Source organism: Drosophila mojavensis, unplaced genomic scaffold (assembly GCF_018153725.1).
Source record: "Drosophila mojavensis isolate 15081-1352.22 unplaced genomic scaffold, ASM1815372v1 contig_36, whole genome shotgun sequence".
Lineage (NCBI taxonomy): Eukaryota > Metazoa > Arthropoda > Insecta > Diptera > Drosophilidae > Drosophila > Drosophila mojavensis.
In genome coordinates this window covers 4,693,960-4,745,000 of record NW_025318858.1, presented here as the reverse complement: position 1 = coordinate 4,745,000, position 51,041 = coordinate 4,693,960, and the positions used below count along the sequence as shown (strand labels likewise).

General features: G+C 45.3%; 7 protein-coding genes across 13 annotated transcripts; 2 read left to right on the top strand and 5 right to left on the bottom strand.

The window, feature by feature from the left end:
• Positions 1-9,275: 9,275 nt before the first annotated feature.
• Positions 9,276-34,320, bottom strand: LOC6575994 (transmembrane protein KIAA1109 homolog). Of its 4 annotated transcripts, none has more exons than XM_015164914.3 (23): positions 33,743-34,320; positions 30,157-30,436; positions 26,935-30,100; positions 26,668-26,871; positions 26,053-26,605; positions 25,726-25,988; positions 25,548-25,668; positions 25,053-25,148; positions 23,702-24,282; positions 21,049-21,385; positions 19,775-20,986; positions 19,547-19,711; positions 19,234-19,486; positions 18,460-18,565; positions 18,162-18,277; positions 17,299-18,093; positions 16,408-17,239; positions 15,745-16,348; positions 14,768-15,688; positions 11,047-14,707; positions 10,784-10,984; positions 10,595-10,725; positions 9,276-10,520 (listed from the first exon to the last, which is right to left on the bottom strand). In XM_015164914.3, the coding sequence occupies exons 1-23, from the start codon at positions 33,854-33,856 to the stop codon at positions 9,780-9,782; spliced, it is 15,453 nt and encodes a 5,150-aa protein (XP_015020400.1). In that variant the 5' UTR covers positions 33,857-34,320; the 3' UTR covers positions 9,276-9,779. The 4 variants fall into 4 exon arrangements, with proteins under 4 accessions (XP_015020400.1, XP_043864749.1, XP_043864750.1 ...); XM_044008814.1 differs by having other exon boundaries at positions 18,162-18,217; XM_044008815.1 differs by lacking the exon at positions 25,053-25,148.
• LOC6575993 lies at positions 21,747-23,665 on the top strand. 4 transcript variants are annotated; one of them, XM_002001961.4, is made up of 5 exons: positions 21,747-21,917; positions 21,973-22,150; positions 22,210-23,065; positions 23,125-23,368; positions 23,444-23,665. In XM_002001961.4, the coding sequence occupies exons 1-5, from the start codon at positions 21,855-21,857 to the stop codon at positions 23,540-23,542; spliced, it is 1,440 nt and encodes a 479-aa protein (XP_002001997.2). In that variant the 5' UTR covers positions 21,747-21,854; the 3' UTR covers positions 23,543-23,665. The 4 variants fall into 4 exon arrangements, with proteins under 4 accessions (XP_002001997.2, XP_032584961.1, XP_015020402.1 ...); XM_032729070.2 differs by having other exon boundaries at positions 23,417-23,665; XM_015164916.3 differs by having other exon boundaries at positions 21,748-21,917; positions 23,431-23,665.
• Positions 31,910-33,253, bottom strand: LOC26528705 (methylmalonic aciduria and homocystinuria type D homolog, mitochondrial). Its single transcript, XM_015164915.3, has one exon. The coding sequence runs from the start codon at positions 32,845-32,847 to the stop codon at positions 32,116-32,118; it is 732 nt and encodes a 243-aa protein (XP_015020401.1). The 5' UTR covers positions 32,848-33,253; the 3' UTR covers positions 31,910-32,115.
• Positions 34,321-34,571: 251 nt separating the features above from the next.
• LOC6575991 (transcription initiation factor TFIID subunit 10) lies at positions 34,572-35,335 on the bottom strand. Its single transcript, XM_002001959.4, has 3 exons — positions 35,026-35,335; positions 34,820-34,969; positions 34,572-34,762 (listed from the first exon to the last, which is right to left on the bottom strand). The coding sequence occupies exons 1-3, from the start codon at positions 35,263-35,265 to the stop codon at positions 34,655-34,657; spliced, it is 498 nt and encodes a 165-aa protein (XP_002001995.1). The 5' UTR covers positions 35,266-35,335; the 3' UTR covers positions 34,572-34,654.
• Positions 35,336-35,424: 89 nt separating this feature from the next.
• LOC6575990 (KIF-binding protein) lies at positions 35,425-37,555 on the top strand. The gene has a single exon (XM_002001958.4). It carries the CDS (start codon positions 35,555-35,557, stop codon positions 37,337-37,339), a length of 1,785 nt encoding a protein of 594 aa, XP_002001994.1. The 5' UTR covers positions 35,425-35,554; the 3' UTR covers positions 37,340-37,555.
• Positions 37,556-37,808: 253 nt separating this feature from the next.
• LOC6575989 (cilia- and flagella-associated protein 44) lies at positions 37,809-45,735 on the bottom strand. The gene is made up of 9 exons (XM_002001957.4): positions 45,504-45,735; positions 45,277-45,439; positions 43,404-45,220; positions 42,698-43,342; positions 42,529-42,636; positions 40,281-41,901; positions 39,392-39,814; positions 39,091-39,315; positions 37,809-39,036 (listed from the first exon to the last, which is right to left on the bottom strand). The coding sequence occupies exons 1-9, from the start codon at positions 45,614-45,616 to the stop codon at positions 38,137-38,139; spliced, it is 6,015 nt and encodes a 2,004-aa protein (XP_002001993.1). The 5' UTR covers positions 45,617-45,735; the 3' UTR covers positions 37,809-38,136.
• A 423-nt stretch (positions 45,736-46,158) lies between these two features.
• Positions 46,159-49,119, bottom strand: LOC6575988 (SWI/SNF-related matrix-associated actin-dependent regulator of chromatin subfamily A-like protein 1). The gene is made up of 7 exons (XM_002001956.4): positions 48,088-49,119; positions 47,538-48,028; positions 47,325-47,475; positions 47,086-47,250; positions 46,736-47,018; positions 46,483-46,677; positions 46,159-46,426 (listed from the first exon to the last, which is right to left on the bottom strand). The coding sequence occupies exons 1-7, from the start codon at positions 48,810-48,812 to the stop codon at positions 46,235-46,237; spliced, it is 2,202 nt and encodes a 733-aa protein (XP_002001992.1). The 5' UTR covers positions 48,813-49,119; the 3' UTR covers positions 46,159-46,234.
• Between the last annotated feature and the right edge of the window lie 1,922 nt (positions 49,120-51,041).

The window sequence follows — 51,041 nt, the reverse complement described above, 5'->3', positions numbered from 1 at the left end:
CTCTGATTTGCATTGGCTTTGTGTACATAAGGTATATTCGTTTTACTAGATATGTGTGTGATTAGTAGAAGAAGATGAAGCCTACATATATTGTAGATCAGCATCATTTAGATATCATGTATGACTGCCTATAGCGCATATACATATAGACTACAAGAGTAGAGAATGCTATTTTTATTCATCTTAAAATTAATTTTTATTGACCCCCTTTATAAATTCCATCTCTAACATATGATCGATCGAGTTAGATATCAAACCTTAGTTATATGAACATATCTTAAATAATCCTAGGGGAATTTAATCTCAAGGAATCAAAGTTTCTATTTTGCCTTTCACTTCATGGAATTGCTCTAACTCAGAAAGAAGCAACATACCTATATGTATTTGCATTAAGTATTCATAATAGCAGCTCATCATATTGTTAATCAGGGCATCTCCTAGTTGGACACGCCCGACTAGAACATTCCGAGTTCATATTTTTTCCTGGCACTGTGGACGAAGGCAAATGCCGCAGTCACTTTGCGCTAATCATCATATAAATGGTTTGTAAAATATTAGATAAGAGCCAAAAACTGTTAAATGTTTTGGAATTAAATGCGTGATTTACCCCGTTTGCCCGCTAGCCCGTTAGCCCCATTGCGAGCCCAAAGCAAGGACGCGCGATTTTCCATTAAATCCTTGAGCTGCTAACGCGCTTAGCTGTCGCAACCACAGGGGGACAGGCAGGCGGCCCCCGTGGAGCTGTGGAGCGGTGGAGCTGTTGGGGCTGGTTAGCTGTGGAGCTCGAACCATCGCCCAGAGCTTATGCAAAAATTTTGTTTTATAAAATTTTCAAGTCAAGCGCCTAATCCCAACACTTATTCTTATACACTTCAATGTCTTACACTAACAGAGTGGCCGAAGTGGCTGGTGGGGGGCAATGGGAGGTGGGAAGATGGGAAGATGTGATGCTGGCTCTGCTGGTTTGTCTTCTCCCGTTGTCTGCTTCTTCTTCTTCGTCTTCTTCTTCTTCTTCTTCTTGTGCTTTATGCGGGCCACAGAGCACAGAGCATTGAAAAGTTTTTCGTTTCTCACCAGACAATATATTTTATGACGCAACGCAAGAGGGGAACTGTGGGCTGTGTTGAGGACTTAGCTTGTGGGCGGCTATGCGGTTGGGCGTGGCAAACACACATTGGCACATCGCCGGATTATGCCACTGAAAAATTCATTCATTTCCTGCTTGACAACAAAACAACTCCTACTCCAAACACCCTCGATTTCTCTACAGCAGCCGCAACACTTTGTAATATATAATTAAGATTACAAGCGCCTTTGGTTTAAGTATTTTGTGAAGGGGCCGAGGGCGAGGCTGGCCCAAACAGGCTTATACTTTATGTACGTATATATAACTTAACTTGACTGATAACCGAGCTGCCAAAATTTATTCATGGCTGGCGGTTTTTTGCGCCCGGCACGCGGCCTTTTTCCAGCTTATTTAGTTAGTTAGTTGTCCTTGCCGCTCGAAGCTCACAATTTGAGAGATAAAATTTCCGCACTGGGTAATTATTCAATCTAGCAACACTTGAGCTCTGACCGGACGGGAGTCATGACAAAAATCAATTTACAAAAAGAAAAAAAAAAAGAATTACAAAGAAGAGAATTTCTTATATTAACTTTTAATGAGTTTCTTAGTTTCTAATTGTGCAGATTTTGTAGTAGAAATTCAAAAAAAAAAAAAAAAAATTAAAAATAAAAATAAAGCTATTTTGAGCTGACTCAAATATTTTAGATATATAGATTGATGATATTAATTAAATAATAATTTATTGATTTTTTTTTTTTTTTTAGAAAAAATTAAAGGAATATTTCAACTGAAATTTGAAGATTCACTTAATTCAATTCAATTAAAAAATTCCAAACTTAGTTAACTTGTGATTTCTATACAGGCTTTAAATTGAAAGTAAGTTTCAATGGAATCCTGGATAGTTGGTAATGGTAAGGGGCTTCGCTTAAGTCAAGCAGCGCATTCAAGTCAGGCATCCGCATTCCATACCACCTGAAGCCTAGCCGCAAGCCTTATCAGTACGTTAAATTGAAATACAGTGCAAATTTCTCTCTTATCTTCACAACTTAGCCCATGTGAAATCTATTAGAAGTGCGCCCTCAGCTAGCTTTCTAGTTGCAACTTGTAGACTCTGGCCCCCACATTGCTTTCGCTCGCAACATCTTAATGGCAGTCCCCCCTAGTTGGGTCGCTCATTAGTCTTACAAACTATGCACATGCCATGCCAGAGAGAGAAAAAAGACTTCATTGTGTTTCCTTTCCGCTGGCCAGCTTTCAAGACCAGCGAAGTGAATGGGCAGCAAGCACCCCGTCGCCAGGCTTTAAGTGGAGGTAAAAAAAAGTCGACTACTACTTCTTTTTTTTTTTATGAATGAGCCCCTTTGCATTTGCATATTAACGGCTTGTGCGTCTAATGTGCACACCCCTTGTGCTGCCCGCCCCACTTGCGCCCCTCGTTCCACGTATTTGCATAATAATTTTATGGCTCGCTGCAGTCGAATAGGACATCCAGCCGCCGGCATTTGGTATTGTTGGAGGCCAAGTGCCAGCCCATAAAAGCAATCCCTTGCCCAGTTTCTGTACCCCACCTCACTCCCCTGCCACGCCCCATCGTTCTTGCTGCCTTTCTTATTCCTCCTCCAGTCAAGTGTCAAGCGGCACAGCAGGTCGGCCCATTGAAAAATCATGCAATGCAGTTGATCACCTGACGGCTGTTAATGAACTTCACACGTAAGCACATCCTTAGTGCACGCAAAATATAGCTACTTAGGTCGTAAACATGCAAGCGCATAAGTCGACTAATAACCAATAGCCAGTCTCTAGAATATCTGCTTAATCCAATTTGAATAGAATGCGCTATTCGAAGAAATATTTGTATATACTTTTATGCAAGCATTTGAAATGAATATTTACAGGAATTTTTAAATGTAATTCGCCTCAATTGCCTATTCATATAAACTATATTATTAGTCAAGTCTTCCCTATATATCAAAGAGTCCGCTCAAGCTCCAACCTTCTAACCTTTTTTAATCCATTTCCAAAGATATTCAGAGAATAATTTTTACCAAGAAAATACAAAAATTATATCCAACACTTTTACATATATTTATGTACTTCTATTAAGCGCTATTCCTATATAAACTCTGGAGTGCGAATCACAAAAGAATGAGCTAAGGAAGTGCGCGTTGTTTGCCACTTGGCGGCAAGTAATTTTATAATTATGCAAGCGCAAATGGCATTGTGTGACCTCCGCATACTAACTAACCTGCATACACACACATACACCCATACACACAGAGAAAGTCACGCACACTAGCAGAGCAAAGTGCATACAAAGTGTATAATTATTTTTTTGTGCCTTGTAATTTTTCACTTAATTTGCATGGTCGAGCGACATCCGCTCTGGGACAGAGTGTGTAATTATTTCAACCATTATGGTAGGTTATACAACTGAGAGAGCCAAGACTTTAATAATGTGTGATAAGAAATATTGGAAAAAGATGCTATTCATATATGAAAACCATGTGAATGGGAGTGAATCATTGACGGAACAGCAATGGGAGAAAATGTATTGAAAAAGACAACAAAATATATATGTTTATTGTTTACATAAATTGCAGTATAAATAAACCAACAAAATTCAAGTTTTATACAAATAATATTTTCTAAGAACTGGGTCAATGCTAAGAGCCACAACCAATCAAAAGTGAATTGAATAAGAGCTAAAAATAACCAATTCAAGGCAAATAGAGATATTCATTGAAAAAATAAAAATTTTAACAAAATAAAAATATTTTAAAAAATATATACATATATAAAAAAAATTAATGATTTCTTAAAAAGCACTGATAAAATAAAAATTTTATAATATAAAAAAATTAAAAAATATATATAAAATTATAACATAAATATTTAAATGTGAAAGAGAAATGAAAATAAAAATTAAATTAAATAATATACATACATTTTTTTCAATTTCAATTTCAGTCTTTGTTATACATAACTACAGATTTTTGTGAATGGTATTTTATAATTATTCAAGAGTTTAGACTAAGAAATAGACCAGTTAATTTAATTTAATTTAGATTTTAGTAAATATCCTTGGGGTTTTCTATTTCTTTGTTTTTTCTCCTAAATAATTATGTTATCGCATATGCCACATGTCATGTTTGTAAATAAATAAACATAAAAATACTTCAAAAAAAAAAAAAAGTCTCAAAATATAAATAATAAATATATTTATATAATATTTTACATAAATAAATAATTATTGAAAAAAAATAAAATAAATAAATAAAACCATCAATAACAGTAGTCGGCTAATACTTGTAAATAAATATTTGTTTAAATAAATACCTATAAGAAAAAAAATAAGAAAATACATATATATAACAGGTGAAATGTGAAAGACATGAAATAAAAAGGTCATTTAATTGAAATAATTAACAATTTGTCAAGTTGAAGTAGTAAACAAAAAACAGTGTAAGAGAAGGAGAGAGGGAGAGAGAGAGAAGGTGGAGTCTTGACAATTCCCAGCTGAGAAAGAAGCATCATTAAATTTGATAATGTCCCAGTTGTTGAGTGCTTTTCATGGGGTCGGGTCCACTTGATTATATGCGGCACATAATTGAGCTGGGCGAAGAGAGGACAAAGAGCGAAAGAGAGGGAGAGAGGGAGATGAGCAGTGAAAGTTGGATGCTGCGACAGCGACAGTGAGACACATTTACATAATTATTAGAAACAGTTAAATGTCCACAAATTGTAATCGTAGTACTTGGTCACTGGGCTAACGGAGACAGACACAGACACCGGGGAGTCATTATTTGTTGGCCAGAGTCGTGGGTCACATTATTCAAAGTATGCGGCATCAATGTAGTCCTGTTGTTATTGTTGTTGTTGTTGTTGTTGTTGCCGCTGCCCACGCAATCTATGGCCAGAAATATCTTGGCGTAATTTGTGAGCATAGGCGAGGGCGACGCCTGCCAAAGGAACTTAGCCTGTTGATGTGCGTGCCTTTGACTATGTATTTAAAAATGTTGTAGACAACAACAACAACAACAACAAGAGCAGCAACAACCACAGAACACACAGAAATAAAATAAAATGTAATTTTTATTATGCTCAGTGGTTTTTATTGCCTGCTTTATCGTTCTACAAGTTCTGCGTATTGCCCTTGTCTTGTCTTGTCTTGACTTGTCTGATATTTGTCTATGGCATGTCCTGTTCTCTGTATGTGTGTGTTGCCACAATAGCCACACACACACACACACACATACGCACACACACAACTAGACAAATAGACTTGGACATGCCAAGCGCCTTGGCCTTTTGCGATATTTTCGTTTTTATGGCTTTTTTATTGACTTGATTATTATGTTGGCCTCTTGTTTTCGAACCGAGAAAGAAGCAAAAAAAAGAAGAAATGATATAAAATAAAAAGAAAGTTTTCTTAGGCTTCAGCCCAGGGAAATTAAAAAATAATTTAGCGCCCAGCTCGAGGGCTGCTGCATAAATTTGCCAAATGTCTGACTGGCTGGCGCAGGCTGTGTCTGATTGCCTTTTGGCTTAAAGGCCACATAAATAAAGGCCAGCCGTTTCTAATGACGCCTTTTTGCAATTTATTGTGCGTATGTGTTATGACACTCGCTTGCACTCGTATATCACATGTAACCGTAGACCAAATTAAAATCTCTATATAAATGTATATATATATATATATATATATATTAAATATATATCGAGTGTCAGCTTTGTCTCAATAAATTGCCAACATTTTCAAAAGTTTTTGGCGCAAAGCATTCAATTGAAAAATGTGCGTTGCCTGTTGCCTGACAACAACTATTCGCAATTTATGAACCCAATGGAAACGTGAGAAACACTCAATTTCAAATTTGCCAACAGCCAAACGCACTGAGCGAAAACTAATTAAAGTCCGAGTGCGAGTATATTGTTTCATCGACAAGTGACATCGAGTGTCCACCAAGATGAAACGTTTCGGCTTAGTGCTGTGGAACAGAAATCAAATGCGAAGAAGAATGTTTGACGCTGCGTATACTTGATAAATGATTATTGAATGTATGTGTGTATGTATGTATGTAGTAAGAGCTTGGACTTAAGTTACACATTGCAACAGGAAATTGACAGGGTGAGAGAATCACAAGTGGAGAAGGAGAGAGAAATCAAAGAGGCAGCGAAAGTGAGAGAAAAGAACGAGGAAGAATAGGGAATAGAATGAGGCATAAGAAGGCGAAAAAGAAGGAAATATAGTGAGGTAGAGAAGGAAAGAGGAGAGATTGCAGGAAATAAGGGGCAGAATATAGAGAAGTAGAGGAACTTAAAGTAGGAGTGGTAAGGTTCAAGAGATTTAATATGCTATTTAGCATATACTATTAGCTTTATATATATATCATACATAAATATGTATATATTCTTGAGCAACCTAACTATCATTATGTTCGTATGTTTGTCTGTATATCTGTCTCGCTGTCTATCTCACAGTATGTCTCACCGTCTATCTCTCTCTCTGTCTGCCTATCAAAGAAGACGAAGAAGAACCACAGAAAATCATTTTACTATCCTATATATCTGCTTATATGTCTGTCTGTATATCTGTCTCCTTGTCTCGCTGTACATCTCACAGTATTTCTCTCTGTCTGCCTGCCAATCAATGCAGCCGAAGAACTACAGAAGATCATTTTAGTTGTCTACATGTATGCAGCAGCACCTTTTTGGCATTTATCTTTATGTAAAACGAAGCTAGAAGGCTTGCAGCAGCAGAGTCTGTTCCCATTGGTCACCTATGTAAGACTCATCTGATACGACTCCTACCTGGCGCCGCGCTCAACAGTTGAGCGCGACTTAGTGTTTGAGTGATAGTCGCCCTATATAAAGGGCAGCAGCTACAGCATTTCTTCAGTCCACCCAGGCCCGGTAGGGGTCAGTCGTGTATTACATTCATGTGAAGTTAAGTGTATGATCGTTCAGCGAAGCCTTAAAGACTTGGAGGAAATACTTGAGGGAAATACTTGGAAGGAAAAATCGGAGAAATTACTTAGGAAAAAATACTTAAAAGAAATACTTGGGGCCAAAATCGAAATTTTAGAAAATACTCCCAATTTGATATTTAAAATTTGAAGACTCTGGCTTTAAAGATGTAGAAGTTCTAGAATTATGGATATTAATAAAATATAAACAAAATTCTACAAATCAGTATTATTTATGAATATAATTACTTTCCATAATAAGGATAGAGAGAGAATATTCATTGAGTTAGAGTATATTTATATGCATGTATTGACATATATAGAGAGTTACATTATATTGTATATACCAAAGTTCTGCAGCTTCTTCTCAGTAAATAATTTCTTGCCTTTTGCTTGGTGCTGTTAATAATTCTCATGTTTTATACGACTTAATTCTTTTGGCAAGTTTAAGTCGACAAACTCATTTAACATTCAAACTACTTCAGAAACCTTTTAGTGAAAGACAAAGAGGAAAAAAAATTCCTCGTACAGCTTAGCGGCTGACTAATTTTATGTCTCTGTGGAACGGTCTATTCACGCTTTCAGCGAATTTTAAAAAGCCAATCTCATCATTTGGTTGCCTTTAGAATGTCGTTTTATAAGCCCGAATATTGCCTGTGGCACTGGGCCAAACGGACAAAAATTAAATGCCACAACACAGCAAAGAAAACAAACCGAGAATACCGCAAAAAGAAAAAGGAAAATAGAAAATGGAAAGCCACAAAAATGTAAGAAAAATACAACACAAGAACTGAAAGGACTGAAACCAAGTCTCATAATTAAAAATTAAGCCATTCGCCTATTAGTTTTAACCCTCATTAACTTTAGATAAACTAATCTCCAAAGTAAACCACTCGCATTCATGGCCTTTTGTGTGCGAGACCGCGCACGACCCTGCCCGAGGGTGGACCCAACCAAACCAGCCACCCAACCACACCAACACACACCCCCACACACACACACACACACAGTGCAGCACACTCTGTTTTCAGGGCGCGCCTACAGTGCGTGAAAAGCTCATCAAATGGGCGCACTCTTAGAAAATCTCCATGACTTTTTTGCTCCGCCAATTGTGCTGCACAAAATGATGTAGAAACAGGACAAACCTAATAGTATGCAGAGCAAGGATAACAGCAAAAGCAGCAGCAGCAGCAGCAGTTGAAGCGGCGACAGCGGCAGCGGCAGCAGAAGTCAAGAGAAAGGAAAAATAATTAAAAACGCAACCTTGATAAAAATGAAATGTTTACAAAGACACACAGGCGCACGAAATAATAAAAAAAGAGAAACAAAAACTGTGACAAGAAAACGAAAAAACCTAAGGAAAAAAATACTATTGAAAGGCTCAAAAAGCACAGAAAAAAAAAAATATAAGAAAAGCGAAGAAGTAGAAGAAACATTTTCAGTGCTCAGAAAACCAAAACAAAAACGGATACACGCAGCGGATGCAAAGTTTACTCAAGCAAGCCAAGGAGACGTGGGCGGCGAGGGCGTGGCAGGTCGAGTCACCCAGCCGAAGGAAACTGAAACGCAGAATGCAAACTCAAGCGAAAGAAAACATAAAATTAAAAGAGCATTTTTTTTTTTTTTTTTTTTTTTTTTATGCTGCTACAAAACGCCCGGCCATATGCTGCTCCCAAAATATAGTATATATAGGTATATATATTGTAGTATATACGATAAACTAAAAGAATTTAACTCAGCTAGGACTAATCGAAAGAAACTTAATGCAGAGAGGGAGAAATGCGTTTAACTTAAAAAACTTACGGAATGAATACTTGAAAACTTGGCTGAAAGGCGTAAAAGAAAGCTTAAACAAAATTAAATAGTGAATTAATTTTGTAAATAAAATATAGTAAAAATTCGAAAGTTTTTAAAAAGCATATGATATGTAGGAAAAGCATGAATTATACGTGCTTGAAAAAACTTTAACTGAATTCAGCGGGAATCTATTCCTCACAGTAAACGAGAGCAACATTTCAAGTCTGAGGCAAAAATATGTATATATTATTTATTAAGAAACCATTTTAAAGAAAGATAAGTCCACATTGTAATTTAAATGCGCTTTCGGTTAAATTTTTTTTTTTTTTTATATATAATAAATAAAAAAATAATAAAATAAAACTAAACAAAAAAATTATGATAAAAATTTTATTAATATAATTAAAAAAAAAAAACTTCATTTTGTTTATTTTTTTTGTCCATTATGATTGCTTTTCCCACTGCAGAGTAATTTTTATTATCTATTTAGAAACATACACAGTTCAGTTATAGAGTATGCGTTTATGTATATAAATTATTGCTACTTATAGTTTAATCATTAACTTTGCTCTTGCACAATCAGTTTAAAAACAATACGATAATTACAAAGCGCTAAAAATTGAGCAAATTACGCGAAGCACTTGACCTTAGACCTAAATCGAAGTATTTAATAATATAATAGTTATAATATTTATCTGTATATAGAAGCGAGCAAACAATTTACAATTTAACAGAGGCTACCCGATCAGCTAATGATAGTATTAATATTAATAATACGAATAACTTGAGTCTAATTAAACAATTTACTATGCAAAACATAGGGATGCTAGATCAAGAAATCGTTACACAAATCACACAAATTACAAATATTACAACAAGATCGATATACAATGCGAATAAAGCTAATTATTAATCGACATACAAATTGGTCAATTGTCATGGCTGAGTTGCTCTCAAGGAGCTGGTCGATTATGATTCTGTTGTTGCTGCTGCTGCTGCTGCTGCTGTTTCGATTGGCCAGCCTCCGATTTATTCTCGCGAACCATCAACAGCAGCTGCAGCATCATCAGCGCCTCCACCTTGTCCAGTGGGTCCATAAAGCCACGCTGCAACCACTTGGGTATGGTGGTGCGTGCATGACTAAAGCCGAGCTTGTTGAGTATATAATCCACGCCATATGGCTCGATGGATTTGCCGGCCCAGGAGAGCAGTCGTACCGTCGGCTCTAGATGCCAGGTCTGGCAGTCAAAGTGTCGCCAATCCCGCACAAAGGATTCAATATCAAAGCTGGGCAACGGTGCATTGGCTTCAGTGCCAGCTTTGGGCTGTGCACTTCCATCCTTAATATCGCTTGCAGCTGCATTTACAGTTGCTGCTGCTGCTGTAGTTGTTGCTGTCGTTGTAGTTGCTGCCGTTGTTGTTGCTGCTGTTGCTGTTGCTACTGTCGTTGTCGTAGTGGTTGCTGTTGTCGCAGTGTTCGCTGTTGTGGCAGTATTCGTTGCCGTATTCAGATTCGTATGACTGCCCTGCAGTGGCTCCAGGCTGCTCTTGCTGCCACTCAGCTGCTGGTTCTGCACAGTCAAGTTCGTATTGGAAGCGCCCTTCTTCTCCTTGCTGTCATCTGTTATGAAGGGCTTCAGGTTCGCCTTCTGCGACAGATTTGGCGAAGCGGCGCGCGCCGATTGAGCGCCGAGCTGCAAGCGAGCAAAAGTCAAGCATAAGCAAGGGAATCTCTTCTCTTAAAATAACATTCACTCCATTCACTCACCACTTTCTCTTTCTCAGTCACATACGATGTGATTAGATCATGCAAAAAGAAAAACGCGTCGGCGTCCACAGTGACAAATATATGATCATCAAACTCGGTGATAAAGCTGCACAAGACTTCAGGTTTCGTTTCTAAAGGAAAGTTCATTCAATATTATTCATAATAGTAAACTCATTTCATTCTACTCACCAGTTGGCTCTGGCGTGCTGTTGCCCTGCTTGTGCTCGGTCTTGAAATACAGCTGCAGGCTGGGCAGCGCGAAGATGACCTCGCGATTGTGATTGTGCTCCTGCGATTTGGCCGAGCTGCTGCTGCCCGAGGCACGCGTGCGTTCAATCGAATTGGAGGCTATCTCGCGCTCGCACTCCAGCATGGGGAAGCGATCCACGGCTGGGAAAGAGAAAAGGGGATAAGTAATGAATAAAATACAAGTAATTAATTGCTTCACTCACCGTCAATTTCGCTGTTGGCGAATGCATAGTGGAACCATTCGTTGAGCGTCTTGAATTGAGGTGGAAAGATAATGTTGCGTGTGATGCGACTGACGATGGCCATGGAGTGATTCTGCTGCTGCTGCACCTCCGACGTCTGGCCCAGGCAGGAGGTGAGCGTCTGTGTGACGTGCACCTCACTGGAGTCCTCCAGCTGACGCGCCTCAGTTGTGAAATTAATGGAAGGCGACTTCAGACTGAACAGGGCCCAGGCTTTCGACTTGAAGTTGATGCCGTGGAAGCAGGCGAGCGAAATGTTTTGACCACGCAGATCCACGGTGCCGCCAAGCACATTGCCATGGCGCGGCAGGCGGGTGACCAGCGACGGCACCACCAGCCCAATGGCCTGGGCCAGCGGCTTCTGCCAGTGGCGATGATGACGTGCATCCGTATTTTCCACCCCACTTAGGCTGGGAGCAGCTGCAGCTGGCGGTAGCTCGCCATTGGGCTTCTTCTTCAGCTGCTGACGACGCTTGATGCTCGCCGTGCGATCCTGGAGACGCGGCTCCAGGCTGGAGAACACGCGCTTGGAAGACTTGAACTGCTGCGTAAAGAACTCTTCGAGCTTGAAGTACATCTTCATAAGGTCCGCCGTCGTCGACTTTGATATCATGATCTGCAATTGATCCCAGCTGAGGTCGCCGTGTATGAAGATCAGAGCACCCGGTTGATCCTTGCCGCAGGCAGCAGCCTGCGATGCTGTGCGCCATTCGTCCTTCATGGCCGCTGCGAAGGTGCTGATGCGCGTCATCAGGACCGAGGTGCCCATGTAATCCAGACGCAGCTCCAATGCCATAAAGCTAAGACCCAGCGTATGATACGGTTCCATGCCCGCTTCCTCCTTGATGTGGAATCGCTTGTTGATCTTGTTCACCTCGAAGCTGCCGCCCACAATGCCGCCCTTGGCATCCAGCGCCGATCCGCCCAAATAGATGCCCGCATACATATTCTTGTACCCGGTGCTGCCTATGGACAGGCGCCCATCCGAGCGGAAGTCCTTGGTCAGCCACACCACATTGCCGCACACGTTGCCAATGTTCATCTGGACGTTCAGCTTGGTGAAGTTGACGGCGAAGATGACCAACGTCTCCCAGGCAGTTATCTGATTCTTCTCCGAGGGCGGCGTGCCAGAGGACTCGGCGCTGGACGATTTACCCAGCGACTTTAGCTTGCGCACGGCGCCAAAGTGGCCCATTTGCTGCTGCGACTGCTGACCCTCAAAGTCCAGGCGCAGCTTATCCTTGCTGCGGCCCTCGCTGGGCGTGGGCGTTGGCGTCGCTGGCGTTGGTGTTTCAGCGCCCGCCTGTTGCTGCTGCTGTTGCTGGTGCACGCTCAGATCGCCCAGAAAGAGACGCCGCACGATACGCCGCCTGTACCACGCCTTGGGAAAGGCCAAGATCTCGGTGAGCCGCCGCATATCGTACTTAAAGCTGGCGCTGCCAATGTCCACAATGGTGGAGAAGCGTATCACGGCACGGGACTGATCCAGCGCCCGCTTCGAGCTCGGCAATGGCTCAATGTAAACCTTGCGGCAGCGCGTGATGTGAAATTTAACAAACTCCACATTGATGCTGAGCGAGTCCTTGCGCTCGCTGTCGCTCAGAGGCGAAAACTGGGTCTCCTTGGAGGTCTTTTTACCGCCATACGGATGGAAGATGTAGACATTGAAATCCGCCAGGCAGCCGGTCACACTTAGCCCGCCCGTGGGCAGCTGTTGATCCGCATGGCTTTGACTCGAGTGCGGCTGCTGCTGTTGCTGCTCCTGCTCCTCGCCGCTGCGCTTCGAGCTAAACACAATATCCAAGCTGGGCAGCTGCAGCATGCACTCGACTCGCGAGACGGGCAGACAGCTGAATCGAAACGTGGACGGCTGCATGTGGAAGTAGACAATGACGTCGACGGGAAATGAGGCATAGGTCGCATAATTCGCCGGCAAAATGTCCAGATTAACGGCTGCGTTATGCGAGGGCGTGGCGGGCGCACTGTTCGCCTGTCGCGCTGGAATCGGCTCCAGCGTTTGCTCGAGGAACTCGAGTATGTGTGGCGAGATGATTGTCTCCTCCGGTATGCTCTGCAGCGTCATCCAGGCGCTCAGCGTGGCGCGCTTATTGCCCAAGCGTCGCATATGCGGCACAGCCAAGGCGTTTGCTGGCGTCAATGGCTGCTCCGTGGCGTCCACTAGCGTGCGTGACTGATAGTGCAGCTTGACGTCCAGGCCGGGTATGTGGAAGATGGTGAGATCGGCGAGCAGCGCATTATTATGCGTGCTGGCATTGAAGCGCAGCTTGCTCTTGTCCCGCTGGCGACGCGACGGCGTCGGGCTGCCCCAGTCGTTGCCAATGCTGCGCTCGCGCTTGTGCGACTTCACACTGGAGGCGGCAGCTCCGCCAGCCGCATAGGCGGCTCGCTCCTCGCCGCTGTTGTTCTCCTTGGTGTGGAGCACACACTTGCCCGAATTGACGAGCACCTTCACATCCAGCTCGAAATCGATGTTTGGCTCCGGCTGCTGCTTTTGGGCATGGGCATGGGCATGCTTGCGTCGCATCTCCACCGAGGTGCCATCCACGTCCATTTCGCTGGGGGTGCAGTCGCCATGGACGCCGCCACGCCAGTCCAGCTCGTTGTCAGCCGTCTCCGTGTCGGTGTCGGCATTCGGCAGCGACGTCTGACGCATGGCATCTGTGAAGGTCACGCGTCCCACGCCCGTCTTAAACGAGGCGCTGCGTGAGTGACAGGAGGCGGGCGTGCTTTGCAGGCTCGAGATTTCATCATTGGACGCAATCGTGTCCAGGCGTCTGCCCGCATAGCTGTGGCTGCTGCCATTATCCAGTGGCAGCTCCCTTGCGGGCGGCACACCTGGCACGCCTCCAGTGCCTATATACGAATGCGAGCGACCGTAGTTCTTCAGAGATCGTCGCAGCGAGGGCTTCCTCCACTTCTGTATCATGTCGCGACGGAAGTATTTGTAGCAAATGGCCTGCAGCTCCTGCAGGCGTCGCTCCTCGTGGGCAACCGTATTGTGCGAGGCGCCCAATGTACGCAGATCGTTAATGATCTTCAGCTGCTCCGCCATCTCCTTCTCCATCATGAACGAGCGCTTCTTCGAGTCAATTGTGGGATCGAACACAAAAGCGGGCAGATTATCGAATTCAGCCCGTCTACGCACATATGTATCCCGACTGCTCTGATCGCCTTCGTCGCTATCGGGTGACTCCATTTGCGTGTCGTCCTCCTCGAAGCCCGTGAGCATGGTGAGTGTGTGGCCCAGCGAGGACAGCTGCTTGCCAATGTTCACATCCAGATGAATATCCACGCCCTCCATTTGCCACTTCACATTCAGCAGCCACTTGGCGTTCTCGCCCTTCTTTGCGGCCGTCGTGCGGGAGCACACCTCGAAGGTGCCCTCAGAGACGACGCATACGTTCATAATGGGCTCCACACTGCTCGGCTTCCAGTCATCCAGATTGGTCTCGAAGTCATCTGCAAAGCGCAAGCAGAGGCCCTGAAATTTGCCCTTGGAGACCAGAGAGCCCGAATTGCAGGCCGAGATGATGGTGTTTTCCAAGGTGATCACCACAGCGCCTTTGGCATCAAAGTCCTGATACGAACGCGAACCAAAGGACTGCAAAAATTGTTTACAATTTTACCATATTTGATTAGCTTCTATTCACTTAACACTCACCATTGCATTGACTTGCTTTAGGGGCAAACAGATGCCCATGTCCTCCACAGTCAGCTGCAGGAATAATGTTGACAAATTGGAGCTGGCTATTTGGCCAAAGGCCACGCGATCGAAGACCTGTTGAGTGGTTTGGGCTGTGTGCTCGTAGCAGAGATTTGCACGCTTCTCTGCCCAATATTCGTAGGCATTCTTGTAGTTCAACCAGACCAATATGGCCTTGTCCACTGCTATCGGCTGTACGTAGACCAGGGGACGCTTCAACGTCAGCAATATGAGCTCCTTGTCCTCGTTGAGCAGCTCATCCTGGAAGGCGTTACGCAGACCGATGGTCGTATGGAAAAAGGCATATTGCTGAAACTCTGGCTCCGCCTCATCAAAGATCACGTTCCTGATGATCTGGCCAAGTGACAAATTAAAGTCGATGTGTGCCTTGAAGAACATTTTACGATTGCTCATGTCACCCAAATTCTTGACACGATTCGAGAGCTGCAATTCCAGAGTGCCCGTCTCAAAGCGCACGGCTGAAGAGCACGGAGTGGTTGCTGTTAGTTGTATACGCTTCATCGATATGTTGATGGAGAATAGTATGCGCTTTAGCGTCGACTCCTGGACGTTGGCATTGTCGCCACTCTCCTCGGTCCACAGGGGCACTGGCTTCTCCCCGCCATAGACCTTTTGGAGCACCTCGTTGATCTCTCGCATGAACACCTTCTGCACGAAGACCAAGTGATTAAGCAGGTCTGTGGTCAGGCAACGTTCGAACTCGCCAATCTCAGCGCTGGCATTCACATAGCCGCCCTGACGCAAAACGATGCCTTCAATGCTCTCCGTATGCTCCTGTCGATTGTCCGGTATATATTCAGCTACAACATGCACGGGTGGCAGGCCGATGCATGCCTCCGAGGGCAGATTCATTTCGTTCTGCAAGATGAATGTGCTTTAGTTTATATTTGAAATAGAATTAATGGACAACTCACCTGTATCTTGGTGTTAAAGCTGAGCGTGTGCGTGGGCAAGTCAATGACAAACTTTGCCCGCTGGCCCGTGACGCCCATCGAGCTAACGTGATTCATGCGATACTGCGCCTGCAGCGAGGGCAACAGCGCCGCATTTATGGACAGACTTTGCAGCAACACATTGAACTGCATGACTAGCGGCTGCAGCAGACCATTCGATGCCGTCGCAGGCTTGGATTGAGCCAGGCGAGCAGAGCGTCTCGCTGCAAATTGTTGCTGCTGCTGGGCACAGCCCGAAATAGTTCTCTCACGCATTTCGCTGGCCGTGCCGACGCCGCTTGCTGCGCCGCCCGAATTTCGCGCATGGAAGGGCGAATCTGGCTCCTCGGCCGTATGGGATCGTAGCGTAGATCTACCCGAGTTGCGTTTCACGCGCAGCTCTTGCAGCGTGGACGACAGCTGCTTCGAGCTGCGCGTCATCATGCCGTGCAGAGCCACTGGATGCTGCGGTATGTCTATGTTAACGGGTCCAATCGAGAGCAGGCCGCTGTTCTTATCCTTGCCACGCTTCGAAAGGCTCGAGTAGAGCGTCTGGCTCTTGCCCACTGTGACCTTGACAACGGTTCTGAAAGGACATTCATTACGTTTGAGCTGGCTCAGTGAAAGAGATGTTTAAGTACTTACTGCTGACTGGGCGCCACGCCCTCGAGTAGCACGATCATAGCGCGTCCCACCTGCCCAGTGAGCGAGCACTCCAATGAGACAGGTCTAGCCTTCTTTCGCCACGTGGCCGTGCTATTCAATGTGGTAATCTCCGACTCCAGCTTAAGCCCGGACAGCGTGGCCAACAACCGAGTCTTGTGTATCTTGGCCACGCCAAAGACAATGAGGCGCGTTCGCTCCGGCGGCACCCCATCCACAAGCAGCATCTCGCGATGCTGTGGCAGCGGTGTTGGGGCGTTCGTCAAGTCGTCGTCATCATTATTACCGAAGCTTGGCGGCGCCTTCTTATGCTCGTTCAGGGAACTCCGTTGCGCCACTGTCTTCGTCTCCGGCATGGTGCCATACAGCTCAAGCAGATAATAGATTGTCTTCCAGCAGTTGGGCGTCTCCAGCAGCGGCGCTGATTTGGTGAGCGTATTATTGTAATCCCCGCTGACACTCGTCGCACAGCCACCATTCAGCGAAGCCTTCGACTCTGTGGTTAGCTTCATGATGTGCTGCTCGTGGAACGACATTGTTGGGCTGTCCCTCAACGGCGAAGAGCTGGACTCATTTAGATTCGTGTAGCCCAGTTTGCCCTTGACGGATTTGCCCGTGGAGCGCAGCTTTTGCGCAAAGCTCTGCGGTCGGTTCTTGGCATTGGGCGAAGGAGTTAGCTGTATAATGGGACGACTACGACCAGCTGGCATTGTGGGCATGGTCTCGTTAAACTTGTCATAACGCTCATCCGAAAAGCTTTCGCCGTGGCCAGCAAAACGATCCGAAAAGGGTAGCAAGTCCGTTGGCTCGGAGGCTATCAAAAGGAAATCACATTAGCAAAGAAGCTTTAATATGGTTTCGCTTATTTCTTACCCAAACTGCACTCATCTTTAGTGTGGCTCTTCTTGCTCAGATCAGGATGCTCGTGGAACTCGTTCTGAGCATCTTTCACATTCTGATACATATTGCATATCTGATGCAGCAGTCGCAGCAACGGCATATTCACCTGCTGCGAAATGAAGCGCACATTGAGACTGAAGTTGATGACGGTGCTCGTGTGCTTCTTGAGCTGTCGCCTGGACATGTAGATGACATTCTGACGCGCCTGATCCACCATGCCGTCGGACATTTTCAACACCTCCAACTCGACGCCCACACGCTCACACAAGAAGAGCGGCGTATCGATCATGATAGAGGCTCGTCCGCCATTCGATTTCTTACTCAGCTTGGCTGGCTTAGTATTGCTATTGTTCTTCTTATCGCCAGCCTCGCTGACCACAATGTCGACGCGTATCGAATCGAAGGTGCCAATGAGTGAGAGATTAGTGCCAAAGTTCTCCAGCGAAGAGATGTCTGCGTTTGAGAACTTGTTGATCATTTGCTGTGGCATTACGCCCAAGCACGTGAGCAGCGGCTCGAAGATTAAATGCGCATCTAGCAGCTTAATGGAGTCCTGCATGATGGTGTTTCTCGCCTGTGGCTGGCCTTGGAACTTGGGTGGAGCTGGACGAGCATGCTCCTTTTCAGCAGAATTCTCTTTCTTTTTGTTGTTATCCTGCTGCTTGGCCATCCAGAAGTACAAATCTTCCTTGTGATTGTCAGCACCCAGCCAGAATTTATTCACCGAGTTTGTAGAGCTCAACGAGCCCTCCTGCAAGGCGCCATATTCTGCAACGATTATAATTATTATATATATTGACTAGTTATTATCCACTTTTAGTCATTCTAAAACTTACCAAACTCTGGCACTTGCTTCTCCACTAAGCCCGATATAATGGGCAGCATTTGTATGCTAGAACGAGACGAATTTCCATGTGAATAATTCGAGGCTTTGCTGTGCACTTTGCCCAGACTTTTTATGTATAAAGATACGAATATCATATATATGCAAATATATTCATATTTATGCGATGGTTAAGTTGAGTTGGGTATGAAAAGAAAAACACATACACAGGCAAAGGCATTAATAGACGAAACATGCATAAGCATATATGACATGGTATACATTGAAATGTTTCAAACGCAAAAACTTACCCACGACGCGTGTGATGTATATTGGGCGATGTGGAAGTCGATCTCTGGGATGCAGGTCCATGGTGCGCCTCCTGGGCATAGGACATGCCTCCGTACTGTGAATTGTCTACATGTGGGATGGTAAAAGTCTTGAGTAAAGGCTTTTATAACAAATGTAAATCAATATTTAAATTTTGTACTTAGGTGGCGTTAGAGACCAAAAGTGAATTTTGTCAAGTGCAGTGTGCAAAATAATTCAATTGCATATTATAAATATATATAACATACAAATGGACAACGATCTATCAAGTTTTATAAAATACTTTACATGGTTATCGAGCACACTGCACTATAGAGTATAAGCCTAAAATTTAATTAGACTTAACTTAGCCAAAAGGAAAAAAAGGAGAGTAACATTTAATAATTGTATACATAATGCACACGCAGGACATCAAACAATATGAAGTCATGAACACATAAAGCTGATTGAAGACATACAATAAAGGGAGTTGACAGAGAATATAGAAAGTAGGAAAGAGAATATAGGAGAAAGTCAGGTAAGATAGGAAAATAACATATATATAGAGCCAAGCACAATAAATGTCTCTTGAGTGCTTAAAGAGTTATTTTTTGCATGGCTTATATATTAGTTAATTACTTAATACGTGCATAAAAAACAACACAACAAAAAATAAACTCCTACATCTATATATCTATATATATAAAAAATATTAGTTATAACAAAGGAAGTTGGCTGCGGTTTAGGCAGCTGACCAGCGTTAATCAAAGGAATACCAATGTGAGTTCGATGATGCTGTGTTTGCCCAAGTAATAAAGCATTCTCACTCTCTTCCGGATGCTCGCCGACGCCCGCATAGGCGCCCATTTCAACATCACCTTCACACTCATCCGCCTCGCACTCCTCTTCGTTTTGCGGAAACGAAAATGTCACATTGATCGGTCGGGCCAACTTATTCTTGTACTGATGCTCGAACAAAATGGGATTATACAAGGTGTTCTTCCACTGACGGCTTAGCACAATGATACCCTGTTGAAATGGGGCGGGTAATTGGAAATATATAAATCTATAAATAGCTCAATTGCTCACCTGTCGAAGCGTATTCAAATGGGGCACTTCGCCACGCTTGAAAATCTGCTCAATGCGCTGCACTCCCTCATCCAGGACTAACTTTTGCATGATGTAGCAAAGCTGACAGCTGGGATCCTCCTGCAAGGTCTTCGACAGCAACGTATAGTTGTTCGCATAGCGACTCTGATTGAGAAAGATTTTGCATTAGTATATATCTAAATAATATTGTACGCTGCATTTACCCACCTTCTTTATCTTTGGGTTTCGCTGAATTTTCTCATTCTCCATGGCATCTGCCATGAGGCAGGCAGCAACAGCCGTCTGTCTTGTATGCAGCACCTTCATCAGGGAAACAATTTTCATGGCTAGCCGATTGCTGGGATTCATCCAAGCCGTTATGGCCGGCGAGGCAGTGCTCAGCAGATTCCAATCCAAGCGCGTCAAATCGATTTTTCGAGTGATCGGCACACAAGGAGGCGCCGCAAAGTTAAACCACACGGACTTTAACTCTATCACACAGGACGAAGTCTTGTCGGTGCCTTTAAGATTCGAGAGCGCCTTGTCGTAGCCATCTTTCGCTGCATTTCCAGCATTTCCGCTGGGCTTTTGAGTGCCTTGTGGCTGTGAGCTGCCCGTTCCTCCTTTCTCCACATCCTCATCGGCTGCCTGTTTGGGCGGGGCTTTGCGTGCCTGCTCTGCACCGGTTTCACTGGCAATATTAGCATCCAATGCATGCGGAAATTTCTCTTTAGGTGTTTTGGGGGTCGGTGGCTTTTTGGTTATTAGACGCCAAGCTGCCTCGGCTTTTGAGGTCGCGCCACTTCCATCTGCTGAGGCAGGTGCAGCTTCAGCAGTCGATCCCACCACCAGTTCGGTTAAATTGAAGCCACCTCCTGTCGAGGCAACGCCCTCTGCACCACCTGTCATCTCTGCTAGCTCCTCTTTGCTATTCTCCGACTTCTCGAAATGCGAACGCTTAACAATCTTAACGCCGACTCCTTCCAAGCCACACTCGAACATGATGTAGCCAATGCTCTCAATGCCTGTGCTCTCGGGCATCTTGAGGCACTCGAAGAGCACCTTGCTCTTGTGCTCCGGTATGGCCGTCACAATGATGGGCGTCTCTGGTGCACACGACTGTCCCTCGGTCTTGAGCCGACGCAGCTGCGCGTGCGCTCGTCCAATATCGAGTGTAATAACCAGCTCTTCCAGCTGTTTCTCCGACGTCTCAATTAGTATCGGCTCGCCTTGCACATTGTCAGGTCTCGTTTGAGACGAGAGATGTGCGAGCAACGCTCGGGTGCCCTTCATAATGCCACCTTTCTTATGGCTGCTGCCCGATTGCACAGCCTGCTGTATATAGACATTGTGCATTGAGGCTCGTGTGGTTTTACCCAAATGAAATTTGGTCGAGATGCCCTCCATATAGAACGTAAGCAGTGAGACGCAACTGAGATCCTGTGTACAGAAAATTCATTATTACCATGTCAAATGTGATTCGAAATGCATTTCTCACTCACCTGCACGTTGTCGAGCGCTGCCACTGAGATGATCTCCTCCACAATAGACGACTGGAGCATTGTGATGCTCACCTTAGGGAGGACAATCAATCCTTGAGTCTTTGTCGAGATGCTCTCCTCATAGACGTCGCTCAGGAATGAGTCGCCCGGTCCCTGCAAATGTCGTTCGGTTGTCGAACGCTTGGAATTCGAATGTACCTGCGACCAGTAGCTCAGACTCTGATCTCGCTTCAATATATTGTCGTTTTTCACTTTGGCTATGCACGAGGCATGAATGAAATTTACAACAGAAAGCAGATGCATTGACTGAATTGTCGGTACGGCAGCCTCAACCATTCTGCAAGAGAATACAATAAAAGTTGTATATGATGAGTATATTATAAAATTACATGCTTGTATTATAACAAATAAATTAGTAGCTTTTTAAGCTGGCGAAAAAGGAAAGGAGGAAGTTAAAATAGTAAATCTGCGCTATATTCTATGGGAGAAAAGTGTTTCTACAGGAGAGAGAAGATGACAGTATATAATATAAATCGACAGACAAATGCAGCCTTCCATGTAAATACCGAAAGTCAAAGGAGAACTCAAAAGAAAAGACCAATATATTAAAATAACTATAAAGTCTAGCAGTAAGATAAGCTCCGAGTTTCTTATTTGGAACAAATTCGGAACGAAAACACATAATCCGAACCGGGCCTCCATTGCTTTATCTGCTATCAGTTAACAAGTCACAGCATAAACATTCTACTTCGATCAGCATAAGATATATATACTACTACAAATTTAAGTGCTATACGTTTATAGAAATGTTACTACTGCGCATTGGTCTGTTTTGTGCCCTGCTGACCTTTATGGCAGCATATCCGCTGGTAGGTTGAGTGAAAGTCCTCTCTAACTTCTTGGTAATGCAAACTAATGAAACAGGACGCTCAAGTAAAGCCCGAACGAAAAGCTGAGCTCGATCCGGCTGATTATCCGGATCTAACAGATGGTCTCACTGATGCTGAAGTGGAGTCCACACTCAATGGCCTATCCCTAGACGATTTGAATGAGCTAAATAAACTTCTGGATGATGCTGGCGATGGACCATTTGACTTGCAGGGTATTTCGTCGTATGCTAAACAAGCGAACCCATCCATAATTCATTCCTTTCAAAGCAAGCAAGCCTTAGGGGACACCATAAACAAGCCAAGAAACAACATTACGCGGATGTGGACAGTGTGGACGAGGACTTGGAAAGTGCCTTGAAGCCGGACAAGCAATCGGTAGACGATGGCTGTCACGACGACGACGATGACAAGGACAAGGACGAATGCACCGAACGACCCAAATGTTCCGAGCGACCCAAGTGCAGCAAGCGACCGACCACACGGCGCTGCACCACTCGCAAGTGTACCACCTCATGCAAGTCCTTGGATGGCTTTCTCGATATACACTTGGATGGAGCGAACTCGGACCGCCACGGTGCCAAATTGAAATGCAAAAGTATTGAGGAATGCGATCCGGAGGATACGATGTGCTTGCAGCGCTTGCAGCACAGGTCGAAGCAGAGACCAAGCATGAATGACTTTGCCGATGTGGGCTTGGATCACGTGTCCAACGGAATGGGCAGTCTGGAGCGATTGGCAGCTCAGGCACATCGCGATGACGTCCTCAAATTTAGCAAGCAGCTGGAGGACTGGAATGGCAAGGAAGACACTCTGCCGGACATGTCGAATATGGACTATGATAAGCTGGCCACTGCTGACACATTCAAGGATCTGCCGAAATTGGGTAGTGCCTGGGATCAAGCGAAGGTGGCCGAGGACGAGGTTGGACAGTTACACCACAACGAAGAGCAGCTCAATGCGCCGTACGAGCGACATGAGCTGGCAAGGACTGCGCACGGGCGCAAGCAAGAGCTACAGCAGCCGCACCAGGAGGAGAAGTCCGAGGACGATGACAAGCAGACCGAAGAGCTGGACGAGAATGCGCCAGTGAATGAGCCAGGCGAACTAGCAGCCAATGAAGGCGACAGGTTGGAGGATTTAATTGACTTACATGTTCCATTCAATCTTATAAAAACAATCCACACAGCTTCATAGCGCAAAATGCTCGCGATCCATTGCGCTATCTCATTCAAACACAGGAGGGCTACATCAAAAGCGAGGAGGAACCCATCGAGCATCAGTTGCGATCGGACAAGGAGCACAGCGAAATGCTCAACTATGACCCCTATCAGCTAAGCAACGAGCATAGTCCCCTACAGAGTCAGTTGGAGCAGTCGAAACGCATCAAGCGGGAGAAAAATGGGAGAGCATACGACGACGACTCGAACGAGGTAAGTGCGGAATGGTATCCTAAATAGACAATTAAAGACTCCATCCAGAATAACAACGAAAGCTATCTCAAGAAGCTGATGGACTCGTTTCCCCGTGATCAGAACAGCCAGAGCAATCTCAATGTGGCCATCAGGCTGGCAAAACGAACGCATTTGCGTGTTAAACGAAGTTAAGTTTTCATAGTTATTCCGTTTGTTCAATTGACCGATGTGACTGAATATATATTTTTATAATGTGCGAATAAATAAGTTGAGTCTGGATAGATTGTGTATATTCAACTCACCTACAAAAATGTATATTTAAATTAATGAGCAATAAATAGCTCAACTCACCTTTGTAGTCCCTCTAGCAGGAGGGGCGTAAGGAATATATTGAGCTGCCCCTTCAATCTAGCCACAACCGAGGTGCAGGCCGCACCGCCTTCCGATTGAAGGCTCATGAATTCGCCATCATCGAAGCCATTTGTCGTCTTGTCCGACTCCTCTTCCTTGAGCAGGACACTGGGATCCCAGGGATGGGATTTCGGACCACCCATAAATGTGGCAGAGCTGTTGCTGCCGGTGGAGTTCTCATAGCGTGGCACCACTTTAATTTCACGCCAGCACGAGTATAAATCGAAATGCGGCAACATTTTGCTGCCAATGTAGGTGAGGCCACCGTCTTCGTTCTCATGGAAGAGCGGCGTAGAGAAGACATCCGGTCCGAGCGGAAATGAGCAGCCGTTCCAATTGAAGCACTTCACCTGCGACAAGTGATTCAAATAGCTGGCCATCAGCAGTGGCGAATCGATGATGGGTCGATTGACCTGCTGATGCAGATTCACCAGCGCAACATCCTCCTGCGACGACATGGCCGATATGAAGGAGTTCGATGAGAGCGACGGCGTCCCCGACGACGAGCCACGTGAGTCAGCCTGGGAAATGCAAAGCAAACCAAATATTCTATCAGAATGAGATCATAAAGCAATCCATGGCAAACGGCTACAAATCAAATGGAAACGGTGGACAGAACAAGTGGCGCAAAAAGTGCAATGGATGCAATTGTTTCTGTGTGTGTTAATCAAAGACTTCATACTTAAAACTAAACTAGAAATCATTTAAACTTAGACTAGCTCCAAGTAGCATGCGAAATTTGTAGAAAGCATGCAGGCAACATATTAGAGAAACCCTTGCAGAGAGTTGAAACTGAGGGAAAACATTTATAAGACAAATAAAAATCATAATATGAAATTTTCAGGAATAATAATCTTACAAATAATAATATATTTTTATTTAAATAACCCTAAAATAATTTTTATAAATATTCATCCTCTAAAATGAATATTCAACTTGTTTTACTTTTTGGACTATCTTCGGAAATAATAAAAATAATTTTCTGCAAGAATATACGCAAGTGGTCTGAACAATTTATTATAGTGTAAAATTAAATGAATTTAATCCATACACAATTGCTTAGACCACCCTCGCAAAGCTTCGGCAAACCGAATATAATATTGTTTTTCAAATATAATTCTTTTTTTTATAATAAAACTATACTAAATAATTTTTTGTACATTAAGATAGAAAGAAATATTTGGAATTTAGTTGCGCTACACATGTTAGTCAAAGATTAAGGATTTGGTTTTAAATTTTAAAATTGATCTTTACTGTACTTTGGTTTTGGCTGTTGCTAAGAACTACTCACATCGTGAACAAAATGTCGATACTCGGGTCGTGATGAGATATTTGTTAATTTTCTTATAGGTGTGGCAAGACCGTGAATGCGTCTCGCGTCTTCGTTCTGGATGAGTTTTTTATTTATCAAGTTTTTATAACGTTTAGTTTTTTTTTTTTTTTTTTGAATTGAAAGTTTTGGTGGAAAGGAATAGAATTTAGGTGTGGATTTGGTTTAACAATAGAGTTATAGAGAAATATATAGCTTAAAGTTAAGAAGAGAGGCATGCATCATATATGTAAATATATATAAATTTGTATAAGTTTTTCCCAAATACTTTAGAACTGGGCTGCTTTATATATGCTATAAACTGTAGTTGGTGAAAGTGGAATATAAACTAGGCCTTAAAAGCAGTAAAGCTGCAAAGTGTATATAGTATCGTATATGGAATCGTATACGTAGACTTAATATATATTATAATTATACATAGGAAACTGTTTGTAACAGTTGCTCGATTGTTTTTACCAGTTCTGTTGTGCTCTGTGGTCGCTTGGGCAGCGTTTTGTTGCTTTCCGATGGATGAATTTCCAGATCGCTGCGATAGGTCGGCAAAGTGTGGCTGCCGTTCTCATTCTGAGCGCCAATGCTGTAATATATGGGAATTAGCTTTACAGTTATATGACTTAAATTCAGTAATGCCTACCTGAAGTCAGAGGAGAAACGTTTTCTGCCCGACAAAATGATGGAGCCAGTGCCACTGCGCTGTTTCATGGAGCCACGCTGAGACATAACATTCGAAATGTCTTCCTCGGCGGAGAAGAACATCTCCGAGGGATTCTCGGAGGTTAGCGATATGGTGCGCTGTACTTCACGTGGCAACTGATCGCCGCCATGCAGCACAATGTCCGCAATCTCAAATTCCAACGGATGCGAATGAGGCGCCGAGTGGGACATCTCATCGGGAATCTGATGTCGGAATAAATCTAAATTGTACCAAGGAGCTCCTTCTCGTACTAGCATATCTACTTACCTCCTGCTCATCATCCAGAGCCACCTCGCCGGTCAGTCTTGAGTCGGAGATGCTTGTCTTGGGCGGCGATACGCGTAGTCGGTGCGAATCGGAGCCGCGTCTTGGCTGCTGACAGCTTGTGTTGATTATCTCCCGCTCGATGGACTCGTGCTGCAGCTGCAGCTTCTTGGACGGGCTGTCCAGCAGGCGAGCGTATGGCACCTCCACAGAGGTCTGCCTCGTGCAAGTATAACGCTTGCTGCGTCGCTCCAGCGTATTCGGTGAGCCAATACTCTCGCGACTCTTATGTCGATTGCTGTTGAGCTCTGGCTTCTCCACAGAGCCGGCGCCAATTTTGAATTTAGTGCCATCGGGCAGAGAGCCAAGCTCCGATTTCTTCAAGCTGCCATTGCGCAGCTCACTCGCGGGCCTATACAGCTTGCCCTTGCCATTGAAGTCGGCTGCGTCATAGAGCGATACGCAGTGAAGACTATAGGGCGGCGTATGGAAGACGAGCTGGCCCTGATGCAAAATGCTCTCGCCAAAGCCAAAATCATTGCTATTGTTGATGATGCTGAATGGGAGAGATTTGGAAAGATGAGCACAAGGTAATCGAATTGAATGTGCGATACGTACAAATAACGCGCTATATTGTAATTATCGTGCACATCTTGAGCTGTGGGCTTGAAGAACTTTTGGCCATTGCGATTGCTGCCAAAGAAGGCGCAGCCGCCAATGCAGCCACAGCGCGAGGTCTCCGATCCAGAACTGAGAGCACTGCCATTGTTTGCCCAGAGGAACCATAGGCGCTTAAACTTGGCGTCGTGCTCACGCAGAAAGCTGAAAGATGGAAGCAATTAAAGTATTTTCATATATAGAGAAGCTGAAGCTGCGTTCACTCACTTGTGCTGCACGAGATGCAGCTCATGGTCGGGTATGGGCAGCGCGGAGGCGCCTTCGAGCAGTATGGGACCCAGCGAGGTGCAGCCCACCTCCACCCAGTTCTCGCAGAGCTCCGACGTTAGCGGTGTGCGCTTGGCCGCATGTGCATCCACGCTGTCGCGCAGTTTGCTGCGCGCCGAGTCTTCGCGCGAATCGCGACGTTGCGAGAACGAGTTGGAGCTGCGTTTGCTGGTGGGCTTGTGCGTGCCATAGACATCCTGCGACTTGAGCGAGTCCTGATCAGCGCGTCGCAGCTTGCCCGATCGATTGCTGCCCGTGGTATTGGTATTGTAGCTGCTATTGGGCGCATTCCCCGCGTGCAGCATGAACAGTCGCAGCAGAATGGAGGGCAACAGACCCGAGATGCCGGACTTGACGCGCTGGCCATGCAAATTGCAGTTGGCCAGTCGTATGGGCGAGATCCACGCATGCAAGGCCGTGCCGCTCTCGATGAGATAGACGTCCACAGCGTCTACCGAAACGCGCGTCATCTTGTATTTAATGTCCTCGGAGGATGGGCATTTGTACTTGTTCTCCTCCTTGGTGTGCGGGCACAGATTGCTGGGCACACCATGATGGCAATTGCGCACGGTTTTCGGCGACTTCAAGCAGTTCTCGGGATCGATGGCGAGCAGTACCAGCGTCTCCAGGCCAGTGACGACATTCACCAGCTGCGGCAGGGTCAACTTGCCCGTCAGCTTGCCCAGCTGCACTTCCACCAGCCAGGAATACTCCAACGTATCCTCATCCAAGGCACAGCCCTCATTGCTGAACATCGCATGGCCTCGCACCTGGACAGCAGAGAGCAGCAGGTGGCCCTGCTGAATGTGCTGCTCGCGTTGCTGTCGCTGCAGCGTATCGGCCGTGAGCAGGTACGAGGGGCTAACCAAAACTTGCAACGTTGTCTCATGGTAGCGTTTGTCCATCTCGAAGCCGAAACGTTCGATCAGCACCACCGGGCAGGGCGGATCATCTGGATTGCAGTTCTTCATCACGTGCGCTTGAATATCGTGCACTATGACCGAGACCATGACCTCCAGCGGGCGATAGAGCCGTGGATCAAAGGGTTTGCGCTTCTCTTCGGGTGGCGCTGTCTCTGATATGGACTTATTGGCCAGCTCCTTTTCCTTGGCCAGCAGTTGATCTTTCGGGTTCGGAGCAACACCTGGTTCCTTGTTCACATTCGATTGCTCCATGTCTGTGAAGTTCTGATCCTCGCCAAATATGTTCTCCTTGAGGCTGATGAAATTTCTCAGCACATTGCCATAGGCCATCAGCACCGAGCTGCCAATCTCCACCTCCACCGTGACTTGATCTGCCGTCAAGGTGCCCGGATCGAACTTATTCTGCTGCTGCTCGGCTGCTTGCTGTGCCTGTTGCCAACTGTTGCTCACTGGAGATTTTCGTACTTTCGGTATCCGCATTGGACTCAGCAGAATCTCCTCCTTTTCGGGCGTGGTGATGTCCGCCTGGGGATCAGGCCCCAGCGGCGGCACCGGATGATAGACATACTGGATGGACAGTGCTAATATGGGCACCGCCCAACAATCGATCCAGCCGGCGCTGCGCTGGCAAATCTTACGCCATTTTTTCGTATAGAGCTCGGGCCGTCTGATCAACTTGCCCTCGCGCGTTAACAGTCTTGCATTCTCATCTATGGCTAGGACAATGGGTCGCACCGAAGACACCTCCGGCACATACAAACTCAAGTCGAGACCTTCGCCGTGTATCCAGAACTTGAGCGTGACAGTCTTGGGTAGAAAGTCGTCGAAGGGCAGCGCAAAGCTCATCTCAAAGACATCGCCACAGAAGGCCAGGTGATTGTTCTCCTGGTTCGCACTGCTGCAGTCGATCCAATTGTATTCGTTGCACAGCATCAGAATCTCGAATTCGTTCAGGCGTATATTGAAATTGCAAGTGTAGGGCACAAAGCTAAGTATGTCGGGTCTCGCTTTGTTCGCCCAATCCTCGATGAGATCCTGGAAGAAGCATTTGTGTTTATACACAATAAATGCCGTTGTCTTGCAGCCAGCCAATGAGATGTTCCAATCCTGTGGCGCATTCCATTTTCTTGGATAATGGATGCGCACTTTGTACTCGAGCGATTCGAACTCTGCCAGGCTGCGATATTGCAGCGAGGTGGTGGCCTCTACATGGAATAGCTGGCCCTGAATCTTGGACGTATAGCCATCGGCTAGGGTTACCCAGGGTATGGTCACCTCCACATAGGAGGCGGGGCCCACGGTTATGTGCATGGCATTCGTCTCCTTCTCTTTGGAGAAGAGTATGTCGATCGTGGCTTCGTTCAGCACACAGAGCGTCACATCGAACGACTGATAGGTGCGCAGTTCACCTGGCTGCGGTGTCGGTGTCACTTCGGCTTCCTTCCAATCGGATGGATAGAAGTATCTGTAGAGATGATCGCGCTGTCTGTCTGCCCAGGGGCCGTAGCTGAAGTCCGTGCCCTTTAGGCAATGCGCATTGATGCCCCAGACGGGAGGCGATGGCTCCGATTCATCACCGTTGGCCAAGAGAATCTGGACCGGCTCCTCTGGCACAACTCCCGGCTCATCCATATAGAAGTACAAATCCATTTGATTGGACATCATGACCACAAATCCCTCGCCCATATAGCGTGGCGGCTCGTCAATCAAGCCCGTGTACTTCGGACTGGGACAGAATAGGATTTTAGCATTCTCCACCTTCGCCTTGACAAAGTGCATAAAGTGATCGAGCGGGCAAACAGCGGGCTTGGTGCTGTACGTACAGTGCGCCTCCTCCATGGATATGGACAGCGTTGTCGGTGTTAAGCGATTGCCGAAGACAAAGCGACCCGAGCTGATGTCGATCTTGATCACAGGTATCAAATCTCGCCAGGTAGTGGCTTGCATAGCCTCAGAGTTCTTAACGCTATTAACGCGTTTGCTCTGCTTTGCATTCTCCAGATTCATGTGATGCTCCTTGAGCTTATTGCGCTCCTCAGTGCTCACCGTATCCGTGGGTATCAACAGCGAAGGCTCCAAGCCGAAAGTCTTCTCCAACTTATCGTACAGATCGGAGCGGTTGTAGATGTGCAGCTCGTACACATTCAGCTGCACTGACAAGCGCGTATCCGAATGGGAGAGATCTGCAAGGGATCAAGACTTTAATTTGATTACTTTAGGTTTGGACTTCAAGACTTACCCTCCGAAACATCTTTGGGCACATAGGAACGCCACCAGCGGAATATGAAGTAGCCATCCTGCACGCGCATCGTATAATCATACGTGATGTAGACGAAGTCTCGGAACATGATTTTGCCAGCCAGTGGATTTATTGCCACTGATCCAATCTTGAAGTAAGCGCCCTTTATGAACCAGCGATTCGCGATCTTTGTGATCAGCATGCCGATGACACGAGAGTTGTAAAAGTTGTTGTAGGTCACCCACATGATGGTCGTCAGCAGCGAGCAGATCAGCCATATCTATAACAGGTAGCAAAGGAGAAGCATACCTAGTTATTATATCATTTTAACCAAGGGGTTAGAGAATGAGTTGAGCAAAGGGCAAACCACAAATGAGGAATTTTATATTTGGAGAAGAATGAATACCCTATACACATACATATAGAAATGTCGTTAAGGGATATACTAATAGACTCACTAAGAGATGCCTTATATAAAGGTCTACTCTACCTAAACATACAAGTTTGATGATGTTGATTCACTCAGGGATACCCTATTTAAGTATACGAATTTAGTCACTAAGGAATACCTTCTAGATAAGTTTGCAGAATTAGAGTAAGAGATACCCTATGTATATATACAAATTTAATGATGTAGAGACACTAAATATAGAGAGTGAATAATAATATTGGTTAAAGTAGAGTTAATAAGGGGCAACCTATCCAACTATTCAAATACCTATATACGGGAAACATACAATAACATTCTTACTTTAAGAATGTTTTGTTTTTCTCTGAATCCCCAGTTTGAATATAATTCAAACATATATGCATATATACCTGCCTATATAATACACGCAAAATAAAAGAATGAATACCCATGTGCATTTGCGTTGTTTTGTGACTCTCCTGTTACTCACGGCTGTTGTGGTTCTGGCGAATTCAATTAGTCACGGCTGTTTCATGCAATTTACTTTGATAATGAAACACACATCGTGCGTGAAACAGGTCTACGTATTTAGAATTAAACACGCCTCGAGCTGGATTAAACTTAAATTCGAAGTCAAAATGAATGAAGTCTAATACTACTAGAGTCTAATATAATTGAAATGAATCGTAGGTAATCTGAATATGTATTATATAAAGATCTATATATACCCATTATCAAGATAACAGTTATAAATATGAAATTTATATAAATGTGTAATTGATATGAAATTTAAAAACAATGCGCTTAGTCACGCTTGGTTGGGGCCTATACTTCCTACGAATCAGCGAATCGTTAAATAATTGTTAACAATTTACCAACATTTAAATAGACCGAAATGAATTTAATAATTTGCTCAATGATTATTGAGCTACTAAAGATTAAATTATATTATTAGCAAATGTTTTTGTTAATTAGGTAACTTTTTGATGGGGCTCTTACTTAAATGGATTTTAATATATTTCACAATCATTAGCTTAAACATATTTGCGATATGTACGAGGTATGTACAGGAATTTCGCGAGTTTTGCTTTTTCTTTGGAGTGTCTATTCAACAATCTCAATTTTGTGTCTTTGAAAGTAGTGCCCATTAGATATGATACATTCGTGCCAATAAATACAGGAAGCACTTAAAAAGTCGTTTCTTATGATCTTGTTCAACACCTCCTTCACTGCCTTCTCTATTCCGTCGATCGGGCCGTGTTTTTATGGACACCTTCAGTATCGGGAGTCTATCATATACAAATCGCTTTTCCGACCAAGGACTTAAAAGACGGTTTAGACATATAAACATATACATGATCGATTTAATAAACTTATATTTCTAATTTGATGTGCACAAACTCTAAAGAAGCTTCAATGTAGACAATTAACCAAGACATGTACAAAATGTGATTGTGGAAATGTAGGTATAAAAATGTAAATCGGCTCTATATGTATCAAATGGTTTGATTTTGTGATCATTCGCTGTGGCTGGTCCGGGTTGCGTGGTTTCAGTCAAAGTAATTGACAGGCACATCGCTGAAGATGGCGCCGGCAAAGGTGCATTTCTTGGCCTCCTTGATGACGGTGCAACCGTGGATGTCCTTGAAGAATATGTTGTGGCCCAAACATCGCGGCTGATTCACAGTACAAAAGTTGCGCCGTGTGGCTGGCCGGAAGTAGGCACGACCCGTAAATGGATTGACAAAGTCCGACCAATAGCCATCCTGCATAAACTCCACGGAATACTGCGAGGCAATCAATACGAATGCCTTGATGGCGCTATTCACATCGCTGTCAAAGTACAAATTGAAGATGCTGAAATTGCCAGGATCCTTCAATTTGGAATACGGAATGGTAAACAGTCGCTTCATGTGGCTCATAAGCAGTTTGGGACAGCGCACCACCTGCGCCCGGATCGGCTTGATGCCATTCCAACCGATCGAATTGTGATATTTACTGACGTCAAATTGATCGGCGGTGGTGAACAGATCCTGATAGGCCGGTCCCACGCTGTGCGGCATATAGAAGAGATCCGAGTAACGATTGCCCAGTATCGGATAGACCGGATGGATGCCAATATCATCATCGGTCTCCACATCATCCTGCTCCTCCATATCAACCAAGATAAAGTTTGGCAGGCTGCTGCTGCTCGTGAATCGGCGAGCGGGCTTCACGCACTTCTGATTCTGTAGAATCTTTCGGTCCTTTAAGCATCGCACTAATATTCTTAATATTTGCATTCTGTGTTATTGACTATAATTATTATTATTATAATGATTATAATCCGTCTGTTGGTCAAATTCGTTCAATTGGGCGGCGATAAACAGTTTAACTAAAATTTTTAACTATCAGATGCTAAAATCAGTTGTGTTCTCGAAAAAGTTTTGTTTGTTTGTTTGTCTGTTGTAAAAATTTTTTCGGACTTATTATTTTTTGTCAATTCCCTTAGCAAAAGCTGCGTCCGTTGACCGCGAAACAGATTTTTATTGAGGTCTGTCTGTATTAAAAGATTTTGGACGTTTGTTCATATATGTAAAAAGAAAGGCTGCCCGATTAAAGTGTAAATTTAAGGTTCCATCTCCTGCTCGGTGTCAAGAAAAAACCGAATTGCTTTGTTTTCGAAATCAAACTATTTTATGAGGTAAATTTATGACAGATGGGAAAAAATTTATTAAATAGTTATCGAACTTGAAATTTATGCATAATTCTCTTTCAAATATAAAGTATAAAAAATGTTATCGAATTTTAAGTTTTCTAGTACAATGGAAAGTGTAAAGATCGTCGTACACAAGAAACTCGCCCTAAATAAACTTGATCTATGTTGCCTAGTGTAATACAGAGAGAGAGAGAGAGTATGTGTGTGTGTCAATGACCAAAGCTCTTTAATTGATTGATAAGGCGCACTGCAAGTGTGGAAACAGTCGCACACTTGTTCATCGACTGGCTGTGGCTATTAAAGCGTGTAGCGAGCGATCGGCATGAGGGGCAATAGACGAGAAGCAGATAAAGCCTCGTCCTCGCCTGATTCATGACACATTAATCAAATCAAATTATGTGTGTGGGTTAAATGTAGTTGTGCATGATTATATATGTATACATATATGTATGCGTATATATGGATGTGTGTATTCTTACCATGGGAGCATCGATTTTCATGTTCTCCAGCGGCACATTATGTGTGCGATTCCAGGTGCCCACTTCGGGGAAGCCAAGAGAAATACCATTGTCGCTTGTTTCATCCAAATCCATTTTTGCAGATTTTCTCTTCGTTGGGTGGGAATGGAATGGGTGTTGCTAGCTCGTTTATTAAATTAACGATTAATGCTGTCTAGCCACATTTCACTTATTTTAGCACTATTTATCAATGAATATGCATAAACAATTCATGTTTATTTGCTTTCTTTCTTTAATTTTAGCTTATTGCACATACACACGCCACACACACTCACACATACGCGCACAAAGTTCGATTTTTCCCACTTTGTATTGGAGGTCGTCGTTGTCTCAATTTTTGTTTACGATTTTCAGCCGTTTTCATATAATCTACGCGCTTGCTGTAATATTTATTGTAAGCACGATGATGTGTTTACACTTTGTTGTGTATTTTTATCAATTAATTGCAACTATTTAGCGGGTAAATAATTAAAAATAAAATATCAGACGAAACGAAAACACTCCCATCTTGTGCTGCTTCTTGCCACTGAACAGATGTTTGTCATCGATAAGAACAATCAACTGGTCTGTTTCGATAGTTCACTGAAGATTGCCGCAAGCAGTTAGCCGGCAAGGGTAACTGCTATTTACATGGATATATTTTATTTTTCTTATATGTATTGTTATCCTTTCCTAGGTAGCTAAACCATTATATTAGCATTTATATTACTGTAATGCAATCTAAACGTTGTTGATAACGTTAGTAATGTATTCGATATGTAACCGATAGTAGTAACTGTTAGCATTAACATATAATAAAAATTGTAATTTTTATTTTTTTAAATGGTGTATACATATTTTTGCACTTTTTGCTTAATTCTAATTAGTGTGATTTTAAACAAAATATTGTGGCTTCCGCATTGTTATGCCATGATCGGCCAGAGCTGGCACCAAGTCCTCCATAGCCAAAGTGTATTTGCGATCTTTCGGATTCTTCTTGTCCTGTAGCAATGTTTGTAGATAATTATTTTGTATATAACAAATAACTTAATTGCTTACCTTGCCGGAGCTGTGTCCGCTGGAGTGTTGTATGTTTGTTGTGCGGGTTTTGCAATGCTGCAGCGCATCATTTACAATATCTGAGATGAATTTTTGTGCCGAGACAGAAATGATGCGAACGATTCGCGGGTCCACAGAGCCAAAGCCAGACTAAATACACTTACCTTTAATAAACAGTTAAATGTAGAGTATTCGGATTTACTTACGCTATTTAGTATGCGCAAGGTGAGCGCATCAGGCAACGTGGGCGTATAATCCTCCAGTTGTGTTAGCAATTCCTCCATTTCAGCTTCGTCGGTCGACAGGGGGACAGCTTCAACTTCTACAAGGTCATCATCTGTTTCAAGCTCTGGCACCGGCGCATCTTCAATGTCAGTTTCATTTTCCGCTGCAGAAACTTCGCTTTCAGATGCCGTCATGTTCAGATCCTCTCCATCCGATGCCATTATTTATTTATTTGTTTATATTGTATGCCAATTGCAGCTTGCAGAAAATTAGTGATGACAATCGTCACTAGTGTTGGAAAATATGATTATGATTAATTATATCGATATATGAATGTATGCGATGAATTGCTATATTGATTTGCTATAAGACCAGCTGTTCCGGCAAATGCTCTTATCGCTTGGCCGCCACAGTTTCTAAGCTGAATATTAAAAGGAAAATAAAATATAAAATGAGTCAAATGTAAAAAATTTAAAAATTCGAAATTAAGTTACATAAAATATATACGATATGGTTATACCAAAGGAAGTGCTCAACGACTACAAGGAGCTGTTCGAGAAATCCAGCCAGCTAGTGGAACAGGACAGTCGCACGGATCCACCCACAGATCCCTATCGATCCCACTACAAAGCGCGCGACGTTCTCCTCGATTTGAAGAAGCAACTGGACGAGCAACTAATATCTATACAAGCAGCCGAGGAGGAGGGGTGCGAAGATGAGCTCTGCTACAAGTCCATGCTGGGCTTCACATGCCGCGATCTGGGCCGCATTTATATCTACGTTGAGGAGGTCAGCGAGGGTGAGCAGCTGCTGAATCGCTGCTTGGTGCTGATGGAGCCGCATAAACACACTCCCCAAGGCATCATACCCTATGTAAGCGCAGTCAACGAACTAAGCATTGTGCTTGCCTCGCGGCAGGAGTACAAGCAGGCAGTGGAGCTGCTCCTAAAGGCCGACAAGAGCTATGAAGAGTTCAAGGCCAGTGGGCAGGTAGCTTTAGCAGTAGCCGATCTCTATAGTCCGCCCGACGAGCTACAAGCCACGCATGGCGGAGGCAAGGAGCTGGAGAATCTCTATACCCTTTGCTGCTTCTACATGGCCCAGATGTATGGGCATATGGGTGAACCGGAGAAATCCGCTCAATGCTGCCATCGCACTCTCCATCGACAGCTGCAATACAAGTCGTACGATGCCGTTGACTTTGCACTCAATACGGCGACACTGTCGCAGTACTATATTGGCCAGGAACGATTTGCGGAGGCGCGTCATCATCTGGCGGCGGCCACCATTATCATGGTCGAGCACGAGGAGCACATGCTCAAGCCGGAGATGAGCGAGCAACAAAAAGCAGATGTTACGGAGACGTTCAAGCATCGCTATGCGGATGTGGCACGTTGCTGGGCGAAATACGGCCTGCTGCTCCTGCAGACGTCCAAGGAGCGGCTGCTGCGCGACGACGAGGAGGAGGAGCAGGAGCAGAAGAAGCTGGCAGCAGCTGCCGAGAAACTGCAACTGGACGAAGCTGACTATCGCTTCGAAGACCTGGATCTGACGGCCATCGAGCGACGTATTAGCTGCGACTACTGTCTGACCTTCGACGATGCCAAGCTGGTCTTTCACTTCATCAACGAGTGGCTGGACGTGGCGAAAGATTACTACAAGGCTGAAACCGAAGCCACCGAATATGCAAAGATTATGCAAGATTATGCCGAGGCCTACGAGCACATTGCCTTCTTCGAGGAGCAGCCGGAAAACCAGGCCAAAATGCAAAAGCGACGCGCCAAATACTTGGAGGATCTGCTCGACCTGCTCGATCCGGTGTGCTACTTGAAGATCTGCCGGGAGTGCTGGTATGTGGCTGGCACCGCACATGCAGCCATTCTGGACATCCGCCTCGATGCCATTAAGTCAAACCAATTGCCCACTCCGGAGGAAGTGAAACGTGTGAATCAGAGCTGCCTGAAGGCCATCAAACATTTTGAGAGCTATGTCAAGTCATATTTGGTCAGCGGCGACAGCCAGAAGTGGAAGCCCGGCATGGATGACGAGGAGGTGCGCACCATGCTCTACGCTCACTTCCACATCGGTCGCCTCTACTACAAGCTGATCAGCGCGCATCCCCAGCAGCAGCTGGAGCAACTGAATCAGTGCTTGACCTACTACAAGCGCTTCAGCGATGCCTGCGACCAGCACAAGGAGGCCTCCGAGCAGCTGCAGGGCGAGATTGGGGTGGTGCGCGAGATGCTGGAACTGTTGCCGCTCAAAATTAACACTGTGAAACGTCGCGTAGAGTGAATGTTCATGATCAACCAAGATTTATAATAATTTGACTAAGGCAATGCGCTCTAGTCCCAATCCATAACTCTGCTATCCATAGGCTAGTCGGAAATGCCCTATACGCTATATACGAATGCATTCTATAACTATATTTAATTTATTGCAAGCAACTTAAAATAAATGTTGATCCCGTCTACCGGGTCGAGCCTTCCAAGGGAAGTCCTTACAATGAAATAGTGCAATCTATTGATGTATTGGATATATAATATGATTTAGTAAGTAATTAGTATCCATTGGAGTCCCCACTCAAGGATAACATCCCAGCCGGCTTCGATCTTTAACAACTCACGAATTGGAACCGACTTTAGGCCTCTACACTATTTTCCATCGGCAAGACCTTTTAGGGATTACTAATTGAGAAAGCCTTTAACCCTTTAGCCATCTATTAATGCATTCTATATCAATATCGTAGAAATAGATTGATTCTGTGTATGAGTATTAGACATTTAATAATTGAGTACAATCCTTAGCTAATTTACCAATAGTATGATAATATAGGGATTACATATTTAGTTTGGAGCTGGTGGGTGTTGCCTCATACCCTATATCTATTTATGAATTGGATCTAGGATTGTTAGCCACATAAGGAGCAATATTCCAATTGGCTTAAACCTATAACAATTTACCAATTGAAAACGACTTTTAGCTGATATTCATTGCATAATGCAATAGTGTCGCAATAGATCGAGTCTATATTTAGTTTGGAACAGACGGAACAGATAGATGTGATCCCGAAGTCCTTCGAGTTCTTGGCCCTAAAAGGGTAGGCCCGTGTTTGGAGTGGACTTCTTGCTGGCTATTCTCACTGCCAGCGGCGATTGGCAATTGGGATACTTGAATTGGCGCCTCTTCTGGAGCTGCTTCTGTATGTCGTTGCCCAGCTTACGGATGGGCAGCGCCGTAATCCCATCCAACAGATTCTCCTTGGCATATTGTAGCGTCAAGTCTATCAGTTGCTCGACATTGATGGCTCGCGGATCTACCATGGGCTCACGCTCCAGTACATCGACAAGCATGCGGATAGTCTCTTCGGCCTGGAACTCCTCGAAGGGCAGCACCTCGATCAATTCCTTGAACATGTGCAGCACCAGGAACTGAGTGCGATTGACCACCTCGGATGCAGGACGGCCGCAAAGCGAATCCTTCGCATGATCAAAGATGCCCGAAATCAACTCTTCGGTGTTCACATCGGAGCGCTCATAGTCAAAGACGGCGATCACCTCGTTGAAGAGCTTGCGAAGATCCTCCGCACCGATGTGTATAAAGTATTTCTTTGGCACAATCGAGCCCAGGTGCTCCGTGATGCACTCGGCTATGCGATCCGTGTAGCGGCCCTGGAAGCTGTAGGCAGCCTGGCAAAGGTAGAGCGCCGATCTCTGCGAGAATTTTCGTATATTCTCCGCTGTTGTGTGTCGGCCGAGGAACTGATTGAAGCTCTTCTGTACGATCGTGTGAACGCGATCCATGATAAACTCATCGGGCATGGGTGGCAGCATATATGCCTCCACATTGAGTATGGCCGGACATATCTCCGGCTCGTCTTCCATCGGCAAAATCTCCTTGTTGGTGATAGTCACCGTGTGTTCCGGATACAGCTCATTGATCTGCAGTGGCTTAGCCTTCAGGCGTAGGGCGCAGATCTCCCGTTCCAGACACTGCGAGCAGGAGGATTATCCACTAATAGCACAACTCTGGATGAAAGTACCCACCTCGATTTGCTGCAGCAGCTGAGTGTCGATGCCCATTAGCTTCTCGATGTCGTACTGAAGGTTCAGCACTTGCGGGTTCGCCCATTTGTTGTAGTTGCGCTCCTGTACGTCCAACAGGACGTCCAGCACATACTTTTGCTCACGCAGCACCGTCTGTATGTTCACCTTCTCCGTGTTGTTCTGCGTCTCCTGCACCAGCTCCTCCTCGCAGCGCGAGAGCTCAATCTGCAGAGACACGAGGAGAGGTAGGAAAGATGATTGACAATAGCCAAACGAGAGCTGGCTATGAGAGCTAACTCACCTGCCTTTCGCTCAGCTCCTTTTCGAGGGCTCGCATCTCCTGCTCGGCCGTGGTCTCCAGCTCAAAAACGTAGCGCCGTAGCACCTCCTCCTCCAGCTCATCCAGATTGATGATGATTCCAAAACGCCGCATCATCGCCTGCTTAATCTCCTCCTCCAAGCGCGTTATCTCGAATCTCATGAACTTAATATCTCGAGTCATGCGACGCAGGTGAATGAAGTTGATGCGATGCCAGCGTTTCGTAGACATTGTCTCCTCCTCCAGCTTCTCGGCACGGCGTCGCAGCTCGACAAGAATGTCAGCATCGAAGAGAATGGCTTTCGACACATCCCGAAAGTCCTCGCCCTCACGAAAATGCTGCAGTTGATCCATGCGCAAAATCGTGCTTATCTGCACCTTATTGATCTCTTGCTGTCTATTGCGCTGCAGGGCGATGAGTGATGAGAAGGAAGGTAGGAATATTATAGTTTATATAAGTAGGGTCTATTCAAGAGGCAGACTATCTAGAGAGCGATGTGGGAGAAATTTAACCGTTTGAAATTTTTAAGGGAAATTCGTAAAAGTTTAGGAAAATCGGTTGACTCTACCAGCAGACCCTTACACCATTCGGTAGAGCTCCTCAGACTGATAGAATAACAATTCTTAGTCCTGTTTCCTTTCCATTCTATACACAGAGACTCACTTTGCACCATTTTATAGACCTCTTCAGATAGACTTTTTCCAACTAATGTACAGAATAGGAATGTTTCCTTCGATTTCCTTTTCATTTTACTTACAGAAAAGCCCTAATATCATTTAGTAGACTTACACAGCAAGACTTCTCTTTCAGCCTAACTAAGCTACAGAATAAGATTCCCTTAGTCCGGTGCTATCGTTACTTCCGACTTACCCGAAACTCGAGCAGCGTATTCTTCTCCCGCTGGTAGACCTCTTCGTGGTACTTCATTTTGGTCTGCATTTCGGCAATCTCGCGACGCTTGCGATCGACGTCCCGATGGCAGTCCGCCAAGCTGCGCTCTAGGGCGTGACGATCGGCGCGCATGGAGAACGACCAATCGTAGAGGGTGCGGTCCAAGCCAGAGGGACAGGTGGTTTCGTCCAGCCGTATTGTGGTCATGTCCAAGGAGTCAACGCTCTGCGCGTCGGCGGCGCCATCCTCGCTCGATGACGACGAGGAGGAGGACGACGATGATTCCTCGTCCTCGCCGCGTGCACGCTTAGGCGGACGATATTTCTTTTTGAAGATGCGGCGCAGAAAGTCATAGAACTTGTGCCCCTTCACCGTGATCATGAAGCTCTGCTGCAGCGCCGCAATCTGCTCATTGATCTTATCAATGTTCTTGCGCAGCTCCTCCAGCTGCCGATTGGTGGCATTGATCACCAGCTGAAGCTCGTTGCGCGTGCTCATGGCGTGCTTGGCATTAATGAGCAGCTGGGACTCGATCTCCTCGCTGTCGCGCAGGATGTAGAGCTCCTGGTTGAGCGTGATCAAATAGGAACTAAGGAACTCGGAGTCCATTTTAATGTTGATGCGGTCGGCCTGCAGCCTCTCCAGTGCCAAGTCGAACAGGCGCACCACCTCGTCGAGGTCAGCCAGCATGAGCAGCTGCTCGACGACCCGGACGCGTAGCCAACGATGTCGCATCTCCTGAATCATGGGACCGTTACCCTCCTCGTCCAGCTCATAGTAGCTGGGATCTGCGGTCGATGGCAAGGTCGCTAAATATTGCAGCATCTCGGCCGGCGGCGGCGTTGCCGGCAATTGGCACACCTGGAGCGCCTTAAACTTGATCTCCTCACGCTTGACCGGGTTGGCGTACGGATCCATGGGGTACAGACTGACCGGAATGATGCTCATTTTCGGACTCTTGGCGGCTATCAGCTCCTCGACGCTCGCATCCAAGCTGAGTATATCATCCACATTGACGCCGCAGCCGGGCGTATAGTGCTCGATGAGATTCGTCTCCGGATACTCTGCTTCCATGTCGATTTCGTTGATGTGTCGCATGTACATGCGATTCGCCTCCGGCAGATATTCGTGTAATCGCTTCAACCGGACGCGATGATGCTCTATAATGTCCATCACCTCCTTTTTGCGATCGCGCAGCGACCTCAGCCGCTGATTGTACGAGTCGAGCATATTGAAGTATCTCTCCCGGCACTCAACAATTTCAATGTACTTGGCCGTCAGGGTTTCCGTGGTCTTTGGCTCATAGTCGGAGCCAATCTTTAGCTTATAGTCGCCCAAGTTTCGCATTGCGGCCGCTATCTGGGCATCGTCATCGGGATGATTGCGATTCGGATCGGGCTTCTGGCGCTCCAGCTTCTCCCAGTCGAACATGCGCCGCACCTCGTACAGCTGCCTTTTGCGATAGCGGTGCAGCAATCGCATCATCGTCCTGCTAAATTTGGGCGTAATAGTCGTCGGCTCACGGCCAAAGAAGAACGATTCAATAGGTGGTTCGCCCATCAGCTCCACCTTTTCATCAGATTCTAGTGTATCGGTCAGGCTGAAGAGCAGCAAGGAATGGGTTACATTTACATGCAATTCTTAATTTTTATAAAAGTGACTTTAGAATAAGGATATGTACCAAGAAGGAAAAAATCCATATAATTGAACGACTACATGATAGGCATAGCAAGCAAATGAAGACAGGACTTCCTCCCATGAGGAAGAGACACAAGAAAACAATAGAGAACCTTACATAAGTGACTATATGAACGTACCCTGGTCGACACTTAGACGAAAGAAACATGTTCTACAAAAAAAAAAAAAAATTGCAAGAAATGAAAAACAAGGAAATGAAGAACTAGGAAAGGAAGTCCTAAAAGGTAAGGGAATCTTAAGAGAGAAGGATACCAGAACAAAATAGAGGATATACTGAAATAAAGAATTACGTTAACTGTGATTCTTAGATAGCTTATTTAGCATGTGCCGTAAAACTTATAAAAGACGTGCTCGAATCGTAAATATTTAGCTGAATAGTCTTACACTTCGGGCTGGTCTGGTACAAGCTCCTCGCAATCTCTGCTGCTTGTTTGCGTGATGAAGAGACAATGATATTTCAATTACAACAACGGGGATTAAAGATAGTCGGACCGAAGGCCAAACACTAGCATCGTGGAAGAATACTTACCGCATATCGTGTTCCATTTTAAGTCGTTCCGCAATGTCGCGCTTGATCTGATCGAACTCCTCGCCCAGGGCCTCCACGCGAAATGTGGCAACTGGATCAATTTTGGCCCTGCGGATTTAGATATAACATTGATGTTTTGGGGGTCTGCACCGACTCTGAAAGGACTCACCGGAGCGGCGCTATAGTGAAGGGTATGTGATCCAGGCATTTGAGGAAGTGATTGTAGAGCTTCTGGTGGCCGACCTGGGCAACCTCCAGATCGTAGGCGAGATCCTCGCGCACATCGTCGAGCTCGGCCTGGAGCTCGTCGCGAATTTGTTGTGTGATGCGCGGATCGAGCAGCAGGTCCTTGTCCGGCACACGCAATCCTGGCGGCAGCTCGTCATTCTTCTTGATGATGTCGAAGTAGGTGTTCTGGAGTATTCCGATCTTGGCCAGAACATCACGATCGTGAGCCTCGGCAGCCTCCTGCTGGCGCTTCAGCTCCGCATTGATCTTGACCTGCTCCAGCGACGGTGTCTCCGGGTCGGTAATGTCCTCAACCGTCCTAGCACTAGGCAGGCCCGGCAAACTCGGCCACCGCGCACTTCTAACATACTTCGGCCCACTCCACTTGTAGAGAAAGATGTTGCCGTCGAAGCCAATTGTGACCAGATACTCGCCATCGTAGCTGCTCAATATGGCGGGAATGGTGCCCTTGAGGGCGTCGTGCATGGGGTAAGTGCGATAGTCGGAGAGATCTGTGAAGTCCTCCGAATTAATGTGGTTGATGCGGAGGCTGCCGTTCACCAGACCAAATAGCAGGAACTCCTCGCTAAGGGATAGATAGGGAATTCATTAGAGAATCTCATATGTGACTCCCCTACCGGTCTTACAGGATATAGTAGCTGTGTATCTCGATGTCATCGGCATCGGTGATCAGCGTGCAGTACTTCGGCTCGGGCAAATCAAAGTCCAGCTCATAGAGGTAGCCGGCATCGTAGCCCGCCATGGAGACCCAGATGGTGTTGCGTTCCGTGTAGCGCAGCCAGATGACGCGATTGGGTATGGCGGGTATGTGAAGCGGTTCCTCCTCCTCATCTGGTTCCGAGTCAGCCAGGGCGCTGTCCATATCGATCTGTAGGCCAGGATTGGCCTGCTTCAGCTTTTCGATTTCGCGCAGCTTCCGCTCCTTTTTCTTCTCCTTGCGCTTCTTGATCTGCTCGCGCCTCAGATCTCGCCGTATACGGCTCTTGACCGACACGAAGCGGGTGCTGCGCAAGCGATTCGGCTCCGTGATGTTGTAGCTCAGGTAGGTCTCCGCGTCGGTAACATTGGTGCGTATATTATACTCATAGACCTCGCCGCTCATGCACCCAATCAAGACCACCGACATCTCTTCCTGATGCCAGTGGAAGCAGCTGGGCACAGCCTTGAATTCCACAAAGCCCAGCGGATTCAACTGGACTAGCTTCTCGGCATCGTTGCTCAGCCGATAGATGAACATCGTCTTGTCCATCGCCCCGCTCACCAAGATCGTGCTAATGCGATTCACGCCCACACAGGTGATGGGCGCTGTGTGCGCCTTGTAGGCGCGTATCAGCTGAATGGAGGTCTTATTCGGATCACTGAGATCGAGGAAGAGCTGTCGCAGTATGCCATCCTCGAATCCGGCAATCAGCTCGGTGCCATAGCTGGAAATCTGTGCGTCTAGCCACAAGATGTCCACCCCGTTCGAAGCGAACTGTTTGTCCAGCAGCAACTTGTGTCGCTCGAAATCGTAGACGAAGAGTTTTCCCGTCTCGGAGAGGGCCAACAGATGCGGCGATATGGCTGACATTTGGGCGGCCAGCACGCGCCCGCCCACGCACGAGTAGAGCTGTTTGGGTGGGCGTGGCACATCAAACGTGTTGATGTCGCAGAACCAAATCCCGCCTCCACCATCCTGAACGTAGTATCCAAAGTCTGTGTCATCGAACGGCTTGATCTTCTGCATGCAGCGCAGCTCGACGTTGGAGATCTTGAACTCGTAAATGGGATCGATTTCGACGAAGAGATCATCCTCCGGCGGATCGGCTATGTCGACTGTCTCCCAAAACCAGACGCGCACATAGCCGTCCATGCCAACGGTGGTGACCTCGCCATTGGACATGGTGATCCGTGTGATGGGTTTCGTGTGACACGGCTTGCGACCCTTGCGGCAGATCTCGAACTTGATGAGCCCCGCCTCCCACAGCAGCATGTTGCCCCAGTCACAGCCCGAGATGACATTCTCGTCGGGCAGCATATACATCGCACAGATGTCGCTGAAGTCCGTCTTGCCAAACCGGCCCAGGTCGCCCTTCAGCTTAAGGCCCGTGAACGTGTTGGCCATCTTCCAGAACTTGATGTGACTGAGGCCGGCGGAGCACAACAGAATGGGATTATGCTCGGAGAAGTGCACGTATAAGATGTTGCTCTGAAACGATTTGGCCCGCAGCACCACCTCCGCCTTCTGCCAGCGCCAAATGGTGATAATGAAGTCGGGATAGCCAGCCTGCGAGGCGAAGAGCTCCCCGCTCGAATTGTAGGAGCCGGCCGTGAAGCAACTTTTGGCTGCATTCAGGAGTTTGGTGTGAATGTCATGCGAGGGATAAGCGTAGATGAAGATCGTCGGCTTGGGTCCATTTTCGCCGACAGTGAAGAGGTTGCTAAACTCGGGGCGTTCGTTTTTCTGCGGGCGTCAAAACTCCGAGTTGGCATTCATTTAGTCTCCAGAGAACTACTTACGGTAATGAAGCCCACGCCGCAACCGAAGACGGTCTCCCGAAAGGTCACCTCGCCCCTGGATATGCTAAAGTAGTGCAAAAAGTTGCCGGACGCAAAGACCAACGTATCATCGTCTACCAAAACCAGATTGAACAGACGCTTGCAGTCGTAGCCAAAGGAGTGCCTAGAGGAGGATTCCAAAATAAACTCATCTATCGTCAAATGGAGGCTCTATGCGGTTCACTTACTCCAGTGTGATAATGTCCTGCATAAAGGATACATTATAATCATCGTTCAGGCCCTCCTCGTCAAGATCCTCCGCCCCCACCAGCTCCGCATTTTCGCCCAATGAGCTATCCATGCCTCTCGATATATATTTTGTTTATCCTATTTGTTTTTTGAGTCAATTCAAAAAGTTTTCTCGACTAGTGTTTCAGGTGGTTGCCAAGGCAGTCGGCAAATGGATTGGCAACCAATATTCTAGGCATGCGCAAAGGAGGTTTGTATTGAGTGTGTCCTTAACACTAAAACAATTCAAGCTTGAGCTATATTATGCCGCACAGAAATTTGTTTAGTTGATAAAAGAGAAGCTGTTATCAGCTGAACTAACTGACCAGAGTTTTTTTTGACTAGGGAGTTTTTTTCCCCTATACTTAGCACATTTATCTATACTACATACATACATATATTTTTTAGTTTTTATCTAAATTTTAAATCTTTCTTTCAATAGGTTTTGAAATTCGTATCTCATTCTTCATAGTAAAGTTGTCAAATTTAAAGATCCGACATCTCTAGGAAATTTTATAATTCACTTTACAAACTATGATGAAAATTAAGATAAATACACAAATTGAATCTTAAATTGAGAAAAGCCTACAAATATTCCTTATTTATATTCAGAGATTCATTTAAATATTTATTTATTTTCTTATAACTAAATAAACACAATCTGTAAATTATATAGTATAAAACGGAACCATCAAAAGATTAAATCCTTAAATGCATCATCATCATCATCATCATTAAAGAAAGCAGCTATATCCTTTTCGCTATCCACAATTGTGTCCTTCTCCTTCACGCTGCTCTCAGTATCCTCTTTGGCTTGTGCCTCGGCTGCGCTTGTCTCCGACTTGGGCTTGTTTGGCGAGAAATACTGCTCAATCTTGCTTGACTAAAATGCATAAATGGCATTAGTTAAAGTGACTTTCATAAGAGTTACGCACTTACAGTTGTGGGCGCGGCTGTGTGCGTGGCATGCTGCAGATTCTCGGCAAAGATGCCCACCTTGCTGAGCACCTCCTGCTTGTTCTTCAGCATGTTCCAAATGGTATCGTCAGCCGTTTGATTGGCCATCAGATAGCGACAGACCACGGGCTTCGTTTGGCCAATGCGATGCGCGCGACTCTCCGCCTGCGCCAGGGTCTATAAGCAAGCAGATGACATAAGGCATAAGGTACAATAAACTGTTGATTGGACCTACGCTAGGATTCCAATCGAGCTCTGCAAATACAATAATTTCCGCTGCTGTCAGCGTTATGCCCGAGTTGCAGGCCTTGAGCGACAGGACAGCCGCCCTGCAGCTGCTCGATTTCTGGAAGGTGTCCACATAGCCGGCTCGGACATCGCTGCGCGTTTGCCCATCGATGCGTATGAAGGAAACTTTAAGGGATCGCAGAGCATCACATATCGCATCCATCATAATGCGATGATGTGCAAAGATGATGAACTTTAGTTTTTCCTTGATCAACGTTTTTAAATATGCGCTGCAGGGGGCGAGCATGGATGGATTAGTTGCAATCGTATGCTGATATTAAACTTGTCCCTATTTACCAAACAGCCTTCGTTTTCACCTCCGCCGTGCGCGCATAGAAACGCAGGAGCAGCTCCTCGCGCGACTTGCCTTTGGCCTTTTGCAGCTCGTTGTTGAGCTCCGTGCAAGAGCTCTTTGCAGCATCGTTAGTCCAAACCAAAGCGGGATCAAGCACAACTGTTTCACTGCAAAAGTAATCATAGATTAAACAGATATAATATACATATAAAGGAGTTCAAGATTTTAACCCATTTCCTACCGATTCTTCTCTGCCAACTGTGGCAGCACCTCCGCCTTGGTGCGCCGCAGCATATATTTGAGCTTCAGGACGACCTTTAGCTCGTCAAGATTCGATTGCCCGTTGGCATCCCAGCCGAAATGGCTTTGCTTGCCATCACAGTAGCGAGAGGCTGCCAACGATAGAAGCCTATTACAAAAGAGATCTCCAATTAAATAAATTGCCTAGACTCACTGTACTCCATGAAGTTCATAAAGCGACTGTCCACGAGCTGAATCTGTGTGAAGAGCTCCAGGGGACGGGAGAGAGCCGGCGTGCCAGAGAGCAGGATTACGCGCTTAGCCTGATCGGCCAGCCGCTTGGCCACTGCTGTGCACTTGGCTTTGCCATTCTTCAGCGTGTGCGATTCGTCGTAGATGACGCAGCCGAACTTGCGCTCTAATAGCTTATCCATATAGCGCTCCATCATGTTGTAGCTGGTGATCAGAACCTTGGCATCCACCACATACATATTGCTGTTGGTCAGCAGCTGGATGCAGTGCACCGGCACGGAGGGCAGGAGTTCTGTTATGTGCATGGCCCAGGCGTCGCGTGTGCTGGCCGTCGTGCAGATGAGCAAAGGCCAATCCTCCCTGAAGTAGTCTGCTACTGCTAGCGCCTGATAGGTCTTGCCCAGGCCCATTTCATCGCAGATCATGACACGTCCCTGCTGAGCTATGGAGAAGCTGCGAAAGTGAAAGTCTATTAAATGAAAATGTTTGCAGTTGGAGCGAAGCTTTCTTACCACACGCCCTCCTCCTGGAAGGGCATCAGCTTCTCGGCCAGCTTTGGCTCAATGGAGGCCAAGACACTCCTCTCCAAGGGCTTCGCCGGCTGCTTGCAGAGATCAATGACTTTCTTGGGTATCGTGCCAATGACAACATTCGGTTTAAGATCTCCAACATGCTGCTGCAGCAGCTGGTAGTCCTTGAGATCGAAATCCCAGTTACGGGTTTGTGGATCATACGATTTACTCGGAATATTCTTAAAGACTTCAATTAACTGCTGATGGTAGCCGGAAGGCACAACAGCGAAACGTTGGGCGCTTATCAAATACACTTTACAACTAATCGATTTTGTAAAAACAGACGCCAGCTGCTGCTGCGGCTGTTCCCTCTCCGGACTCAGGCAGAGTGTGGGTTTGCTTCCTCCATTGGGGCGTTGGTATGGATGAGCGGCGACGCGGCCTAATTCACGCGCACTCGTGGTCTTTATGGCTTTGAGCGCATTCAGAAAGGATGAGCTCTTGTTTTGGCTGACATTGTTGTTATTATTATTAACTGTTTTCGTATTGTTTTGAGGCGGCGAATTGTAAAAACTCGACGCGGATTTTGCGCCCAATTGTTCGTTGACATTTGTGGCGGGCTTTGTGTTTGAATTTACGGCTGGTGTTTGGTTTTTCTTAGCCTGCAGCTTGGCTAGTGCGATGCGCCGTTTCTCTGCAATCTCATCTGCTGTGCAGACTGACATTTCAAGTCCACAAACTCTTATTTACTTTTAAATTTACGATGAGTTAATCTTTGGCCATGTAGAAAACAAGACAAAAACAGGGTTGTTACGACATGGAATAGGGAAACAGCTGCTTGTTATCGAAAAGTGGCGCGCACTTTTTGAATGGGTTTAATATTTACTTTAGTAAAATTTGTGATTTTAATTTAGGTCGTTTAATCTATGTAAGCTTTCATGTTATGGGCAATGTTTGGAAAATAACAAGTGACTTTGTCATATTTTGTAATTGGGTTTATAGTTTGGTCAGTTGCTATGCTTTGGCCTATCGATATTTACAATCCAAATGTGATATGATGGCGATATAATTGAATAATCTCGAAGATTATCGATCGAAACTATCATTTATTGCGCGACCGCCACAAGTATCGGTGAAGTGCGCTCAAAAAGTACCGCAAAGTGGTGAAATTAAATTTGATTAAAATGTTGTGCTATAAAAAACCTGTGTATTTAAGTCAAGATAAAAATGTGGCTTACTGTTTTTTTTTAATTATTATTATTTTTTTTTATTATTACAATTAAAAGATGGCGCCTGTTATTTCTTTTATTATATCCAATGTATTTACAGACATGAGTACATATACATAAATACATTTCTATATATGTATGTATACATGGCAGCCGCTCATTGCTTTCTTTATTGCTTTTTGTGAAGGCTATTCTGTGTTTTTAATCTCCGGCTATGTCAACGTAGTGGAGTTTCTTGTCCATTCTCTGCTTCTCTCACTACTCTTCATTGTTTGGTCGACTCATAAAGAATTTCGTATATCACGGAACTCTCGCTCACTTTTCTGCTCGTCTTCTCTCCTTCACGTTACACTCTTCTCTTTCTTTATTATATGCATGAATAAATCGTGCGAGTTAGAAAGAGCTCATCCTCAGTCCCGATTTGTATCACCCTGTTTTTTGTTCTTATCTCTCTGTCTCACTCGCTCTCTCTCTCTCAGCCCCGATTTGTATTATACCATCTAACTATCATCTTACACTTTTTTCTTGCTACACTTATAATTTGTCACGCTATTTTTATACTTGTCTCTCCTGTTTTACTCTCTCGTTTTACTTATTTCCGCAGGTAATTGCTTTTTATATATGTATACATATGTATGTATATTATACATATATTTCCATCTTCTTCAACTTCTAATTTATCTCTGCTACACAATGTATATTCTCTCTCTCCCTCTCGCTTTCTCTCTTACTGTTTATGCTCATTTCTCAACTCAACTGAGAGAAGGTATCTCACTCTCTCTTTTTTTGTCCCCCTCTTTCATACACTTTATATTTGTTAGTAATCTGTCACGTTACTCTTTTATTGTATTTCTCTCCCCCTTCCTGCATCTCTCTGTCTCTCTCTCACTCTCTAGTGTTTCCGTAGACAATTACTGTAGGCCGTATATTTCTATCTTCCTTTTTCCTCTAAGTCCTCCGACCAACTATATCTTCTCTCTTACTCTCTCTCTCTATCTTCTCAAGTTTGCCCATTTGCCTTGCAACTGGAAATGCGCTTCCCTAACCTATTTTCCGAATATATGTAAATGTATGTCCGCCCTATCCCAATGTGATATGCCAAAGTCTGCAATATTTTGTCAGAAATAGAAATAACCTGTCGAATTTGGTTTTTATGTTCCGTCTGTTTCGACTGCCTTGCCGCCCAGCCATGTCCTTTTGCCAACTCCTGTCCGGTGGCAAACAGAAAATGTCAATAGAAACGAAAAACATGCGAATATTTGTTAAGCCTTCGGGTGGTAGACGCAGGTGGCAGCTGCAGCAGCTGAAGAGCTTTGCACCTTCCATAATTTAATTGATATTCGTCTGGCCTTGGCACACGCATCCTCTGTGTCATTTGCCTCCTTGCATCAGCCGTCAGCCCTTGGCCGCTCAGCTTTGTGTTTTGTTTCACTCGCTGTCGCAGCTTCCGTCGCTGTCGTCAACTTTGATGTTGTTGCCATTTTCGATTTGATTGTATTCAGGCCGCCGGTTATTTGCATTCGACGTGCTGTGCATTGCTGCATTCGCGCCATTGTCGCAATCATCGCATTAATCACAAACAAATGGTCGCACAACTGGCTCAAGGACAGGGCCAACGTTCGCATTGCTCATACGCCACCGAAACCGAAACACATGACACGGAGCAATCGAAAATTGATTTACTTTGTATGCTCTACATAGAAGATATATATATAGATCTAGTTT

Excerpts from the sequence above, each read along its gene's own strand:
- LOC6575991 (XM_002001959.4), bottom strand. The coding sequence starts at position 35,265 with ATGGCATCGGATGGAGAGGATCTGAACATGACGGCATCTGAAAGCGAA. Across the intron at positions 34,970-35,025 it reads CCTTGCGCATACTAAATAGC|TCTGGCTTTGGCTCTGTGGA; the intron begins GTAAGTAAATCC and ends AAGTGTATTTAG. Across the intron at positions 34,763-34,819 it reads GCGGACACAGCTCCGGCAAG|GACAAGAAGAATCCGAAAGA; the intron begins GTAAGCAATTAA and ends ACATTGCTACAG.
- LOC6575994 (XM_015164914.3), bottom strand. The coding sequence starts at position 33,856 with ATGGATTTGGATGAAACAAGCGACAATGGTATTTCTCTTGGCTTCCCC. Across the intron at positions 30,437-33,742 it reads TGAAAATCGATGCTCCCATG|ATATGGCTGATCTGCTCGCT; the intron begins GTAAGAATACAC and ends TACCTGTTATAG. Across the intron at positions 10,985-11,046 it reads CGCCAACAGCGAAATTGACG|CCGTGGATCGCTTCCCCATG; the intron begins GTGAGTGAAGCA and ends TCTCTTTCCCAG.
- LOC6575993 (XM_032729070.2), top strand. The coding sequence starts at position 21,855 with ATGTTACTACTGCGCATTGGTCTGTTTTGTGCCCTGCTGACCTTTATG. Across the intron at positions 21,918-21,972 it reads TTATGGCAGCATATCCGCTG|GACGCTCAAGTAAAGCCCGA; the intron begins GTAGGTTGAGTG and ends CTAATGAAACAG. Across the intron at positions 22,151-22,209 it reads TGGACCATTTGACTTGCAGG|CAAGCCTTAGGGGACACCAT; the intron begins GTATTTCGTCGT and ends TTTCAAAGCAAG.
- LOC26528705 (XM_015164915.3), bottom strand. The coding sequence starts at position 32,847 with ATGCAAATATTAAGAATATTAGTGCGATGCTTAAAGGACCGAAAGATT.
- LOC6575988 (XM_002001956.4), bottom strand. The coding sequence starts at position 48,812 with ATGTCAGTCTGCACAGCAGATGAGATTGCAGAGAAACGGCGCATCGCA. Across the intron at positions 47,251-47,324 it reads CAGTTGGCAGAGAAGAATCG|TGAAACAGTTGTGCTTGATC; the intron begins GTAGGAAATGGG and ends TTACTTTTGCAG. Across the intron at positions 46,427-46,482 it reads ACACAGCCGCGCCCACAACT|TCAAGCAAGATTGAGCAGTA; the intron begins GTAAGTGCGTAA and ends TATGCATTTTAG.
- LOC6575990 (XM_002001958.4), top strand. The coding sequence starts at position 35,555 with ATGGTTATACCAAAGGAAGTGCTCAACGACTACAAGGAGCTGTTCGAG.
- LOC6575989 (XM_002001957.4), bottom strand. The coding sequence starts at position 45,616 with ATGGATAGCTCATTGGGCGAAAATGCGGAGCTGGTGGGGGCGGAGGAT. Across the intron at positions 45,221-45,276 it reads GCGGCGTGGGCTTCATTACC|AAAAACGAACGCCCCGAGTT; the intron begins GTAAGTAGTTCT and ends TGACGCCCGCAG. Across the intron at positions 39,815-40,280 it reads ATACGCTGCTCGAGTTTCGG|CGCAATAGACAGCAAGAGAT; the intron begins GTAAGTCGGAAG and ends ATCGCCCTGCAG.